General features: G+C 34.4%; 3 protein-coding genes and 2 pseudogenes across 8 annotated transcripts; 4 read left to right on the top strand and 1 right to left on the bottom strand.

Annotated features, from left to right (window-relative positions):
• Nucleotides 1-27,383: 27,383 nt before the first annotated feature.
• Nucleotides 27,384-29,778, bottom strand: LOC120167959 (annotated as a pseudogene).
• Nucleotides 29,779-51,575: 21,797 nt separating this feature from the next.
• Nucleotides 51,576-55,889, top strand: LOC120168082 (annotated as a pseudogene).
• On the top strand, nucleotides 54,594-55,872 carry LOC120168081 (plasma membrane ATPase 4-like). The gene is made up of 5 exons (XM_039176916.1): nucleotides 54,594-54,641; nucleotides 54,715-54,888; nucleotides 55,103-55,159; nucleotides 55,258-55,439; nucleotides 55,824-55,872. Exons 1-5 carry the CDS (start codon nucleotides 54,594-54,596, stop codon nucleotides 55,870-55,872), a joined length of 510 nt encoding a protein of 169 aa, XP_039032847.1.
• A 6,697-nt stretch (nucleotides 55,890-62,586) lies between the features above and the next one.
• Nucleotides 62,587-63,976, top strand: LOC120167928. Of its 3 annotated transcripts, none has more exons than XM_039176819.1 (3): nucleotides 62,587-62,650; nucleotides 63,292-63,384; nucleotides 63,467-63,976. In XM_039176819.1, the coding sequence occupies exons 2-3, from the start codon at nucleotides 63,331-63,333 to the stop codon at nucleotides 63,959-63,961; spliced, it is 549 nt and encodes a 182-aa protein (XP_039032750.1). In that variant the 5' UTR covers nucleotides 62,587-62,650; nucleotides 63,292-63,330; the 3' UTR covers nucleotides 63,962-63,976. The 3 variants fall into 3 exon arrangements, with proteins under 3 accessions (XP_039032750.1, XP_039032751.1, XP_039032749.1); XM_039176820.1 differs by having other exon boundaries at nucleotides 62,595-62,646; nucleotides 63,282-63,384; XM_039176818.1 differs by lacking the exon at nucleotides 62,587-62,650 and having other exon boundaries at nucleotides 63,233-63,384.
• Nucleotides 63,977-64,658: 682 nt separating this feature from the next.
• LOC120167924 lies at nucleotides 64,659-68,530 on the top strand. Of its 4 annotated transcripts, none has more exons than XM_039176815.1 (8): nucleotides 64,659-64,855; nucleotides 65,410-65,537; nucleotides 65,718-65,789; nucleotides 65,879-65,908; nucleotides 66,661-66,714; nucleotides 66,786-66,863; nucleotides 67,000-67,062; nucleotides 68,353-68,530. In XM_039176815.1, exons 1-8 carry the CDS (start codon nucleotides 64,687-64,689, stop codon nucleotides 68,467-68,469), a joined length of 711 nt encoding a protein of 236 aa, XP_039032746.1. In that variant the 5' UTR covers nucleotides 64,659-64,686; the 3' UTR covers nucleotides 68,470-68,530. The 4 variants fall into 4 exon arrangements, with proteins under 4 accessions (XP_039032746.1, XP_039032747.1, XP_039032745.1 ...); XM_039176816.1 differs by having other exon boundaries at nucleotides 66,786-66,846; nucleotides 66,998-67,062; nucleotides 68,353-68,529; XM_039176814.1 differs by lacking the exon at nucleotides 68,353-68,530 and adding an exon at nucleotides 67,824-68,024 and having other exon boundaries at nucleotides 66,786-66,846; nucleotides 66,998-67,062.
• Nucleotides 68,531-72,089: the final 3,559 nt, after the last annotated feature.

Below are 72,089 nucleotides of genomic sequence, written 5' to 3'. Positions count from 1 at the left end.
AAAAAACTTATAACAGCTCTCAAAAACAGAATCTGATACTGGTGCGACGATCAGAAAATACTTAAAGGCCATGTTAAGAAGTTTATGAGGATCTCACTAAAGATCCTTTAGTGAGGATGAATAAACCTTTTGAGAAAATTGAAATTAAAGATTCTCTTTTCAATATGAACCCTCTAAAAGCTCCTGGAGTTGATGGGTTTCATGCAAACTTCTTCCCAAAAAAATTGGGATACAGTTGGAGAAAAGATTTGTTATCTCGTAAAACATTGCCTTAATGGTGGCCAGATGAATAAGCTTAACAGAACGTGTTTGGTTGAATCTCTAAGGTAGATAACCCTGATATAATTACTCATTTATACCTATAAGCCTTTTTAGGTTAACTATAACATTATAACCAAAGTTATCGTTAACCGCTTAAAACCTATTCTTCCTATATAATTTCTAATAGTTAAACAGTTTTATACCAGGCAGGATTATTACTGACAACATAATCCTAGCTCAAGGGATATCACTCTATGAAGAAAAAGAAAGGTAAGAAGGGGTACCTGGCCATCAAGATTGATCTGGAAAAAGCATATGACATATTAGACTGGAACTTTATAGAGATAGTATGAGAAGTTGGGACTGCCTAATAGAATCATAATGGCTATAATGAAGCATTACCTCACGACTATCCAAAATTAACTGGAATGGAGAGCTTACAGAGCCTTTTAAACGGTCAAGGGGAATTAGACTGGGTGATCCCCTTTCGCTTACCTGTTTGTCATCTGCATAGAAAAACTAGCGCAAGAAATTTTATTAGCCGTGGAACAAGGTAAGTGGAAACCAATTAAATATCTAGAAAGAGTCCTAACATCTCTCATGTTTTTTTGCAGAAGACCTTATTCTCTTTGTAGAACAACACACTTCTCAAATTGAGATTATTCAGAACACACTCCAAAATTCTGCATCAGTTCGGGTCAGAAAGTCAATCTGCAGAAATCTAATATATTATTCCAGCATATTAATGTTCAAACCAGAGGCATATACGAATATGATTGGAATCAAAGAGGTCTACAATCTTGGAAATTACTTGGGAGTTCCACTATTACATAACACAATTAATAAAAGAACTTATAACACATCATTCGAGAGTTAAAGACAGACTATCAGGTGGAAGGCTAAGAATTATCTTTGGGGGAAGAATTACCTTGCTAATCAGTTCTCAACTCAATTCCAGCATACACTATACAGTCAGTTATAATTCCTAAAGGAACGTACGATGAACTGGAAAGATTACCATAAACTTATCTGGGGGTATACAAATTAGCAAAAATGAGTTCATCTGGTAAACTGGGATACCCTATGTAAACCAATCAAAGATAAGGAACAAGGCCTAAAGAATTTAAGGAATCAAAACAAGGCTTTCCTTTTTAAACTAGCTTATAAACTTATTAATAGAAATGATATTTTATGGGTGCAAGTGATGAGAAACAAATATAAAGTGGAAGGAATCCTGCCTGATAAGCTAACTAAAAATGGAGGATCAGCTCTTTGGAACCACATTTGCAATCTAGGGACAAAGTTTAAGCAGAATATTTTCTGGAACATTGGAAATGGAAATCAAGTACAATATTGGCATGACATATGGCTAGATAATAATGGCCCTTTATCCAATTTATGCAACCATCCAATCTAAGTGGAGAATGACAGATCCAAAGTAAATGATGATCAACCAGAATGGTACCTGGGATTGGAACAAGCTTAATCGACTACTTCCAGACCAAATCATTAATAAATTGAAAGCTACACTCCCCCAATAGAAGAAAGCATTGTAGACTCCCTAGGTTGGATTCCCTCAGAGAAAAGAGTCTTACAGTCAAATCTGCATATAAAAAGATATCAAATATCAATTCCATAGAGGAGAAGATCTGGTGCACCATTGCAAAGCATAATAATATCCCTAGAATTAAAATTTTTCTTTGGCTTATAGGAAACAACAGATTACTGACCAACTCGGAAAGAGCTTGTAGGCATATGGCAACGGATGAAACATGTCCTATGTGCAATTATGAATTTGAAGATATCAATCACATGCTGAGATTCTGCCAAAAATTCTACTGATATGGACTGAGCTGTTGGGTACCAAGAAAATGGATAGTTTCTGAGCATCAACATAAAGGAGTGGATAATTGAGAATATTGAAACAAGTCAATCCCCTTCACCGAGAATTGAGAACTGGCCTACCTTCTTCAGCTCGGTTATCTGGTACATTTGGAAAAGAAGAAATCAGGTGATTTTCGACCCAGAAATGATTGAAAGGGACTCTATTATTCAACAAACATAAGACTATCCAAAGATATTCAGAATACAGAAAGTATAAGATTGGAAATATCAAAAGCAGAAACGTAACCAATACAAATGGCAAAAAACCAGACAGAGACTACTGCAAGATTAATACTGACGGAACCAAACGACAGAATATGGGAGAAGATTTGTGCGGGGGAATTACAAAAGACCACAACGGAAATTGGATTTGGAAAGAAAATTGGGATTTGTTCCATCTTGGAAGCAGAAATTTGGGGCATTCATGAGGGTTTAAATGTTGCATGGATGAAGGGTGAAAGGAAAGTGATATTGGAATCTGACAACAGAGAAGCCATTAACCTCATCAAGAACAAGTCGGCTGAACATAGAAAGTTTACTATTTTGCAACACATAGAGAATTACTAAAGAGAGAGTGGATAGTCGAATTAAAGAGCATATAGATAGGCCAATCGAGAAGCGGATATCATCACCAAACAGATATGGAGGTACCAGGGAGACACAATATTGCTGCAAACTCTCCCAAGAAAGCTGAGAAGTTTCTAATTTCTGATAGAACGGGCAGCTAAAAGGCCCTTTGTACCTATTTCAACCAAAAAAACAGGGACCAATTTAGCACTAACAAAAACTTGAAAGACTAAACAATAAATACCAATAAACCAGAGCCAATCTCACATAAATTAAAACATACAGGTACTGGAAACTAAAATAACCATAAATAATGTTAAGGATTAAAATGAAAAAATAGAAACACAAAGGTGCTAATAATAATTAACCCTAAAATGTATTATTTAATAGTGACTAAAACAAAGAATCAGAAAACATAGGAACATATTTGAATATTAACAAATATTGCATTATAAATATACTAGTGACTTAAATGTAAATGATGCAAAATATAAGCTTAAAATGAAATAACACAAAAATTCATTAAGAAGTAAAATGAGATATTACAAATGAGAAAGGATTGAAACTGTGATTTACCACCAAACTTTAAAAACACGCGTGTGATGTTACAAAATAACGAGGACTAAACATGTTATTTACCCTTTAAGAAGTGGGGGATATTGATGATATTACGAAACAGGAACTTATACTGATATTAACCCAAAAAAATAAAAGGATGCAGTTGATATTACAAAAGGTAAAGGACCTACACTGCTATTAACCCTAAACATAAAAACACGTGAATCTCTCCCCTTGTTAAACGGCGTCATTTCACGCAATAGATAAATAGCACAAAATGGACCCTAAATCAACTATTTACTCCTGTTTACCCCGTTTTTATTTCAAGGGATAGAGAGAGAGAGAGAGAGAGAGACAAAAGCTCTCAACTCTCTCTTCTATCTCATTGTTTCCCTATTGTGGAGAAGACCCAAATAACACGACCACGTGAATCAACGGCGACAATGGGGTAACCAAATCCCTAAGACCCTTCTCCTCTCCTCTTTGATCTAAACCAAACCTTAAACCTCAACACTCTAAACAAACCCCAAAATGAACAAAGGTATTTTTACCTTCGGTAAGACTCCACCCCGATAAGAATCACGACTCCGATTTGCACATAAAGGTAAGTGTAACACCCCCAACCCGTATCCGACCGGATACGAGTCGAGGTGTCACATGACTTTTCAAACTTGACTCTTGACCAAAATTCAAAGAAATTTAAAACTTTCATTAAATAATAACGGTTTATTGACATAAATTGACCCCAATGACCAAAATCGATCAGAGCATCTTTAACTCAATCAACTAGTACATGCCAAATATTCAAATAACCAAACTCATTTAAATCATCTATTTTCTGATCTGAAACTTTGTAAGGAAAATGTTGACCTGTCTTGCTCTTCTTAGCTTTACTCTTCTCACTTCTGTAACCTACGTGTGAAACAATCACACGCTAAGTCGTTGACTTAGTGAGGCATAAAACATATAATAAAACTCTAACTAATCACACATGCATGAACATACAATTATATACCATATCAAAACGATATAACATATATATATATATAACAATATATCACACATTATTTTAAATCTCTACCCTTTGTTCACTATCAATATTCTTAACAATTATATCTTATAATTATATCCTCTTATATCCATTCTTTACTCAACATCATTCAATTAACCAAGCCATACTGACATCATCATATAAATCATATCAGATTATCTAATAAGCAATACATGCATACATATAAATCATCATTAGTCACTATCATTTAATCACATAACATATATACTTAATCTATACATCCTCATGTCTTGCTATTAAATTTATCATCTCACAACACATATTTTTTATTTCTCTTGATTAGCCCATGTACATACGTGAGAATAATGATAGGTGAGTCTATTGAGGTTGTGCATCACTATGCTATCACCACAGCTCATATAAATGTCCGAAGGACCTATCCAGATGTCACAAAGACCCCGGTAACTATCCAGAGGTCATACAGATCCTCGGTAACTGTCCAGAGGTCATAAAGATCCTCGGTAAACTGTCTATAAGGACCACATATCATTCCTTAAGAATCATATACATATGCCAAAGATCAGTATGTGTCTCCAAAAGACCTCCACATGTTCCAAGAATACATATAGTCCGAAGGACCACATAGACCCTCGACTCTTGGCATGCCAACTATACCTCTAGCTCTCAAGACATAACATGGGCATTAATTTTTAACAATTCAATTACTTATTCATATCCTTTCTCTTATGAACATATATCTTTCTTTTCAGTCACGTACCAAATGTACGTGTAATCATTGATCTTATAATAACATGTTCATTCTCTTCGGTCATACCATATGTATGTGTAAACATATATCTATATTACACGCATCACAAATGCATGTATTCACATAAATCATTTCTTATAGCTTTATTCATATCACATATTCATATAAGATCTATCTTATTTCACATATACTTTCCATATAACTTATATATCTCATAATCACACAAATCATAACATTGATCACCAATCAAATAATATTTTAGGAGTTACTTCTTACCATAGTAACTCCATCACTGGCTCATCGCAAGCCAATGTTTATTCATAATATAAGTACAAATAAAATTGCACTTAACATCTAGACATAGGCATATACTCATGTACACATAAACATCATAACAAATACATACTTCTATGAATCATGTTTTTCATATTGGAAATAGACTTATCACAAGTCTTATTTCCCTTGAACCTCATATACTAGAGAATGTGCACTCACCTTAGCTTTGCTTGATTTGATTATAATCCTTCAATTATCTGGAACGGGATCACGTTCATATCTACATCATACATAGATCTATATTAGTATTATAACTAATATACTCTAATGGTTCACTCTTTAGACTAAGATAAAAGGCAATTTCATCTTTTAATGAAGGTATGCATCGATGCACTACTGATGCATCGGTGCATAAAATGTATTCGATGTTGTATTATTACTGGGATGCATCGATGCATGCCTTATGCATCGATGCACTAATTGCATTCGATGTTTTCCTTATTAATGGGATGCATCGATGCACTACTTATGCATCGATGCACGAATTGCATTCGATGTATTTATTTTAAAAGAGTGCATCGATGCACTACCAATGCATCGATACACCTTCAAACAATTTCTGGGTTTTAACATCGATGCATCGGTGCACAATGAATGTGCATCGATGCACATTGCCCAGAACTGACATTTTAGCACGAAAATCATCAACTCTTCCCTTAATTCTTCTATTTTAAGCCCATATTATGACATTAAACTCAACTACCATTACTTGAACCAACTTATATCCATGTAAATCATCTTTAACCTCAAAATCCTATCTTCCTTATGAGATTCAAGAATCATACCAAATTTTCTATATGTTCTAAATCCAATTCTATCACTCCAAATCTCTTAATTTAACCATTGACAAGTCAAATTTAACTTCCAATTTAAGAAATGACTACGAGTTGCTCCAAATCATACCAAATTTTCTATATGTTCTAAATCCAATTATATCCATGTAAATCATCTTTACCTTTCAAAATATAAATGCTTCGAAAAATGGCTACGAGTTGCTTGTAATTTTTGCTTGGTATTTCGTATATCCTCCTCCGAATGTGTTTCAATAGTAAGTTACAATGACTATTTATAATGCTTGTGGATCATATCTTTAGGAGTTTAAATAATAGTAGAACTCTATCCTATTTTTAGGAGTTTGAATCCTAGCAAAATTCTATCCCTATTTTTAGGAGTTTGAATCCTAGTAGGACGAAAAGTGTGTTGACAACTGCCCCTCTTTGCCCATAGTCGTGTAACGGGGATAGGGAAAAGATTAAAAGACACACTTTTCGTTCAGTGGAGTTGAAAATTAACTCTGATGTTTCAATAACTCCCTGTCGAATTGAGTTACGGATGACTCCTCCATCGTGAAGTCGAGTTCATCTTGAAATGATATGAAATTGAAGCCGTATTTCGGAATTTGAATCAGCACGTGGCTTCCCATTTCCCTTCGGTCTTCTTCTCGGTTTAAAGACCTTGGATCGGAATCGAACTCAAAAATCTTCATTGACAGATAGCTTTTTCTTGACTTAAGCTATGCTGCTTGAAAATGGTTGCTTGTCACTCAGGCACGGTTAACCCAGGTCCTCTTCTCGACTGGAAAACCTCGACTGCAACCGGAAAGTAGTGCGATTGATGTGTCATCGAGCTGAATGGAATCGAACTCGACAATTTTGATGGCAGATAACCCTTCTAGCCTTGAGTTATGCTGTAAATGATGTGCCTTGGAGCTGAGCGTAGTCGAACTCGAAGGTCTTTGTTGACAGATAATCCTTCTTTGAGTTGGATATCCCTCGTCGTGAAGTTGAAATCCAATCTAAAGATGGATGATGCTTGTGTGCACGATTCCCTTCGTCGTGAAGTTGAAACCGCGGATGGCCCCTCGTCGTGTGAATAAAGATGGATGATGCTTGTGTGCACGATTCCCTTCGTCGTGAAGTTGAAACGCGGATGGCCCCTTCGTCGTGAATTGAGCCTGGAATTGGATATCTTGTCGTGAAGTGAAATCCAAGTAAGTAGTTGGGAATTGTTTGTTGACAACCAGTGGTCCCTTCGTCGTGAAGTTGAACTTGCGTTGTCTCGAGTCCAATATCCTTCGCTGTGAAGTGAAATTGGCTCTAAATTGGGAAGTTGTTTGTTGACAACCAGCAGTCCCTTCATCGTGAAGTTGAACTTGCGTTGTCTGAGTCCAATATCCTTCGTTGTGATTGAAATTGGCTCTGAAATTGAGAAGTTGTTTGTTGACAACCAGCGTCCCTTCGTCGTGAAGTTGAACTTGCGTTGTCTGGAGTCCAATATCCTTCGCTGTGAAGTTAAATTGGCTCCGAAATTGGGAAATTGTTTGTTGACAACCAGCGGTCCCTTCTCGTGAAGTTGAACTTGCGTTGTCTGGAGTCCAATAACTTTCGCTGTGGAGTTGAATTGGCTCCGAAATTGGGAAATTGTTTGTTGACAACTAGCGTCCCTTCGTCGTGAAGTTGAACTTGCGTTGTCTCGAGTCCAATATCCTTCGCTGTGAAGTTGAAATTAGCTCTGAAATTGGGAAGTTGTTTGTTGACAACCAGCGGTCCCTTCGTCGTGAAGTTGAACTTGCGTTGTCTGGAGTCCAATATCCTTCGTTGTGAAGTTGAAATTGCTCTGAAATTGAGAAGTGTTTGTTGACAACCAGCGTCCCTTCGTCGTGAAGTTGAACTTGCGTTGTCTGGAGTCCAATATTCTTCACTGTGAAGTTAAAATTGGCTCTGAAATGGGAAGTTGTTTGTTGACAACCAGCAGTCCCTTCATCGTGAAGTTGAACTTGCGTTGTCTGAGTCCAATATCCTTCGCTGTGAAGTTGAAATTGGCTCTGAAATGGAAGTTGTTTGTTGACAACCAGCGTCCCTTCGTCGTGAAGTTGAACATGCGTTGTTGGAGTCCAATATCCTTCGTTGTGAAGTTGAAATTGGCTCTGAAATTGAGAAGTGTTTGTTGACACCAGCATCCCTTCGTCGTGAAGTTGAACTTGCGTTGTCTGGAGTCCAATATCCTTCGCTGTGAAGTTGAAATTGGCTCTGAAATTGGGAAGTTGTTTATTGACAACAGCGGTCCCTTCGTCATGAAGTTGAACTTGCGTTGTCTTGAGTCCAATATCCTTCATTGTGAAGTTAAAATTGGCTCTAAAATTGGGAAATTATTTATTGATAACCAGCGGTCCCTTCGTCGTGAAGTTGAACTTGCGTTTGTTGGAGTCCAATATCCTCGTTGTGAAGTTGAAATTGGCTCTGAAATTGAGAAGTTTGTTGACAACCAGCGGTCCCTTCATTGTGAAGTTGAACTGCCTCTAAAAGCTGCAAAAAAATTTATGTGGAAAATGATAAATATGATGCTATAAAATGTATGCATAAGATGCATGTAACATGAATGGTTATATTTATCTCCTGAAAAAGGTATGATAATTTGATTAGGATGTTGAATCCCCAATAATGTCCCAATATCCAAAAATGCCCCAATATTGATGTTGAATCTTCAAGATTCCCCAAATGTTCCTCATTTCTTGCTTCAGCATGATTCTGAGCATGAATTTTGTCTAAGAGTCACATCATTTACCAAGATCCACTCTAGAGAGTCTTGCTTGAAAAAAAAGTTTTTTCTTTCTTTTTTATTTTCAAAGTTCTGAAAATATCAATAAAGAGTTTCGAAAAATGTTTAATCAAAAGTTTTGAAAATATTGTCTCTTCATGGTTTTACAATTGAGACGAATCATAAAACTAGAGTTCATTGGATATCAAATGTTTAATTACAATGTTAATCCTTCAATAATTATAACTATTTGACACGTGCCAAGATCAAAGCTATCTTTGGGAAATGGTTAAGTAAGGAAAGGATAAAAAGTCTCATGTTATTGTGTTTGGTCAAAGGTTTGGCATTTGATGTCAAAGGTTTGGCATTTGATGCTCAAAGGTTTTGATGGGGTAGCTTGCATGCTCCTCTACTGGAAGTGTTCTCCGACTCTCAAGCTTTCATAGTCACATTTGGATTGTGCGATGCCTTATCAAGGAATTTGTGTGATCGCCTCAGTGTACAATTTTTATATTTGAGCCGCCTTTTAGGTTTTCAACTCGAATCCTCCTTTGGTTTCAAGACATTTCAGATTTACGTCTTGAACCCCTTTGTTATTTTTCTCTACCATGCATTAATTACATTGTTTTTTGCAAACAAAGATTAATCCTGATGGGCGGGATGAAATCTGAAGATATTCTCTTTTGTTTAGAAATCCATGTATGATTAGAAGGGACTTTTAAGGCACGTAATGTAGGCTAGGATCATGGTTGAAAGAAAAGGATAAATAGGCCCAAATAAGGTTTCAGGGTGTTGAACCAAGGATCAATTCATTCTGATGCCTTCAATCTTGCTCAAATATTTCTCTCTCTTGATGCTCTATGATCTTCGAGTGAAGTGATTCAGTGATTCGGGAATGATTGTGCTTGATCAATCTCATAGTTTGAAGCTTGATGTACCATTTGTCTTTAGGGAATCTTTGCATGTGTTTTTTTGTCCCTTTTTCTTTTTGATTTTTGTTCTTTTTTTTTTGTTTTCTTCTTCTTTGCTTCTTTTCTTTTTTATTTTTGCCCTTTTTGTTCTGATTGAATCTTCGCACTTGGCATTTGGTTCACCTTTGGTATCTCATCTGAATCAATGTCTTCACTCATGTGAGCATATGTCTTCCACCTGCCCCCCAGTGGCGGTGATCCTTGGTTAGGGTTGAATCAGAAGAAAAATACTACAGGCTCAAAAGGGGACACAAGGGATATATTTTTTCTCCTGTTATAAAGGGATAAAGAAATAAAGTTGTTCATATTTTTATACATGTAAATCTTCACAGAAGAGGTATCCCAAGGGGGATAGATTTTCAAGATTAATTATATTCACATGAAAACGGTGTAATTAATGTATGATAGAATTATTTCGAATGAATTCTTCTTTTTCCCAGATGTCTCAATGTTCAGGCTCCCCGCGAGATGCCCAAGTTGGTCTTTAGAAGAATGCTCATTAAAATGAACAACTCAATCCTTGGGTTTTAATGGTAAGAAAGGTTATTTTGAGTCTAAAAAAGACAGTGGTGTGATCTTATTGACTCAAAGAAAGGTATGAGTGTATCAAAAAGATAAAGGCAATGTTTAAGAATTTCAAAATGAGGTAATGTCAAATTTCGTCTCTTGGTAATGACCACGAGTGTTTTGGGCAAAGAATCATGTATTTTATTCTGGGGTTTGAGACAGTGTAAGAAAGGTCTAATCTTTCCATATGTCAAAATCTATAATTCTTGAAATTAAAATAATCATTAATTCATTTAATAATCGAAGAACTAAAGATTAAAATTTGTTCAATTGCTCCACCTTAGAAAGCAGCATAAATTCAATCATTTAAAAGATTAAGCAAACATGAAAGATCAAAGACATGTTCAAACAAAAACAATCCTAAGTGCAAATGGTATATGCCATGCCCCCTTCTTCGGCAAGCGCCTTACAGCTGTCAGAGGAATGTTTGGGGCTTCTTATGTGGTAACAGCTAACAGCTTCAACATCGTAGCCCTTAGGATATGGGGATTCTTTTCTTAGATCATCCTGGCAGGCTTTGTCCTACAATCAGCTGATCAGGCTCCCACTGTATTGTTTTCAGTTTTTTCTTTGATGTTACAATCTTGCTTCCATGTGGTGTCATGTGGTTAAAACCACTTCATCGAATCCTCCATGAAGAAATTTCATGTTTATGAAATGCTTAAAATGAAATGTAGATGCACAACGCAAAATGAAAAAAAATGCATGAAATGTTTGAGGCATTGATCCAGAAGTGCCCATTATTATAATAATCCTTACTTCGACAAAAATGTTTTATCTTGTAAGAGACATAAAAATAATCAAAGGTACATTCACTAAATCCTCTAGACCCCGAACAGCTTCAAGCAGGTTGACAAGTCTTCTGTTTTCATCTGTCACTGGTTGTATGCCTTGTTGGACCACTCCAGCTTCCCTTGTCAGGCCGTGTAGAAGGCGAGCTGCCTTCTGTACTTGATCCAGGAAATCTCGAATGACTGCGTCTCTGGCTTTCACCCTTTGTTGAGCTTGCTCCCAACGGAAATGCCATTGTAAACCCCCGTCGAAGGGCACTGTCTGAAGCTCACTCGCTTGCTTTTTGAAGCTATTTTTTACCATCTTTCATGTTGTTTCTCCAGATCAGCCATTTGGATTCTCAGGCGTTGGATTCTCAGGAGTTATCATTGACTTTATCTTGATACCCCTTTCTCAAGTCTTCAAGCTCAAAATAGACTCTTTTCTGCTCCCTTTCCAGTTTGTCTGCTCTATCTTTCTGAGAATCGGCATTTCCATTGATAACGTTCAACTTCAAGTTCCTTAACTCTCGTTTCAGCTCATTATTCACAGCTTCAAACTGCCTTGACTATCTCAAGTTCAGAAGGGATAGGCCTGAGATGTTCCTCCATGGTCCGGGTGTCTTCACAGTCTGGCATCGGGATGCTATCATTATTTCTCAATCTTCGCCACTCTATATAATCCAGAGTAAGAATATCTCTGGCAGCTACGACATTCATCCGGGATACTTTCTTCCATGACTCGGCTGCCTCTTTGATCCTCTTCTTATAACTGTCACCGTGATACACAAACTCTGATGTAGATAATCCGTATGTTGTTGGGATAAACTGACGTGCCCCATACTATCTAAGTGCCAACAACGGAGCATACCCAACTGCACCCCAAAGTCCAAGTAAGATCATAGTGTCAGAATCCCCAAATCAGAAAAGAACGTCACTGAGGAACAACCAGGGGCTCTCCAAGTAATATCCCAGTCCTGAAGATGAGTGAAGACCTTCATCCATTCTTCCTTCGAAGCGCCTTCATGTCATTTCATAGTGATGAACTCTCCCAATGGTGAATAGGTAGTGTTGAATCGGTGGTAGGCAACCCCGTTAGTCTTCCAGAAGTGGCTGTGAATCCATACTTGAAGGAGCTGAACACATCCAATGAACCTTTCTCCACCAGTTCTTCTGCAATGATTAAGAGACCGAAAGGTCTCGGCTAAGATGGTCGGCGCTGGGTTGACTCACCTTGGAAGTTGTTCAAATAGTTCTACTAAGTGCAAAAAGATTTATAGTCTTTCATTCATCAGGGGGTTCTTCATTAGTTGCTTTATGGATCCACTCGATTCCTTCCCCTTACCTTTGTGTCGAAGTCGATCAGTCACCCATTTTTCATCAACCCCTGCAATCTTAGCTAGTCCATTCTTGAAGGCTGACTCTTGATGGGTTTGATATATGCCCTCTCTAGTCTGATGTTTTCGCAGTGCAATAGGGTAGTATACTCTTCATTGTGGGCACCATGTCCTCCCGGTTAAAGGTGAAACAACTATATCTCGGGTTTCAAAATTGAATTAATGCTCAGAGCAGGGGCTCATCAGTCTTGACATGGAGTAAGAGGGCAATATCACCATATCGTTGGTTGAACTTCTGCTTTCTGTCATTCCCCCAACTGTCCCAAATATTTCGCAATTCTTGGACATCATTTTGTTTCAGGCTGACAGATGCGTAACTAACAAGCTTTGACACATAATTTCCCTGAAGACTGTCTCCCTTCTCTTTCTGAGTCTTCTCGAACCATAGTCATGCCTCAGTGTTTTTAATCTCTTGTATTACAACACCTTTGTCCATTAATTCAGATTTATTTTGTGTTTAACAAACGTTTTTAAGGATCAATAACCTTTTGTTATGATGCAAATGCTAGAAAACAAACACAAATGCAAAAGGATTAGTAAAATAAAAATAAAATGACGAAAGAAAAAAAACACAAAAAAGAAAATGGTTAGGGTAAAAATATCTTAGGTTTTGGAATGTGGTTTCGGGGTAGGCTTTAATTCTCCATGGTTTCTCGGTTTAGGTTCTAAAAATGGTACCCGAGTTCTCCTTGCTGGTGCCCCCTTGGGATTGCCAGACCCTTAGTCCTAAACCCATCACAGGCTTGTGTGGACTAAGTTAAACTCGAGATGACACATTCCCTTATGCCCGCACGGTGAATAAATTCACGAAGACATAAGGTATGAATCCCGAAGGTTACTTGCTAGGCCCGCACGATGAAAATTCACACGAAGGCGTCGCTTTCACCCCCACTTAAGACAGGGTTTAGATCTCGGGTATAGAGCCTTAAATGAAAAAGATTTGAAGTCTGAAATCACGAGAAAACGATTAGTACAACTATTTACCCGAAAATATAATCAAAAGTAAATAAAAATGATCGAAATGTTACCTTAAAATTTAAACTTACCCTTTCGTAAAAAGACAACTGAAATTACCTTAGCCTGACTCACTTACCTGTCCCCAGCGGAGTCGCCAAGCTGTCGCAACCGTCTTTTGGTTGGGCCTCAGAGTTGGGCTTCGACTTGAAAATTGTGGATTGGAGTCGCCACCGATCATTTATTTAAAACAAATGGGTTGATTGGATACCCTATTTCTTACCTGATCTGCGTCTTTCCAAAGATGTGTCGGGTTCGGGAGTCGGTTACGGTCAAGGAAGGATTATCACCCTTGAACTGTCCTTTCGGTACTACGTAATTTCCAGTTGTCTTTGATTAAGAAAATTACAAGTTAAATTAAAAGGTAAATTTGATCCGAATTACTTACCCTTAATGAGTTTACGGAAATACCCTTAAAAAATAATTTAAAAAATAATAATAAAAAGTAACAAAACTAAAGAGTAAACCAAGGAAATAATGAAACCAATAATAATAAACATAAATAATTGGATGAAAAAAAATGAAATTGAATAAAATAAAATAAATGAAGATAAAATATATACAAAAGAATAAAAAAGGCAAAGTGTTTTTTTTAAATAATAATAATAAGAGCAAAGAAACTAAAAATAAATGAAAATAAATAAATAGTATAAATAAAATAATAAAAATATATATATAAAATATAAAATGTATGTATAATAAAATAAATACTAAATAGTAATAATAATAATAATAAATAAATGAAAAATAAATATAATATAATATTAACTAAAAAAATAGTAATCATAGAAATATAAAATAAAATAAAGTAAGAATATATATATACGTTAGGAAATATAGTAAAAAACATAGTAAATAAGTAAACATAGATAAAAAAATAATATATATATATATATATATATAAAAATAATATAATATAAAGTAAAGAAAATTAAAAAATGAAAAAAAATTATAATAAATAAATAAATTAAATATAATTAAATATATACATATATACATATAAATAATAAGGGTTAAATTAAAATAAAAAATAAATTTGAGGTCAAAATTAAAAGCCAATCGAAAAAAAAACGACAAAACACGCGGATCCACCCGACCCGTTTATAAAAATCCGAATAGTTTTTCAAAAACACAAGCCTCGATGACTAGATCTACAAAAATAGATCTCAAAAATGCCCCCGTCATCGGCCAAAAACACTTCTCTCAGTTTTCTTTCGAAATCAAAACACAGCAAGGGTAAAGAAAAATAACATGCGAAGGTATAAACTTTACCTTTCAAAATATAAGTGCTTCGAAAAATGGCTCCGAGTTTTGTAATTTTTGCTTGGTATTTCGTATATCCTCCTCCGAATGTGTTACAATAGTGAGTTACAATGACTATTTATAATGCTTGTGGATCCTATCTTTAGGAGTTTAAATAATAGTAGAACTCTATTCTATTTTTAGGAGTTTGAATCCTAGCAAAATTATATCCTATTTTTAAGAGTTTGAATCCTAGTAGGACGAAAAGGTGTGTTGACACCTGCAATAACCTCTGAACACGCGACATTTGACGGCTAATATTGTTTCATACGAGACGATCGAAGGTGAAGCTCATATTTTTAATTGAGGAAATAAAGCCAAAGTTGACTCATCCATGTGTGTTTGAAACATTCCATTCACCTTGTTGTGCACATCTGAATTCGACTATTAAACAAGGTATTGGTTAGTTGCTAAGTGGATAAAGAAGGTCCCATAGCTCTTATTTTAGAGAGAGTGGGACGGGCCTCATTGTTCCATATTGAATGAACAGGCCTCACACAATCAATATTGTTAGCCCAGTATTCATCAAACCTAAAATAATCACGTTTCTTGAACGATGTTGGCGAAGAGGCTGGCAAAGTACCAATAAGAATAAAGCAATGATCGATGTGTTACAAAATTCACTATAAGCCGAAGCTTGTGGGAATAGAGAGTACCATGCTGCGTTACAAACGTATCGGTCAAGCCGCTCGCAAATACGACTCGACTAGGGCCTCCTCTATGCCAAGTAAACCATCCTCTGGCATTATTAAAAAAAAAAACACATACACACATATCCTCTGGCAGGACGAAAATCAACAAGACGATTACGGTTAAGCATTCTTAAAATCAAGCATATCACCCCGATTACGCCTTTTACCACTCACCTTCTCCGCATCATCAAGAATTTCATTAAAATCTCCCCTAGAAGCCAAGGATGACGAGATTGTGGAGCTAAATGATCAAGTAAGGACCACGTTTCATTATGATATCGCCGGTCACTACGCCCATGAATACACGTAAATCTGAAAACTGAATCAGCAAGAAACACTTCAACATCAATATGCATATCCGAGAAAGATAAAAGCTAGTAGATTTCCAAAGCAAAACTAAGCATTTACAAGATGAACTACTAGCAACAAATAAACACCCCATCATCCCCAGTCTCATCTTCAAAGATTCAATATGAAGCCTCTGAAGACGCGATTCACAAAGGAAAATGAGGTCAGGATCTAACCGAGCAACTAATTGCTCCAACGTATGAACTGTACGGGGTTCCCAAGCCCCCGTCAGTTCCAGCAAAAGAGTTTCATAATGACTGGCGGGGTTGCTCAACAGCCTCCACCGAAACAACAGTATCATTTGCAGCTACACCAATCTGCTGCCCAGAATGCATAACTTCTGTCGAGAATAACCAACTGCGCTTTGAATTTTGATTTGAAACTTCAGAATTAATTGGCGGTGCCGACCGTTTATAGGAACACATAACCCTGGACCGGATAGGACTCTCGGGCAATGTAGAGGACGAAGTCCCCTCATGAGATATACCTTACTGAGGAATAGAACCCGGCTCATTTCCTGGTGGGAGAGAGGAGGACCTGACCTGATTAACGAAGAGGATGCTTGCTGATAAAACACAATACAATGTCGAAGAAGAACGGGATGGACAAGATTAACCTGAGGGGTCACCCTAATCTAGTCCCCGAACTGTTGATCCGCTCCCGAGATGTCCGACGATTGTCCGTATCCCGAAATAACGTGTCCAACAACACCGTATTGATAACAGAAAGCTGGTAATCGCTCATATTTAAGCAAGCAGAATCGAGGTCGACCATCATCCCATTGCCCAATATGTAAACAACGACGCAAAGGCCTGGTGATAGCAACAGAAACCCGTAATCGAAGATACGATCCCATACGACCCGCCCCAGGCCTGAGATCAACGACAATGGGATTACCAATCCATCGAGCGAGAGTAAAACCATATTCCTGTGTCATCCTTCCGAGCGACAGATCATATACACGCACCCAAATCTCCATAACATTGAAATTATAATCTGAAATACTGCATCAAGGATCATACTTAACTAAAGCCAAAAGATCTCCATTGAAAGACCATGGAGAGCGTTTAGTGGCGAACTGTAAAGCATCAGCAGAGACAAACTTAAACTGAAAATGTCGTTCCCCCAAGAAAATAATATCCAGCACCCGAGCCACTCCCCAAATAGAACAGAACACCCTTGGAATTGCCTCAGAATCTAGATGCCTGCTGCCAAAACGGTATCCCAGACGTAAAATCATGTAATCGTTCATGTTTAGCTGTCAAGTCAAATACAGGTCGAGTCAGGTCATTTGATGGTTCGACTCGGATCAGGTCAGGTTTGATCAAATCAGTTCGAGTCATTTTCAGATTTTTTTTCATCAGATTCAGTTCAGGTTCGGATCAAGCTAATTTCAGTTCGGATTGATGTCAGTTCAGGTGTGTGGGCATTAAAAGTAACTAGAATGTATATAGGATTAAATTGCATTGAATTGTAAATTAAAGAAGAGATTCATAATTAAATCGTGACTGAAATGAATGAAACCAAAAGTCATATTACAAAATAGTAAAACTCTTATTGTTGAAGGAGCAAAAATATAATTAACCCAAAATATCTTTTATGAAATAAAGTCCACACCATTCCTGCTTCAAAATTCCAAAAAAAAAATTCCCTAAAAAAAAGGAAATGTCGCAGGAAAGGCGGGTTAATATACAGTTAATATACAGTGTTACCGGATACATTAAAATATATTTAATAAATTCGGTTTAGCGCTACCGAAAATGTTGACTAATAATAAAGTAGTAGGTCTAAGTTATGAAGATATTAAAAAATTGTACAACCGGCAAACTTAACTTGTCGGTTCGTCGATCCAATTAAAAATGTATCGATCCACAACGATATACAGGTAAACTATGACAAAATCGGTATTGAATGATAAAATCGATAAAACGGTACCGGATATATTTAAAGTGTCGGTACTTTAATAAAGGATCGACACTTTGTTAATTTAAAAGAGAAGCATTTAGCGCCTATAACGTGTCGATACTTTAAAAAATGTATCGATCCACAACGATAACAGGTGAAAATATGATAAAACCGGTATCAAAATGATGAAACCGATAAAACGCTACCGGATATATTGAAAGTGTCGATACTTTATATAAGGATCGACACTTTGTGAATTTAAAAGAGAATCAGTTTTAGCGCCTATAAAGTGTCGATACTTTAAAAAAATATATGATCTACAACGATATACAGGTAAAAATATGATAAAAAATATGAAAACCAGTATCAAATGATAAAACCGGTAAAACGCTACGGATATATTGAATGTCGATACTTCGTAAGTACGTGTAATAAATTATCGATACTTTCAAAGAAATACGTATTATCCTTTCGAAAGTATCGACACTGACATAAAAGATCGACGCTTTTGTATTTGTATCGATTAAATATAAAAACATATCTGATGAAAATATAAAGGCCATAGCTAAATATCCTCTGAAAATAGATAGAACGGACGAGTTTTGAAATCGAAGCGTATTGTTGCTGCATTTCAGAACGCATTCTAAAGCGAAGTTTGTTTGTTGTGTTGCAGTCGAATCGAAAGTATGTTGTTGAAACCCTAGTTTTTTATTATTACAATTATCGCGAATAGGGTTTTTATGTGTTGTTTGGAGTTTTGGAGTAAAGAAGCATTTGGGATCGATTGCAGGTAGAAAGTGATATTCAGGTAAAATATAAATGTCGATACTTTTTAAATATTATAGGTAAAATGATATTATAGGTTGTATAAATGTGCCGACACATTTTGTAGTGGCCATTCAAATTCTTTTGAAGAAAATTGTTTTACCACAAAAGTAGTTATCTATATTTGTATATTGAATAAAGTGTATGTAACAAAATAATTTTATTTGCGTAAACTGATATATGAAGAAAAAATAGAGTCAATGGTTGAAAAATTGTTAGTGGCGCAGATGACTTTGAATTGAGGCCGAGACCGAAAGCAACCAAAGGGTGGATATATACTTTCTAGTAAGCATAATGTCTTTTTGTTATTATTGTTGAAATGGTAATTGGATTAAAGTATCGATAAACTTTAAATTGATGGAGATGTAAGCAAAGGTTCATTTTGAACATGTTTCAGTCGTGCTGCTTTCAATAGGATGTGGTATTGGTAATGGTAGTTAAAGGGTCGGTATAACATTAAATTAGCAGTACATATTTAGGTATGTACAATAACTACCTAAATATGTGTCAATACATTTTCTACAAGTATCGACCCAAAAAACATCAAAACCAATAATTATAATGTAATAGGGTAAATTAACATATCAGGTAAATTTTACCTTTTTTCATAATGTTACCTATATGTTGAAAGTTGATCCTTTTATAAAAATGATCGATACTTACAATATAATAGGGAAAAATATATATTATTAAATTAAAAACAATAAATATATATATACATATTTATTATTTTGGTTAATATTGTTAAATTTAAATTCTAAATAATATTTATAAAATATCAAAACAATCAAATAATTTTTATGTAAATGAAATTATTAATTAATATTGTAGGTGGAAAACATGAAACACTATTAAAAAAATTGAAACATAAATTACATAACTTTAAAAAAAAGTATGGATCCTTTTTATAAAAAGTATGGACACTTTTAACATATCAGGTAAATTTTACCTTTTTATCATAATGTTATCTGATATGTTGAAAGTATCAATTTTACTTTAAAAAATATATCATAATGTTATCATAATGTAATAGGTAGCGCTTATATTGTAAAGTATCTATCCTTTTTATAAAAGTGTTCATACTTATTTCACTGTAGAAAACATTAATTTAAGGTTATCTATTGAGTGAGTTTTAAGATATCAATTTAGTAATTATACGTATTTAATGATTTATTTTTTATGTTACGGTATATATTATTATTAAATTAAAAACAATAAACATATATATTACATATGTATTATTATCTTTGGTTAATATTGTTAAATTTAAATTCTAAATAATATTTTATAAAATATCAAAACAATCAAATAATTTTTTGTGTAAATGAAATTATTAAATTAATATTGTAGGTGGAAAACATGAAACACTATTAAAAAAAGATTGAAACATAAATTACATAACTTTAAAAAAAGTATCGATCTTTTTTATAAAAAGTATGGACACTTTCAACATATCAGGTAAATGTTACCTTTTTTAAAAGAGAATAAGTTATAGCGTCAATCAAGTGTCGATACTTTATAAAAATGTATCGATCCATAACAATATAACAGGTAAAAATATGACAAAACCGGTCTCAAAATGACAAAACAGGTAAAGCGCTACCGGTTATGTTGAAAGTGTCGATAATTTATTATACGTATCGACACTTTTAGAATTTAAAAGAGAAGAAGTTATAGCGCCAATAAAATGTCGATACTTTATAAAAATGTATCGATCCATAACAATATAACATGTAAAAATATGACAAAATCGGTCTATAAATAACAAAAGGTGAACGCATATAGTGTCGATACATTTATAAAAAGTATCGATCTAAAAAATATCGAAACCGATAATTATAATTTAATAGGTAAATTTACAATATTACCGGTATAAATATATCGGTTTACTTATAAAATATGACAATATAAGTGCTACCTATTACATTATATAAGTTCTACCTAATATGTTATTGTACTTGATAATATTTCCGGTTAAATACTATTTTATTATATAAGTATTTATACATTATATAAGCGTTACCTAATTGTTATTGTACTTAATAATATTTCCGGTTAATAATATAACATAACTGGTCTAAATTTTAACCGGTCACTTGTTTAACCGATCACGCCGTATATTAGCCGTTTTTTAGTCGCATCACAACAGAACTACCCTATAAAAACAACAAATTTTTACCTCAAAAACTAATATTTCTTTTAAAAAATTCTCGCACATGAATATATATATATATATATAAGTTTTATTTTAAATTAATATTTAAATTTTAAAATTTGAAATTTGAAATTTTCTAAAATTTTCTTTTGTATATATTTTAAAATTTTAAGTTAAATTATATTTAAATTAATAATTACTTATTACATAAAAATAAATTAAACTTATAAATATGTAAATTAATTTTATATAATCTAATAAAATCATATTCATTAAATAAATTATTTAATAAAATTAATTTAATGATTATAATTAAGATTTATAATATAAGGATTATAATTAATATAAAAAGTGAAGTTATTAATTTAATTATCATAACTAACAATTTGTTTTAATTTTTAAAAAGTAATCCTATTAATTATCATAGTTTATTATAAATTCAAATCTCACAATTTCATCAAAATCTCATAATTTCATCCATCGTAACTTATAAGTCATGTAAATATCAAGTCAGATAAATATCAGATAAGTTCAATAACAAGTCAGATCATTTATAGGTTGACTCAATTACAGATCAAGTTTGTAATAGGTCAGGTTGATAACAGGTTGGATAATATTATTTATTTATCGGGTTAATCTCAGGTCGAATGCAGGTCAGGTTCGGTTATCACATTATCAGGTTTAATTCGGGTTCAAGTCGTTCTCAGGTCAGGTGCAAGTCGTAAATTTTCAAGTCCAACTCGGGTTCAAGTCACCGCTAGTTCGGACTTAAATCGACTTCGGATCATCACCACCTCAAATCAGAAACAATTTTGAGGTTTCAATCAGATTTGCATGTCGAGTCAGTTTTTTACCTCCCTAACCCTATCAAGCAAAACTCAGACGCGTGGGCCGAAGGATTAGACGATGAGGCGGGGGAACCTCCTCGACCTCTTCCTCTCTGAATCGTAAGGTCTCCAACAAAGTATGAACATCATCAGCCATGAATGAATATTCAACTGCAAAACCAATCAGAAACCAAACAAAAAACAGGAATCCCCGAGAAAACACACCAATGCAAACACGTTTACTGGTAACCACACTGTTAAAACCACTGCTTCCAACAGCCACATAAGTGCAAGATGTGAAAAGCGAAGTTGGAGGGACAAATTGCATAGAACATGCAAAAAGTAACCACCCACGTCGTGACTGAATAACCATCCGCCGAATATCTCCCATAATGACACGGGACTGTAACAGAGAACCATGAAAAGAGAACCAAAACTCAATACCTGCACCAATGGGAATAGACGACCACCGGTAGCCGTGACACCCAACCTGAGACGGTGGGCCGCGAAGAGAATAACCTCTCATGCGAGCGAATTCTTTTTTTAACACTTAAATTAAGCTTAAATGCACTCTAAATTGGTTTGGGTAATCGAGTAAATTGATTCAGATCAAGTTTGACATGTATAGAATAATCTCTTGAATATATTTTGAGATATTTTATTCGTTAAAACTTAAATGGTTATCTCAATTTTAAATGTTACCTCGTTTAAAAATACATGGATAAATTACATATTTAGTCACTCAACTATTCCAGAGATTTTGTTTTAATCATTTAACTATTTCTTTTTTTAATTCATCACTAAATATGTGAGGAAGAAGAGAGCTATATTTGATATGCAAAACTCATTGCACCAGAACTCTTCGACCGAGAGATCGAGTTATAGTCCACGATAATGCACGACGAAGAGTTTCAGGATGTTGATACCGACATACACCTTTTGCCTTCCTTCATCGTCAATATATGTATGCGTTGCAGTCTTTATATAAATAGAGAACCGTAATATAATCTCCTTTAAATTATAATTTAAATCTTTATCATACTATCCATGATTAAGTTTAGCGAGGGACTTAACCCTCTCAGCCTAATTGTTTAATCAAACTCATTGACTTGTTCTCTCTTTTCCTCCCGGGAAATGGAAGGAAGCTTCTAGTTGTCACCTTTTTCTTCTTTTTCATGTATTATTTTTTTTTACTGATATCCGATCTATTGACTAACTAGTCCATATTAGATTTTGCATAGGCCTATTATGGGAGCGATCCTCGTAACCCAGCTTGCTCCATACGCAAATGTCAGGATTCGAACTCCTAAACTTGCTTAAAGAATCTAGTGTTTTATCCCACTAGACCAATTGATTGTTGATCGTATATTATTATTATTAATTTTACTTTTCTTTTCACTCGTGTTTGGGCCAGTTATATGAATCGAAAGGGAAAACCAAAGTAACCTTTGGGCTTAAATGTACTGTTTAAGAGATACTCTGAAGGCCCAATAGTAGGGGACTTTCTGTTAAACTCAACCGGGACATGGGCTGCTCCATCTTCTTTAGTGTGGTAGAATTCTAAGTTCTAACCACCATTATTATTATTATTATTAACCTTTTAAACTCGATCCAAATGTTATGACCATATCTCATTAATCGTATACTTTATCAATTATATAATATAATATTCAAAGTCCACCTAGTAAAATTCATAATATATATATATATATAAAAGCACAGAAAATCATATAAACATCGTGTGCACAAAATATCAGTAATATCATATATGTCTGTAATAATACATAAATACATAATCAGTAGCTAAGTTTTATGTGACCAAAATACACAAGAGACATATAAGGTAAACAAACAAAAAGTTATTGATCATTCAAATGAAAATTTTAAAAGTCTACAGTCCAAGAGCATATGATGTAAAACTAGAGTAAGCTAAAATGCTCGATATACTCTTTAAAGTGAAAAAAAAAGAACATACAAAAATTAAAAAGCATCATAAAAAATATTTGAAATAAATGTTGTAAAAATATGACTATAACCCCATTTAACCATCATAACTCTGTAGGTTTATTATCGGAAATAGAGTTAGGATATCAGCTCAATGAGGCAAAATATAATTAACTATGAAAAACGAGGGGGAAAATATAATTAACCATAGAATTGAAGGGGGAAAATCAAAATAAATTAAACTCGAAAAGTCCAATGTGATATTTACCCATGTATATTTTTAAATTATAAAATAATAGGGGCTGTGGCCCCCCCGGGACAAAGCTTAACTTCATCCTTATTTCTTAAAATCTTACACTCACATGTATGCATGATAAGGAATCATCCTTCATCCTTTTCTTAAAATCTTACACTCATTATGCATGATAAGGAAATCATCTTACGCATATAATAAAAACATGTGATAAGGAATTATCCTCTGCAGAATAAAAGAACATATTACCAATATAATATAGATTTACCTAAAATAACTTTTTTATCATAATAACCACCCTTATAACATTAATAATGAATATACACGTATTTAAGAAAATTAATATTACTTAACTTTTTTTATTTTAGATTAATACTTGAATTAAAAAATGAATCTCGTATTGGTATCCAAATTAATACTTGATATTTATGAAATATTATATCAACAAATTAAATGGTGACATACGATATGTAATAATTCTATTACTTTTTAGGGATTGTGATGGCATTCAGCCGAAACGTGTGGCTTCATTACCAAAGATATATATATATATATATATATATATATATATATATATATATATATATATATATGATTTATCAATTATACTATGTAAAACTCTTAAATCTTTTTAGGATCGTGGGTGAGAAAAAATCAAATGCTAAGATTAACTTATTTTCTTTTTCAGTGAATATTCTTATTTTTACTATTGATCTCAGTTTTTCATTTCTCCTCATCCAACAATCCTAAAAATGTATTTTTTTAATTTTATATAGTATAAACGGATCTTGCCCATATATATATAGATATATATATATGGAGGTTCCTTGAATCACATATTGTTATTCACTTGGCAATGGCAAAATACTAATCTTTTCTTTCGACAACTCAAAGGAAAACAACAGTTTTGTTTGGTAAGAAGCCGGTGGGTCTTCAGTCAAAATCAAAGTGAAGAGCAAAGCCAAGGAATGATTGAGTCTAAACTAATCAGAAAAAAAGGAACCCCTTTTTTCAGGGAATGATCCTTTTTCAGTCTACGTATCTTTGGATAATAGTTTATCGTAACACGAATCATCTTATCTCAGTGATTAAAGGAATTGTTGTTGTTCCTAGTGATCACGATTCGATCACTACGATTATAGCAGGTGATTGAACGTTCATTGTCAAAATGATTGAGAGTATTTAGAACAGATAATATTTTTAATCACCTTAGTTTAATAAAATAATAATGGTTTATCGTATTTCAAAACGTGCCTTTTCTAATGAAATATTTATAATTTAATATTAAAAAAAATACTAATATAGTTTTTTTAAAGGAAATATAGTTGAGTCATAACTGATACAGCACTAGAATCAAGTGAAGCTAATATGCGAAACAGCAATGGTGGTGGTCTAGTATGCGCCGAAAGGTGCACAATGAACAGAACATCCATCATCCAATCCAAAACAACACAATATGATATATAAAACATGTTACACTAACATGTTATACCAAAATATATACATCTCTATCATGCAAACCAAAACCAAAGTCCACATCAATGTTTTTGTATTAGTGAGCCCCAACGCTACGAATTCAAAATAAAACCCTTACAAAATGGGTTTTCTTGTCTTTTTATTTTGTTTTTATTATTGTTATTCCCTTGCTAAAAGTTTGCATCACTTTTGGTCCCTTAACTTTTTGTCATTGCATTAGCTTTTCTTGATCGACTCGTATACCGTGGACTGTTTGTCTCCATGTAAGTTGTGTTTATAAAAGGCTTGACATTGTCTAAATTATACTCAAAATTGATTTTAGGTGTTTAAAATTTTTTCGTTAAAGATATGTATTTAACGTTTTTAACATTATACTTTTAGGTGTTTGTACTATAACGATTATTAAATTCGGCCATTAAGTGACGTGTTACATTTATAACATTTAAAAATTTTATTTAAATCAAAAAATATATATAATTTCAGTTTTCCTTCCTTATAGGCCTTTACCACCGTCAACTGGTCCATCGCCCCGATCAAACCCTCACCGGCCAAAACCCCTTACTTTTCCCCTCAATATTGCTACCAAAATCTCTAAATCTTAATACTCAAAACCCTCAGTTCTTAAATAACAAAAATCAAAATTTGAAATCCCAATCTATTTGACAATTCAATTCGTTGATGTTCATAGATGGGGATTGAGATTCATATGTGATGGTTGGGGTGACCCCAACGTTGCAAACAGGGGGAAGGTAGCTGTGGCTGGGGGATTGGGAAAAGGGAGGCACGAACGGAATGGAGAATTTAGGGCATTTTTTTTATATTTTTTAAATAATGCTTTTATAACAAAAGAATTTTTAAAAAATATATATAAGTGCGACACATGGAAGATAACTATTTTGAATGCCCATTTACAGCCCAGATACATAAAAGTATAATGTCAAAAAAATTAGACATATATTTTTAATGAAAATTTTTTTTATACACCTAAAGTGAATTCTAGGTATAATTTAGACACTTATTTTTATGTTAAACCTTAAAAAGAAAGGATAGACTACACCCAATGTCACTTAATTATGAATTTATTAATAAATAAATCACTTACTTAAAAAATTATTATATATAGATAATTCTATCATCAAATATTTTCCGTTTCTGATTTTTCGAAAGTCAATTTTTTAAAACTTTGACCACATTCATTTTGAACATTTAAAAAAATAAATTTTATAAAATATATATTTTAAAATTACTTGATTGAAGGTTTTTAAAAATATTTTTTTATATTTTTATCAATAATAAAATTTAAATATTTTTTTATATTTTTATTAATAATAAAATTTAAATAATAAAGAGTCAAAGTTTGAAAAAAATGATCAAAAAGTCAATAATAGACATTTTAAGTGGGACGGAGGTAGTACAATCTATCAATATGATCCTAATGTGAAATAATTCAATAAATTTAAACTTTCATATTTAAAATTTTCATTATTTTATTATTTATTCTTCTTCCATACATGTTATATTCTTTTCATGTTTCTTTCTCGGTATAATAACAATTTAACAGTAGTTTATTATTGTTTTATAATAGAATATAATTATCCGAAAAAAAGACGGTATAAAAAATACTAAATTGATAGTAGAATTTTAAATATAAAAATTTAAATTTACTGCAATGTTTCAAATCAGGACAAGAATGATAGAATATACAAACTTTTAGGACTAAAAATATTAGTATTATACAATAACACATTTGATGTCTGTTTCAATTTTGACATGTTTGATGCTCCGTTCGGTGTATTAGTTTGCACCATTACAGATTAAAGCGTCAAGATCTTATAGTGTTTCTGTAATCCATAGTAGTTCTGTTTTTTCTTTGGTGTTCTGAAGTTTTTTTTACAGATTGTCACTCAAAAGCTTCAGGAGCATTGCTTTAATGGTGTATTTCACATTGATTATTTGATACGGAACATATAACAGCTAAAAGGACGCATCGCATATCACTTAACAGTAGAGAAAAAGGCTCTCCTTTTTCTTCTATACCCCTATATATGTATATATATAGAACTCATGTCCGTAAAGCACAAAAATCTAAACGAAGAAGAAAGATATATGAAGGAAACAAGTGCTTCAAACAAAAAGAATCCCCAGTTAGTAGTGCCAGCTCCTGGGAAATACTATGCTTTGTCAGTCTACTTTCACCTATTCAAGTAAAAGAAAATTTAACCCACACAGTAATTCTAGTCCCTGAGCTCATTCCATGCCAAAAATCGGTGTCTGCAATACTGAGAGGCTTGGCTTTGCAGTCTGATAAGAGTGCAATGTTTGTGCAATGTTCCAGCTATGGTGGTAGCCACTTGAGCCCTCGTGGTTGTTCAAGACAATCGGTGTGGCTAATGGAATCGAAGGTGTCGATGTACTAACATTGTAACCATCGGAATTCACACCGAAATCCATGCCGAAGGTGGTCGGAATTTGTAACATGGTAGCTGGTGCAAGCGCAACTCTAGGGTTCTTTGTTGTACCGTTGTTGTATCCGAAGATGTTAGACCAATAATCAGATGGGTCTTGCTTCATGGGAACTGGAAAGATGCTGAGATTGGAGCCTGCAGCAGCAGAAGGCTGAGATGCAAAGGTGACAGAAAATGCTGCTCGGTTGTCGTCCTCGAGAACTGCGGTGCTCTTATAATCGGAAGCTGAATCCGACCAGTGTTTGGATTTGCCGCCGCCATTAAATCCGCCGACGGGAAGATTACTGGTGGCGATGCTTTTCACGTCGTATCGGCTCATGTTGAAGTTTGTCACTGCGTTTGGCCTCTAAATTTGATTGCAGCAATGTCATAGGCCTCAGCTGCTTCTTCTTGAGTGCCTGCAAAACAAAGATCCCTGATGATTAAAAAAAACATAGATTAATTAATAAATGGGAAGAGAAAAATTCACTCACTAAATGTTCCCAGATAGAGATCTTTGTTGCCTGCAACTCTTCCGATTCTTGCCTGCCATCTCCATGTTGATGATGCCTTGTGACCCCTCTGTAGATGGAGGCACCCCTTGAAAATCCACTACTTTTCCTGGGAAAAATTTCAACCAAAATAGAAAGCTAAAGGATCATAGATAATGCAATCATTATTTAAATATATGTATATATAAGTTAACGTTTTACCTTCGTAGCGAGGCTACGAACTCTTGCCGACTCATGTTCTTCATCTCTTCTATTTCCTTCTCGTAGTTGGAAATCTGAAAGAAGAGGACATTTTTTCACAACAAGTTACAGTAAAAGAAGACGAGAAAGTGGAAGGCGGAATCGGAGAAACTGTAGGGTTTACCGGAAAGTTTGTGGTGGTGGTCGGACCCCAGTACTTTAGAGCTGCAAGATCATAAGCTCTTGCTGCTTTATCTTCCTTGTCGTACCCACCTAATTATAAATAGGAACCAAAGTGATGAATATGAGAATCTATGTTACGTGAAAAGAAAAAAAGAAAATGATGATATTTAATTATAGCGTGGTTAATTAGAACTGGAAACTCACCCAAATAAACTAAAATAAAACAATGATGAAACGATTCGAGCATTCATCAATGGCGGCAATCATTCATTAGTCGTCGAGAAAGATGCCACATAAAGAGACAACATATTAGAATCATCGGCCATTCATAATAACATATATAGTACTTGTTATCATTTACCTTGTCTTCCTTTCCTACTTTGGCCTTCTCTTCTGCAACTATTGTCCCACAAGTGAGCTTCATATCTTCCTGTCCATCTGTGCCTAAAAATTCAACCCGAAACAAAAGGAAGATGGAAATTCAATAAATTGAGTAATCAATATCCTACAGTTGAATATCGTATCATTTATATATTTATACCTGGTGACTCCTCGGTAGATAGAGGTACGTTGGCCAAAGCTATCCGCAGCTTTTCTCGGTGCCGGTTCAGCCTTTGGCACCGCCTGCTGTTGTTTGTTAAACCCTCGAAGAAAGCTAGAGGCTATGGTTTTAAGCTCGGAGTCGTATATCTCGTTGTCGGGTACTGTTCCAGTAGAGAGACGATGCTTTTGTTTGGTTGCTGTAGTACCGGCGCCGAGAAAATCCTCGAGTCTGGGGCCTTCATTAAACGCGGCGATAACTGCACCTGCATCAGCACCTTCATCTTCTTCCGCTGTTGCAGCCTGGACGGAGGCGGGGGTAGAAGGGGCGAAAACTTCAAATAAACAAAGATGAGAGGAAGAAGAGGAGTAGGGCAAGTTGGAAAGAGAGAAAGCAAGCAAATTTTGATTGGAAAAAGCATCGGTGCTCTTGTCGTTGTTCCCCATGTTCATATCCATAATAATAATACAAAAAAAAAATTTGGGTTTAGCTTAAGCAGAAGCTGGCTAGTGAAGATAGAACAAATTAACACCAACAGTTGGATTTAGCAAAAGAGAAGCAGTGAAATGATGAGATCAGAAGTGAGAGGAAGACACATATATAGAGGAGCTTGAATGAGTTAAAATTAATTAAAGTTGCCAGAAAAAAAGAGTCGCACGAGCATCGAGGTTGTTTGTTTATGAGGGTGGGAATGGGATAACAAGAATTTAATTTGATAGTTGATGGAAGAAGAAGATCAAGACGAGTGTTTGCACTCGTATAATTATTATGCAAGTGGAACCCTTTTCACACGTTCTTCTCTCTCTCTCTCTCTCTCTCCCTACATCCCTCTACGTATTCTTTTATTGTATGGTTTATTGTATGGTGTATCAGATGTATTTTTAATTAAAATATTAATTTATTTTTCAAAGCATATAATCATTTATATTTGTATTTTGTTCATTTTTAGTTTGATTTTAAAAAACATAAAATATAATCATTTTTATTTAATTGAACTATGATCAATTTCGTTTATATTTAAGGATAAACTATATATATAATCCTCAAGCCTTTAAGATATTTTTATTTTAATTATTTAACTTTTAAAACTTATAATATAATCATTAAATTTTTAATTCGTTTTCATTTAGTTTAAGTTGATTTCTGTTGACGTGACCTTAACTGCCATCAACATTTTGACGCGGCAACAAGTCCTTGTTCTTCCCTCTTCCTTCCATCATTCTTTCCTTCCTTCTTCCTGCGGTATCGATCCAAGCAGTATATCTGCCTATACTTACGAGAAAGTGACCATCAACCATCTCCATAAACTCCAAAAATATATCTGCCCGGTGATGGTGGTTACTTCCACCCACCCACTGCAACAACAACCATACTTATTAATTGTGTATGAAATGAACTTCCCAGAACTTTCTTCACTGGAAAAATAGTATGCTTTCAAGCTAACAAAATAAGGATGCCTTAACCTTCCCAAAACTTCCATTTGTTGCTCAAATTCGATCTGTCCACCCACGTTTGCATCTTTCAATCTCTTCAAGGCCAGCACGTTACAATCTTCGAGCACCGTTCTATACGCCGTATTGAACCCACCTTTCCCCAACATTTTCGTCGAAGCTCTCAACAAATCCTCCAGATCAAACCTCCGGACCCTTTCGAAGAACATCATTCTTCCCCTCTCGAAACCTGGCTGTGCGGGATATGGACTCGAGGAGTAAATAATGGCTATTAAAGCCAGTAGGCTTATTTTGGCTGCATTATGCTGACGTTGAGAGTTTGGAGTTTTGTTGGGGTTTCCAGTCACCGGCAATGAGCTCGGGGATGAAGCTATAATAGTTGGGTTTCGACCTGGCATTACCAGCGACGCTAATGCCCTGTTGGATCCGGGTTTTGTCGGGTTACTCTCAATGCTCTTACATTTCTCCAATGGAGCTCCGCAAAGAGCTGCATTTTGAACCAAAGGCCGTAACTAGGAAACTCGATAGAGACTCGGGTATTTCACCGAAAGCTTGTAACCACGCGAATTCAGCCAAGAGGCCATGGGTTGCGATCACAACCTATCGTTGGAAGACGTAGAAAGCAATGTTTATCCATTGTATGTGCTGCTGCTGAAATAGATGTAGTGAAACAGATCAAAACTTGTGTGTATATGGGTTATGAACGTGTGTTCACTTTACGCATGCTCAAACTAGACTTTTAACGATGTTGGAGTTTGGATTTTCTTACCTGGTTTATTCTTCTTGCAGAATGCAACTCGCAGTGCTTCAGGACAAACTCAAACTGTGACTCGGGAAGCACCAATGATCACCCAAGCTCCCGTTCACTATAATACCAAACACATACACTTTCAATAGTTTGCCAAAAGTCGTTAGATGTTCCTTTGTGATTTTCTAGCGACTTTAGTCCCATCTGAAGTTTGATTGTGGTTAATTAGGAAGGTTACAGTGGGCTAAGTGATATTTTCATGACTACTTGAAAAAAAAAAGAGGAAGGAAGGAGTGAATGAATGAATGAAGGAAGAAGAAGAACCTGCTGCCACGTCAAAATATTAACAGCAGTTAAGTGTTATGGCAATAAAAATTAATGGTAGAAAACGACAGAGAATTTATTGAAAAATAAATTAAAAATTTAATAATTATTACAAATTTCAAAAGTTGAATAATTAAAATACACCTTAAAAGTGTAGGGACTATTTATATAGTTTATCTTTTATTTAATTAAGATGTGGTGGGTTAAACTGATGTTAATTTATGTGATGTAATAGTGGTATAATTACACATTTTGTCCATGATATTTATATATTTTTTTAATTTAATCATACTTTTAAATAAATTTTAACATAAAATATATATTTTTAAATGGAAATAAAAATAAAATATTTTAAAGTTAAATTAACAATAAAATATATTTAATAAGTTAATATAAAATATATTTTTAAGTTAATATATAAAAAATTATGAATTTAAGTATTTATATACTAAGATACAAAATGCATATACCATGTTGTCTACTTTAGATCAAGCAATGGTCTTGACTTAATGATTGGATATATGTTTAGTTTTCAAAGTAACCAAGGTTTGAATTTTTTTGTCCTATTTTGCTTTCCTTTGTTTTCTTTTAACAAGATAGTGACACATATCACTATTGGTAGAAATAAATATAATAAAGTTAGTCTTCCAATTAAATGGTAACATGTGGCATCATTCGATTGGAAGATTTAATTTATTTTAATTTATTAAAAATATGACTAGATTGAGGGAATATGTAAATAAAAGGATCAAATGTGTGATTATATCAAAATATTTAACTGTTGTTAACATCAGTTAACTCGGGGTGACCACATCTTAATAAAATAAAAACGAAAGTGATCACATCTTATGTTTTTTGAAATCAGTAACCAAAAGTGGACAAAACCCAAACATAAATGATTATCCGTATAGTTAACCCTATTTTTAGTTATTAATCATATTGTATTTTATGATTTATTTTGGTTTAACATCATATGTAAATTGATTTTGGTTAATAATTCAATCACGTTTATTAATGATCGATTTTAATTTAAATCTACATAGATGGGTTAGGTCTAAAAGAATTTATTTTCAAGTCTAAATATATTTGAATTATTTACTTAATCATACCTTATACTGTTCGATTATGATATCATTATATTAATGTGTTGATTAGAATATGTAAAAATAGGAACATGAACAAAATATCGGTTAAAAATTTGGGTAATCTTCAGCAAACTGAGGTGACGGATTTCTCATATGTTTGCCTTTTTCTCCATTTCTGTCATCATTACAAATTTATATTTGGTCCCGGCAACTGCCGCGTGTGTGTGTTTTGAATTTTGTGTCGACGGAAAATAAAATTTTGGATAAACTACATCTATAGTATTTTTAGACTATTTTGCTTTTACATTTTCATACACAAACTTTTTAATACATTTTAGATTTTATTTTTGTACTTTGTCATTAAAAATTTAACGATAATTTAATGTGTCATTATAAGATAATATCATCATAATTATTAAAAAGTAAAATTATTTTTCAACAGTAATATAAGCTTAAGCTAAATGTTAAATATAATTAAAAAAAAGTTTTATACCAAAATGAAATAACAAAAATTGTTAGGTACTAAACATGTAATTTACACTAAAACTTTTCTTCTATATTAATGTTTTGCTTTCTTCTTCCTTTTTTGACACTCATTAGTCAAGGAGTGGTGATGGCAGGGTGTTGCCAGTAAGAGACAACTACTGCCTCACTCTCACCTCACTTTTGTCCTTCGTCGTCCATTTATTACTTGCTCTTTGATATTTTTCTTACGGCTAAATGTACGGAGTTAATGCGTTGAAATTATTTATTTAATGAGATAACGTTCTCTTAAGATTAATTGTTGAAGTAGGGCGAATTACACAGTGTTGACCGTAGGTCGCCATGCTTTTCGAGCGACCTACGACGTGGTAGCTTTCGACGAGAAAATGATCGTGTGCATGGGACATGCACAACCCAACCCATAGGTCACCATGAGGTCGCCATGCACTCTAGGCGATCAAGGAGGTCGCCATGCACGCCCGGCGGCCAAACTTTTAACCCTCTGCACGCCTTACATGTCATAGCTGGGAGATTCCTGCCCGACGACCAAGCTTTAACCCTTTGCTCCCTCATGCATGCGTTGCATTCATAGAGTGGGACGTGCAGAATATCCATGGCCATGCAAGGAGACAAGGTCGTCGGGCGTGCATGACGACCTCCTTGGTCGCCCAGAGTGCATGGCGACCTAGGAGGTCGCTGGGAGTGCATGGCGACCTATGGGTTGGGTTGTGCATGGGATGTCTGAAGTTGCCACGTCGTAGGTCGCCCGTAAGGCATGGCGACCTACGGTCAACACTGTGTAATTCGCCCTACTTTAACAATTAATCTTGGGAGAACGTTATCTCGTGAAATAAATAATTCACACACATTATCTCGTAGATTTAGCCTTTTTCTTACTGGGAAATTTTAAAAACAATAAATTTGTTATTAATGTTTTTAATTTATAATAAAATAATAAAAATACATTATATATTTATAATAAAATGATCATTATATTATTATTTATGTTAAACTTATGACACGATACTATTAATAAAAAGATTAATATTTAATTTTATTTCTAAACTATTGTTAAAACTTTAAATAAATCCTTAAACAATGATTTCATATCTAATTTATTCTAAAAACTTTTTAATTTTAAGTTTTTTAAACACCCTACCATCTCAATTATATTTTAACCACTTTTCTTACAAAATAAAAATCACACTTAAACAAACCTTATTGTCTTTAAATAACTCTCGTCTGTCTTTAAATATTCTAACAACTTTTATTACAAAACGAAAACCATCCATAAGTATTATTTTTACATTAAAATTAATTGAATATATGGCTTTAAATACTTATGTATTTTTCTTTAATGGAAAAAAATCCATTTATTATGTAGCGTGATTTTCATTTTGTATGGAAGGTGGTTCAAATATATTTTTTGTTGGTGGGGTGTTTGAAAACACTACAAATTAGAAAGCTTTTGAATATAAAATCATGTTAAGGACTTATTTGATTTTTTAGCAATAGTTTAGGGGTACTAAATATTAATCTTTTTATTAACATTAACACATCATCAATTTAATGGAGATAATAGTGGAGTGACCATTTTATTATAAATCGATAATATTAGTGATCAATTTATTATTTTTAAAACTTCGGTTGGAAAACAAAAACTTACTCAAATATTAGTCACCATTGTGTAATTTACCCTTTTACCATAACTGGGAGAAAATCAAGTTTGTCTTTCGAATTCATACCGAATTTATGTATGATGTAAATAGTATTGACTTAATTAGAAAATAAGTACTTAAGACTATACTCTCTTTTTTCTAAATATGTACTTAAATTTTTTTCGATTCATCTAGGTGTCTGATATTACAAATATTATCATTTTAGGTGTCTCGGTCGTAACGGCTGTTAAATTCTACCATTAAATGATACGTGTCATGTTATGATAATTCTAAAAATTTTAAAATATTATTATATTTCAAAAATCCCAAAATTTTCAAAAATTTTGAAAATCCTTATTTCAACCTTAAACTCATATCAGTCACCGCTCTTTGTCGTTGATGAATCTCTATCCGACCTCACCTCCATCTTACGATCTATAACCCTATGAGAAGTCATTGAGTCAATTGATAGTCAATCAATATGTACCCGACAAACTTTTGAGGCTACAATTTGGGATCTCATGTGATCCCGACAGTCAATTGGCGACAAAGATGACGACGTTTAACTAGGAAGCTGGTAAGGACGATGTTGGCGGCGATGGCCGATAAGGATGACGTTTATGGCAGTGACCGACAATGACGTCAACGATTTAAGATTAGAGATTTGGGGATTTGGGGATTTGGGACCTTTTTATAATTTAAGATAAATTATGACTTTTTAAAAATATAATAATCTTTTTTTTTATTTTTTTTAAAAAAAACTCAAAATTACTGGAATATGACATGTGACACTTAACGGAGTTTTTTAAACATGCGTAATGGTTAAAACACCTAAAGTGATAATATTTATAACATTAGATATCTAAACAAATCGAAAAAAGTTTAAACACCTATTTAAGAAAAAAAAACTATAATTTACACTTATTTTTTCTGCTAATATTATATTGCGTGAGAAAATTTACAGACAAATATTTTCTTTATAAATACAATTTTCATTATTACTACATTGAATGTTTATTAATTACACGCTATATTTATAAAATCAGAGACCAACAATATCTGAAACCTACAAAATATTAATATTTAATCACTACAAAGACTAGAAACAAAAATAATAATAATAAAAAAGCCGAAAGTGGGACATCTGGTTTTTGTTGAACTAATAAAAGAATGGTTTCGATATAGTTGCGAACGTAAAGAAAGAAAGAGATCAAAGTATATTTTTTTTATTTGAGTAAATATAAGGTAATATATGTTTAAAATTAAATTTTTAATTATTTAACAGTAAATATTTAGACTCTTAATATTTTTAATATTCGAATCTAAAACTTAAAAAAAAAATTCCACTCTATTTGTGTAAGAGATGAAAGATTTGGTTACGCTGTTTGGTCCAATACTTAATGTTCGCAGAGAATAAATTCGTTACACAGTTTTTCACACGAGGATTTGGATTAGTTATCGACCAAAATCCGAACCTAACTCCACTTATTCAAGCTACCGCAAAAGGAAAAGGATAGTTTTGCCAACGGCAACACATGCTTGCATGCCATTTACTAGCATGTATTATTTTAAGAGAAAATAATCTCAGTGACCGAAAATATCTTATAATATATGAATTTAACTAATTTTTTTTTGGATTTGCCAAAATGACTAACAAATTTGTAACGCGAACTCCAATTTCGCAATTCAGTTTCCAATTTCGCAACGCGAATTTGTAAATCGCAACACAAAAGTCAAATTCGCAACGCAAAAGTCAAATTCGCAACGCGGAATTTCAAATTCGCAACTGAATTTCAAATTCGCAACTGAATTTCAAATTTGCAACCCAAATGTTTTGGGTATATAACAACGCAACAGCAACGACTCATAACCTAAATCCCTAAATCGTAACTCATTCCATCTCCATCTATCACTCTCTCCGGCGACATCCGTTCCTATATCCAACGGCATCCTTCCTCATCTCTAATTTTTTTTACATAATTTTATTTCTATATAATTTTTCAATGATTCTCTCCCAAATTATCAACTATCAACTTAATAAAGGTATGTTTTTCTCTAAGTTAGTGATGATATCTAGTTTATAGCTCGTTTGTTTTGTAAATTAATTTACAATTTGTAGAATGAAATCATCTAATGTTGATCATATTTGGATAGATTTGTGTTTTGGAGGGTCATGGGAGAATTTTCATGGTGTTTTACAATATGTGCCTTTACCCATGAATCTTCAACTAAAACTGTCATTAAAAAAGTTAACTTATGAAACTCTAATGTTACGTGTTGCAAAGAAATTGAATTTAGAGCCTCTAAGTGTATTTAGGTTATCTTATCAGAGAAAAGGTAAAGTTTATTTGTTAACCGACAATGAAGATGTTGAACGATTCATTGCTTACATTAGTGTTTCGTAAGAAGATGATGTTACATTGTATGTTGTTGAACCTAGAAGTAGTGAAGTTGGGTCACTAGCGGGTAGTAATCAACTAAGTTCTTTAACCCAAAATTTAATGGTTCCACCACAATTTCATCACCAAGCAAATTTTGTTTCACTACATTTCCAATAGCAAACACAATATCAAACACAATCTCAAAACCCACAACCTTTTCCTAATCCAAATCCCAATCAACTTTCAGCACCAAATTTTAGTTTTCGTATTGACCAGTTAGACGATTATGAGCCAACAGAAAAAATTGTGAGTACTAGTCAGTATTCGAAATTTGATCTTGGTCAATACCCGGACTTTGATCTTGGTCAATACTCGGATTTTAATGATGTGATGGAAGAAGAAACAGACCCTGCATGTAATGATTTTGATGGTCAATACCCGAATTTTGATGATGAAACAACCGCTGCCGAGGAAGATATTATTGATGATAATGAGGAGGAAGTTACGACTGTGAATGAACATGTTGAACATCCATTCTGTAATTCATATAACCCTGAAGAAGAAAAAGAAGAAGAAAAAGTCTCCAAAGAAAGGAAAAAGAAGAAAATGCCACGAGAGTATAACTGGAATATGCCAGAATTACTTCAGATACCGGAAGAAGAGTTGGTAAAGATAGCAGTTGATTGTTACACAAAAGTTATTCGTATCAAGAAAGATGATTGTTTTGATACAAAGGAAGACTTGAAGATAGCTTTGTATACGAAATGTGTGGAAGATGGCTATCAACTAAAAGTTATAAATCAAGCAAAGATCGTTTCGAACAAGGTGTATGATTGACAAAACTGTACGTGGCGTATGATTGCAAAGAGGATAAAAGATTGCAAAATGTTTCAAGTTAGGACTTTTATTGATAAACATACATATTCAAGAACCCAAGTTTTTCCTCACCATAGACAGGCAAACAAAAAGGTGTTGGGTGGTTTTCTGGCTGAGTTAATGTTTTTGAATGACAGGGTATATCGGGGACATGAAATTATGACTGACATGAATGCTCGGTTCAAGATTAGTATCTCATATTCTCAAGCTTGGAGAGCCAAATGTTATGCCTTGGAATTGTTGAGGGAGTCGCTAGAAGCATCGTTTGCCCAACTGCCAGCTTATTGTCACAATTTAAAGCTGAAAAATCCTGGGTCGGTAACTCATATCAAAACAGATAGAGATGGACGCTTTGAGTTGCTGTTTATCGCCATTGGTGTTGCGGTTAGTAATCATTATAATTTTGTTGACTCATTTTTGTTAGTTTGCATGCATTTCACATTTAAATGATTATATTTCTTGTGTATATTATTTTGTAGATTCGTTCGTTTATTACTTGCATGCGCCTAGTTATTATAGTTGACGGAGCACATTTGAAAGGTCGATACCTTGGAGTAAACTTATTAGCAGTAGCCATGGATGCTAACAATGGGATACTGCCAATAGCTTACGGGGTTGGAAAATCTGAAACCTCTGATTCATGGACATGGTTTATGGGGCATCTTAGGGATTGCATAGGTCCTATTAGCAATCTGACAATCATATCCGATAGGGCAAACTCAATTGACAACGCTGTTAGAAGGTTTTTCCCAGATGCTTTTCATGGACTTTGTGGTGTTTATTTATACAAAAATCTAAAATCAAGGTCTGTTGGTATAAAAAATCACAAATGGACATACTGGAATGCTGTAAAATCTTATCGGCAAGTGGATTTTAATAAGCATATAAATTGTTTAAGACGTGTTTTGCCTCAATGTGCTCAAACACTAGAAGATGTCGGGTTTGAAAGATGGTCAAGAGTACATCAACTTGGAGCAAGATATGGTTTCATGATGTCTAATAGTGCAGAATCAATCAACGCTCTAAGTCATCATTCCCGAAAATTACCCATTACTATGTTAATGGAGTTTTTTCGAGCCTCTATTCAACAGTGATACTACAAGAAAAGAAACCATGCATGTATTATTTCTTTAAATTCGTAACTTATCATATTTAATATATTTTACGAAGTATTATTTATTTATATTTCAGGAACATTGGAACGTCGTGTTACACCATGGAATGAAAAAAAGATAACGAAACGTGTTGTGAAGTAAACGTCATGGAGAGTTGAACCATGTTCAAACACTTTGTTTGAAGTATTGAATAATAACATAAATGGGCTTATCGATCTAAATGCAAAGACGTGTAGTTGTAAGAAATGACAAACATCTGGTTATCCATGTGGCTATATTATAAAAGTTGCTCTTAATCTAAACCAAGATGATTCAAGCGCATACGCTATGGATTGCTACACTACAGAAGTATATCGACAGACTTATGCCGAGATTGTCTACCCATGTCCACATCCTTCTGAGTGGGATATACCAGATGACTTACAAACAGTTTTGCCACCAGTCATGGACAGCAGGCTACCTGGCCGACCAAAAAATCACGATCGTATACCGTCTAAGGGTGAAGAGAAGAGGATATCGACATATAATCGGTGCAAGGAAAGTGGTCATACAAGGTTGACCTCTGGATCACCAGTGCCATCACAATCATCTTTTCCTCTACCTAAAAATGGATCCTCGTCAAAATCTAAAGCTCATATGGTGCCAAGCAAAAGGAAATCAAAATCGCAATCAAAATCAAAATCCCAATCACAACCGGCTTCACCTTTTGGGACTTGTTAACTTAGGTGTTTTTTAAATGCAAACGTTGTATTATGTGTATTTTATGTGTGAATGCATACATTTTTAGTTAGACATTCATTAGTAACTTTAGTTTGAACATTGCTATGATCTGTTCAGTTTTTATCATGTTGGGATTTTCTCTTGTGTTTGATTGCTTGGATAGTTGTTCCCTTGCTTCTTCAAGTGTCCTTAGCTTGTATTTATAGCTTGGAATGTGTTTGATGTTGTATATAACTTGATATTGTATGTTGCGATCAACGCGAAAGTCAAATTCGCAAACCGAAAATCGCGTTGCGAATTTGACTATCGCAACGCTTATTTCGCGTTGCGAATTTGTACCTTCTACAGATCTTTTTTGCCTTCAAACATAATGCAGATTGAATTTTTTAGAAACAACAAATCAACTTTTACAAATCAATTAAACAAGCAAAAAAATAATTCTTATTTACATATCAAATTAAACAAATCAACTTTTACAAATCAACTTTTACAAATCAATTAATCAAAAAATAAATCTTATTTCCTAATCAATAATCAACTTTCAATGTAAAATTCAATTAAACAAAGCAAAAAAAGTGTACCCCAGACTGTTGTTTATGCATAAATACATCAATTTCACACAGCTCACTTCAGGATTAACCTGCAGAAACCAAACATTTGCTCAAACAACACTTTCTACACATCTAAAACCAACAAACAGCAAATTACCTGAATTCTAGGTACTTAACCAAATATTTTCAAACCAATTAAAGAGTATATATGTTAACAACACTTGCTCAAACTTACCAATTGTTTATGCACACTTTCAGCACGCGGATACAGGTAGGCAGCGTCTCGTATATATCGATCTGACCATATAATGCCGAAACCATAATCCTACTGCACCTCTATCTATATCTGTGGGAGGTAGATACTGTTTACTTCATGTCGTCAAACGTTCCAAGCACAAGCATACGAGAGGACCACAATCCCCTCTGGCTCCCTGTATTTGTTGTGGCATAGTCTCGTCTCTAATCATTGTAATTTTGAACTTCTTTGGCTTATTGTTTCCAGAATTTGTCCAATAATCAATCGTATCCAAGTTTTTAGCCAAATGATCGCTCTATCCCTTTGTAATAATATCTCTCAAATCAGACAATGATATGTAATTCAACATGTTGTCATATACCATTGTCTTCAGGGATGGGAGCTGAAGCTCGACGAGAAGCCAATGACGATGTTCCAAAACAGGGATAAATACCTGCAATCATAAATAATTACGCACATCAAATAAAATTTATGAAAACCTTTAAAATATTCAAAAAATAAATCTAACTTTATCGACCTCCCACCACGCAGGATAAAGTTTAGCTTTTCCATTATCCAACTTATATGAAGCATATCTCTAATCCTTCAAGTGAGCTGCGTGAAAAGACGTCGGTATAATAGTCCATCGAGTACCTCTTTTCTTCAATTTCCTTATTATTAGAAGACGTGAAACCCATGCATCAATATGTTGTTTTATAAAAAAATAAATATATTAGTGAATTTATTAATAATTAAAAAAAATAATCAAAATGCAATATAAGAAGAATATAAGAATTACCACCCCTTCGAGATAGTCATTATCTTCAACCCCTAATAAAACACCCCACCAAGACCGATCAAGAAACAAATGAATAACATCGTCGATTTGGCATAGGTCAGAATAACACCCCTTGCTCCGCTCATGTAGAAAAAAAGCAACTGCGGTCTTAGCCCAAAGGGTATTGTCTGTAATTGTGTCCGATAATGTTTCCCTCTCCTGCTGAGGAATGGTACTGGCCAGTAACACATACGAAAGCCAACTCGCATCCATCATATCGAGCACGGGAGAGGGTTTATCAATATGTCGACATATGACGCCATATGAATCGGGCTCTTGAACGGCGGGCGGGACCTCTTAAACAATGACGGGGGCCTCTTGAACGATGGGAGGGGCTTCTTCGATGATGAGAGGGGCCTCTTGAACGATAGGAGGCGCCTCTTGAATGATGATAGGTGTATCGGGCTTCTTCTTACGGAGTCTTGGCACTAGTGGGGTGAACGAAGACGTAATGGTACGTGCACGACGTCTGATGTAAACCCCGTAGTGCAAGAAAAACTCGACGTAAAACATCTACCTTATCGGGCCGCTGAAAATAAATTAATACATAAATCAGTAAACAAATAATGCCGAAAAAAGGTTACCTCATTGCGTAGAGTATAAACCTCATTCTACAACGATGAAACAATCTCGCGTAGAGCGGCAACCTCATCACGTAAAGTAGATATTCACCACGTAGCGCCCATTGTCATCGCGTAAAAAATCCACCTCACCACGTAAAGATCGAACCTCATCACGCCATGCACCATTATCTTCACGTAAAGTACCAACCTCATGACGCAAAGCACCGACCTCATCACGTAATTCCCCTAACTCATCCCGTGGAGGTGGAGAACAGGGAGATAAATGTCGTGGCCTCTTTGTCGGTCGCCTATCATGAGGTGATAGTGGAGAAGAGGCTCGATCAGGTGATGGCTCGGGTGTCGAGCTGTAAATCGACCGATCAGGTGATGGCTCTCGAAGTGAGGGGTGCTCATCATCCGTCCCATCAAAAAACCGCTTACTAGCTTACCATCAGTGGCAAGCTCAGCATCTGTGGGTGTCAGCCTCTGTAATGGATAGTTGGCCTCCTAACAATATAAAAGCTCAAACAAGTTAAACTTGTACTAGTAATACTTGTTATATATACCATTTATTATTTGTGTGTTAACTTACATCATTCATCGTCGTATATGGGAGTAAATCTTCCCAATCCAACATGCAGATCCTCTTCCATGTAATAGCCTAGGAATATCATTGATCTTTTTATCGCATATGTTCGCATGTTGGGGAAAGCCTCAAATATCCAAATCTACAAAACAATATAATACACAACATTAGTAATTGTTAAAATTAATTATAATTTTGGAAACATTATATAGAAATTCTTACCTTAAAGGCCCAAGTAAAGCCTGTCAAATTGTATTTAGAACCATCGCCCCGTAAACTTTTTCGGTCCTCAAAGGCAGACGACAACTTCTTCCAGGTAGTTTTCCATAGATATGAACCCTACGGAAACAGGTTCCATGCATTTAGGTCCTCTACAATAATATTAGGTCATCGAGATAGGTTGTCTGCCCTCTTTGCCTAAAAAGCCGGCATGCAAAAGTAAATGGCATACTCGGACAACATCAAGGTCATCCATCCGAGTAAAACCATATTTATCAAATATCTATTCAAGTCGTCGACGTGTAAACTCGGCTCGACTTTGCCAGCTCAGGAAAACCGAGATAACCATGATGGGCGGGCGATATGACTAGTGTACCGACCTACATCATCGTGTCCGAAGCGTAGACCAGTGATTAAGCAAACTCCTCCCGCCCAAAACAAGTATGTGCGGAGGAAAATGAAACCATATCTCCTCATCACCACGTTGTATCCCCTCGGTAGATCCTTAGTCATGGTCTGAAGAACAAATGTGTCAATATAGCATCTCCACCCGTTGCACTTTAGCCATGGCCCGAAGCAAGTATCCTCAAACAATTTCTTTGTAGAGGTGTAAGCGTCGACATATTTTAATGGCTAGGCTTAATTTATTCCTAAGGTCAATGCAGCCGAATTTTTTTTTTACAAAAACAATGAACATACAGTTAGATATACCAAAAACTACAAATTACACTATAACAGACATGATATTAAACAATGAAAACAAAGCCAATATGTTTCAAACTAGCACGGTATTCACCCAAGCATTATTCCATCATAGTTTACAAAATACATCAGATAACTTTCAGAAGTAAGCACTTAAATTAGCAACACTGTGAAGTTAGTATTTGTCTTTGTTTTTGGTTGAAGTAATGCAATTCATTCAAGTTTCAATTTGCAAAATAAAAGAAGTTTCTGAAACTTAAATTCGCAACACGAAATGAAAATTGCAACGCGAAAATGAAAATCACAATGTGAAAATGAAAAAGAAACGCGAAACTAAAATCGCGTTGCGATTTTCATTTTCGCGTGCGATTTAGGGTTTCTTCAACAAAAAGACAAAACAAAGACAAATACTAATTTCACAGGGTTAAAGACTAAACAGTTTAGCAGTATTAGCAGCAACCGAATGAATTTACTAAGCAATCTCAGTGAAATGGTTAATCTATATATTGAAATTACCAGTAAATTTATCATTAATATAAGAAAAATCTAATAATAATACAAAAATTTAAAATAAAATAAGAGATTAAAAAAACTAACCTCGGTGGTTGATTTTCCATTTCTGACCGTGAATGATTTTGAGGGTTGTCTGAGAGATGGAGGAGATAGATGGATTTCGACGGAGATGGGACGGATGTCGCCGTATAGAGTGAGAGATGGAGATGAGATGAGTTGTGATTTAGGGTTTTAGGTTAGAGATGATTTGTGATAATACTGTTTACATTTGTGTTGCGAAATTAATATTGTGTTTCGCGTAAAAACATTGACTTTCGCGTTGCGAATTTAACTTTTGTGTTGTGATTTACAAATTCGCGTTGCGATTTACAGATTCGCGTTGTTAAATTGGAAAATCGCAATGCGATTTACATATTCGCGTTGCGAAATTGGAAACTGGGTTGCGAAATTGAAGTTCGCGTTGCGAATTTGTTGGTCATTTTGACAAATCCAAAAAAAGGTTATCTGTACTGGATATCAACAAACTTCAACCTATATGTAGTTTATAATAATGAACTTTTAATTTTCATTTTCAATTCAATTATATTATTGAGTCATTAAATTGTTAATATCTAGATCAAAACGGTATTGTTTTGGTGAGATGTCACGTCAACAGTAATCAACCATATCGATCGCCATTAGTCACGGAATTATGCCATTAACGATTTATTGATATAATTAAAATGAAAATCAAAGTTAAGTGATATAAATGATATAACACTTAAAGTTCGGCGATATCTAATATAGTGTACCCTAAAAATAATATATATTTTTATATTTATTTTATTATTATATTATTTAAAAGTATAAATTAATTTTATTTTTATATTTATCACTTAATGTTTATTGGTGTTTTATAAATAATATATATTTCGCCCATATTATTGAATGGGATATAATAATAGAAAATAAAAAGACAACTATGGAGATCTAGAGCATACCTCTAGGATGAAGATTTTGTCCATGTGACACAGAATCTAATCTGCATTTCTTATAAAATTAAAAATGATTTGCAATGCGGTATGCATTTCTTTAGTTTTGTGTGTGTATACATGTATTAGTAATTTAGAGGATTATAAATAGTAGTATATGTTTTAAAGATTTTCAGTCATTTGATAATAAACGCTCAAATATCCTGTAATCTTAATGCTTGAATATAGGACATTTAAGGATAACAATAATCCCTTTAACAGTTAAGATAGATCGATTCGTGCTTTAATTTATATATCTAAATAAAAATGAGACCATATATTCATATATAATATATATTATGATACACTAGTCAAAGAGTTGTATTGAAATAGTTGTTATTATAACAAATTTTTGCAATATGTAAATTTGAATTTACTAATAAACATTTATATACAATAATTATAAAAGAAATTAAATAATAAACACTTGAATTCACAAATCTATATATTAATCTAGAAAACAAGATGTGCGGAGTCATATCGTGAATCAAATACTCAAATTGTTTTTCTGAAAATATTTTTACATAAATTTTTATATATAAAAAAAATTAATAAGAGAATATTGATATTATTTTAAAATAATTAACAACTTTGAAATAAAATTAACACTAACTGTTTAATTCCATCCACTTATATATATATATATAAATTATGCCAACAAAATTTGAATTTTCTAATTCTATAGCTGATCCAATACAATAGAATCATGCCAAATAGAGGATACTGACTGCAATCCCCACATGCAAAATAAATAATAAAATAATAAATAATATAAAGATTAGGTAAATAATACATGACATTAAACGAATTGTAAAGATGAGAAACGAGTGTGTAAAAGGAGCATTGGGTGAGATTTCGGCTCGAACGTGTTTGCATTATTTGATCAGTGCCTTTTAACTTTGCTGAAGTGGATAGGTTAGGCATAAATTTATCATTTTCTTGCTAAAAAAAGAAAAAACATTGCTTAAGAAAGAAATTATGAAGGCATATGTGTCCCCCATAGACTCCTCCATTATGGTTACAAGTTTTGAAATGCAAGTAAATTTCTAAAGGCCACTATTACTGGTAATATTATTACTATTATGTAATATAAGAAAATATTTTTTTTTCATTTCATTATAAATTTGGTTATAATAATTGTATCTGTATAACAACAAAAAACGAGATGAAGAAATGAGAAAATTTGATTTAACTTTGGAATAAAACAACTAAGCTGACTGACTAAACTTCCTAACATAATGTATCATAATACCCCCTCAAGCTGGGCGTGCATGAATGTTGATGAGGCCCAGCTTGTCAACAAACGAACGATACATAGGAGAACGTAGCGTTTTGTAAAACATCAGCCGGCTGATATGAGGAGCGAACATGAAGAGCTTTAGGAACCCACTTTTGACTTTACCACGCACAAGTATGGTCAACTTCAATGTGCTTGGTACGTTCATAGAAGACTTGATTGGTGGCTAGATGAAGAGCTGCTTCGTTATCACAGTATAGCCTCGTGTGATCAATAGGCATGTTGAAGGATGAAGCAACGAAACCAATTCACAAGTTGCTAGAGCCATGGCCCGATATTCAGCATCACAAGAAGACCTGCTGACCACAGCTTGCTTCTTTGATTTCCAAGAAACGAGGTTGTAACCAAAAAAGTGTAAAATCCCGTCGTGGAATGCCTTGTATCAGGACATGAGCCATAGTCCGATTTAACAAACGTACTCAAACGCACGAGTCAACATGTGCTCGTGGAATACCACATTATGAGACACCATAATCTTCTGAGTTTGCAACACAATACCTTGTAACCCTTCACGCCAAGAGGATAACCCAAAAAGATGACCGCTAAAGCTCAGGCAGTAAACTTGTCTTGTTGTGATCTTAAAGTAGATACAAAGCAAAGGTAGCCAAAAATTCGCAATCAGCAATAATCTAGTAGATGACCACATAATACCTCGTAAGAAGATTTATTCAAAACTGATGAGGGGAGCCTATTGATCATAGTGGCTGTATGTAAACAATCTCCCCAAAACTTGATTGGTGCCTTGGACTGAAATACAAGGCATGAGCAACAGATAACAAGTGTTGATGCTTTCTTTCAACTACCGAGTTCTGCTGAGGTGTTTCTACATATGAAATTGGTGAATAATTCCCAAGCTAGCAAATAAAGCCGAGAATCTGAGCTTAGGACATGTTTGTAAGGACCTCATATGTCACAGTGGACCAACTCAAAAGGTTGTGTTGTTTGAGAACTACATTGAGGTAAAGGCAATCTTTGTTGCTTAGCCAAAGGGCATATTGTACAAGATTTAATATCGCTTACATTTTCACAAGCAAAACATCTTTAGAAGATGAAGAACCCGAGTACTTGCATGTCATAGTTTACTATGCCATGAATCTAAAGCTTTACATGAAACATTATTAAATGAAAAACTAGGTCTGCAAGTTGGTAACTGCAGAAGATAGAGGCCTTGAAGCAGCTCACGCTTCATAATCACTCGATATAGGTCCTGGAGGATACAACCCGATTTACAAAATAGTACACTGATATTAGATTGATCGGTTAAGGCACTGATGGATAAAAGATTAAACCGAAATTTTGGCACAAATAACACACCATGTAGAACAAAATCAGAAAATCTGATTGTCCCAGCCCATTGAACAAAAATGACAGCTTTATGGCAGAATTACCGAGCCATTTGAAACAAGAGTTAAGGACTCGAAGAGGATTTCAAAACACAAACGTTTAGAGACACCCGAGTATAAACCAACAATTTAACTTCTCAAAGGAAGAATTATTAGTACAATACAAGTCTCACCCTGCATGGTAGTGTTGATCGAGGCTGGAGAAATATTAGAAGAAGATGTTGTAACTGAGAAGTAAGCATAACAATCAACTGCTGACACTTCTGATGTGTCAAAGCATCGTTGGATAAAGATGACAAAGAATCCTGCTAAAGAACCTCATTCGAAATGGCCACTGAATAAGTGTGAGCTGACTGACTGTTCTTAGCACATGTAGAGGTAGAAGATCAATTCTTGGAACCATATCCTGGAGGATGGCCATGTAGCTTGTAGTATTTTTCCTTGGTATGGCCAAGAATGTGGCAGTGACTACATTGTGGGCAATTCTTGCGATTACCATAACTAGTCCTGATAGCAAAGGTAGATTCAGAGACTGGATTTACACATTTTACAGATCTTTGGTTCTTCTTGAATAACCAATGAAAAAACCTTGAAAATCGAGGGCAAGACATCCATAAGGAAATATGTCCTCTTATGTGAGCATATGAGTCATTCAGTCCCATAAAAAACTACGTCACTTGTTCCTGATGTTGTTCTTCAAACATACATCTCACACCACCACAATTTTAATTCAAGCAATTGCACAATTGTTTAATTGGGAAGAGTTCATCACAAATGACTTTAATTGAGTGTAGTAAGTACTCACCGTCGTTTGACCTTAAACCAAATTGTTTAATCTTTTCTTTAACTGGAACAGTCTTGAACCATTAGACTGCTGAAAATGTTCAATGAGGTCCTTTCAAATCTCTGCAGTTATGTATGATAAAGTAAGCTCACAACAATGTCCTTGAAAGCTGAATTCAAAATCCAAGAATTCACAAGGTTGTTTGCTCTTGTCCACCCACTAAGTCGTTCTGGAGAAGAAGAGTCTAGAGCTTGGATTGAACCATCAACAAATCTCAATTTGTTTTAGCAGAAAGGGCAACATCATTGACCTCTTCCAGCTATGAAAATTGTCATTGGATAATGACTGTGTAACCAGAATCATACCAGGATTGTCCGACTGGTGCAGATAATATGGATTGTTGACATTGTCAAAGCTATCACTCAGTGAATTAGGTATGATGAAGCGTGAAAGAAGAAAACTTCTGATATCATAACAACATAAAAGATGAAGAAATGGGAAAAACTGATTCACATTACTTTGGAATAATATAAGCTCTGGTATATAAACACTACAACTATGATAACCAACATAACTGACTAAACTGCCTAACTAACAGAATGTATCATAATAATATGTATAGGAAGAAGTCGAATCTTATTGCATGATGAGTTAATAAAAATATTAGATTTGTATGTCAAATAAGTGTTACATGTAATGTTAAGGCATATTGTATATTTTTAGGGAGAGAATCTAACTTTAAACATGAGAGATAATATTATTTTTTAGGATTATTAATAATTTTTTTTGAATAAAATTATTAATAAAGTTAGTTTTATTAAATAGAGAGTAAATACCTCAAATTACATGAAGAACTTACGAAAACAAAAAAAAATACTTTTTTTAAACGAAACAGAATTAGATTTTAATTACATCAAGGCGGACAAAGTCTTTAATACAACCAGGCTTGTCATAATATAATCAAAATGAATTGGTCATCAACAAGTTCCAATGATTAAGTGTATGAGCGACTTTATTAGCCTCCCGATTAAGATAGAAGACTTTAAAATCAAAGTTGTTTGCAAGAGCTTTATAGGCCTCATTGAGAAGCAATCCGATGACAAAAATGTCCTCCGGTCGATTAGCGAGACTGTTCACTATAGAGATTGCGTCGCCTTCAACAATAACCTATTTCCATTCATTTTCAATAGCAAGTAGAAACCCAAAAGTGAATGCCCAAGCTTCGGTTGATTCAACTATTTGGGGTGCTTCGAGCTTGCATGTCATTCCTCCCAAAACCATATTGTGGTTATCCCTGGCTACAATTCCAATGGCTGCCTCTTTCAAATTGGGCAAAAAGGCCCCGTCCATATTAATCTTTATAAACCCCATTTGTGGTCTCGTCCATTTCCTTGCACAGTCACTCCTTGTCATCATCTTCCCAATTACCCTGGTTGAGAAGGCACCACAAAGTTTGATTAGGGTCTCTACCGTATTAACAACCTCTCGCTGAGGTTGGAGTTCCCCATCATGTACCCACTCGTTTCTCTTATTTCAAACATTTTAGAGTAACACTAGAAGTTTAGTGAAACCCTATGATTGAGTGATAACCCTGCCATCTCAAGACATTCTTTGTACAATGAACCTTGCCAGTCCACTATTGAAACCTGCAGTCCTGAAACAGAAGTAAAATGCAGGTTTTTGGGCAATTCTTTATGGCATGTAAAGCAGATTCAATGTTCGAATTACAAAGGGGATATTTCTCATCCCTCAACCTGACACTTCAGAGGTTATCCCCCATCGACAAAATATCATTACATTGCCAGTCAAAAATTTAAATTTTAGGAAGGGTGGCAACTTAGATAAGAACTTCCAGATTTTCGATCTATCCCGAAAGGTGCCATTCTTCATAAGGAGCCAATTGTAGCCTGACTTTGCCGATTAACAACATGTATTGTTGTGTTCCCAAATAAGTTTTTCCTCTGGAGAAAGGGAGATGAGCACAGGCAAGATTTTTACGACTACACTAATAGTTTGGTTCATAGTCACATGGATCGCGGTACGCTAGATACTAGAACGTGGAACGGGATCGTAATTCGTTAGGTCCCCAAAATTCAGTATGAGGGGTAGACTTCTTTCGGATCACTCCGGTACGATATATCATATAAATTAGTACGATGTATCAGTTTCTTAGATAAAGATCAATTATGCATGATTCCTTTAGGAACAAAATAATTCAAAACTCAAAATCTAATATGCATAAATCCGATTTAAGTACTAAAATAAATTGAATAAAAAATGAGCATGGCTCCTTTACAAAATAAACCTACGCGAATAAAAATGGATCACCTTAAACCCCAATTAAACGGCAATGTTTAACCAAACTATCTAAAACCTTTAAAATTTAACCTAAAAATAGATCATAATTATGCTAAACCTAATCCCTTCCCCTGCGCCGTTTTGAACCTCTTCTCTTCTTCATCTTCTACACCTCACACCCGCATGGCCGAAAGTCTTCACAGCCCCAGACCCGAGCAACTTCAAATTCTCTTCTCTTCCATCACCTGAGAAGGAAACCCAAAAGGCTTCGATCATCAGCCTAGAGCTGTTTTGAAACGGTTTCCCCTCTCCCTCTTATTCTCCTCTAATTTTTTCTCTAAAACCCCCAATCCCTTTATTTTTCTGATTACATCTCCTCTTATCTCTGTTGCAAAACTATGATGTACCGAATCACGATTTTGAAACGATCCAAACGCGTTCGTACCGCGTTTTGGATCGCAATGTTCAGTACGTAAATTGTGGCCAAATGAGCGATTTATGTAACTATGGTTTGGTTGAATGATTAAAACAATAAAATTCGGGGAAAATCTCATGAACAAGGTGATTGCAGGAGAAAATCCCTATTGAGAAAGTGTTTGAGCAGCTGAAATGTACCAGAGAAGGATTGAGTTCGGAGGAGGGAGCCAACAGGCTTCAAATTTTTGGACCCAACAAGTTAGAAGAAAAAAAGTTCTGATCTTTTATATAATCAATGGCCATCAATACATATTGACATTAATTTTTTATTGTTCATAATTTGGAATATTATATTTTTGAATGATCAGGAAAGTAAAATTCTCAAGTTTTTGGGGTTCATGTGGAATCCCCTCTCATGGGTGATGGAAGCAGCAGCCATTATGGCCATCGCTTTGGCTAACGGCGACAATAAGACCTCGGACTGGCAAGACTATGTCGGAATCGTTTGTTTGTTGATAATTAACTCTACCATTAGTTCCATTGAAGAAAACAATGCTGCTGCTGCTCTTATGGTTGGTCTTGCTCCAAAGACCAAGGTAAACATGAGACCTGTGATAAACTTATCTAGATGTCTTTGACTTGTTACATATATTTATGCACATGGTGGGTAATCTGATGACCGTTGGTTTTAAATATATCGATATTGATTGCGGATTTGTATGGTGTTAAAATAAAGGTGCTTAGGGATGGCAAGTGGACTGAGGAAGAAGCAATTCTTGTTCCAGGAGACATCATTAGTATTAAATTGGGAGATATTGTCCCTATTGATGCCATCCCTTGAAGATGATCCATTGAAGATCGATCAATCCGCACTGACAGGGGAATCGTTGCCTGTGACCAGGAATCCGGGGAATGAAGTCTTCTCGGGTTTAACCTGCAAGCAGGGTGAAATCGAAACTGTTGTTATTGCTACTGGTGTTCATACCTTCTCGGGAAGGCTGCACATCTTGTGGATAGCACCAACCAAGTAGGACATTTCCAAAAGGTACTCACTGATATTGGAAATTCTGTATTTGTTCCATTGCTGTCGGTATGTTGGTCGAGATCATAGTCATGTACCCGATTTAGCACCGCAAGTACAGGGATGGAATTGACAATCTTTTGGTTCTGTTGATCGGTGGTATTCCTATTACTATGCCTACTGTTTTGTCTGTGACTATGGCCATTGGATCTCACAGGCTGTCTCAGCAGGGTGCCATCACCAAGCGTATGACTGCCATCGAAGAAATGGCCAGCATGGATATCCTCTGTAGTGATAAACTGGAACATTGACACTCAACAAGCTGAGCTCGATAAAAACTTGATTGAGGTGTTTGTAAAGGATAAGGACAAGGAGCACGTTGTCCTGCTTGCCACAAGGGCCTCTAGAACTGAAAATCAGGATGTGATGCGCCATTGTCGGAATGCTTGCTGATCCTAAGAAGGTATATCGATTTCCTCTATCTTATGTTTCCGTTTCTTGATTCTGCTAAAGGCTAAGGGGAAATATGTTCGATATGATATTCTTACAGGCAAGAGCTGGTATCAGAGAGGTCTATTCTTGCCTTTCAATCCCGTGGACAAAAGAATTGCATTGACTTACATCGATTCCAATGGAAACTGTCACCGAGCAAGCAAAGGTGCTACGGAACAGGTACCTTGTTGTCCAGTTTCAGCTGATAATATAGGAAAACTTATGGGGTCTTACGTGATTATTTCGTATCTGTTGGCAGATCTTGGCCCTTTGCAATGCAAGAGAAGATCTTAAGAAAAAGGTTCATTCCATCATAGACAAGTTTGCCGAGCGTGGGCTTCGGTCATTAGCTGTCGCTAGACAGGTTTTATTTTATTTTCATACACTCATTTTGTTCTAATCACTAATCTGTTATCTTAATATCGAAAAGTTCCCTTACCAATGCTCGTTTGCTATACTTCGACAGAAAGTCCCAGAAAAAAAAGTGCTGGCACTCCATGGCAATTTGTATGTTTGTTGCCTCTGTTTGATCCTCCAAGGCATGAAAGTGCTGAAACCATTCACATGGCTCTTAATCTCGGTGTTAATGTCAAGATGATCACCGGTAATTAGTTTATCTATGCACGATTCCGTTAGTAGTACCTCATTTGAGGCAATAGCTCACTTTATGCTTTTGTATTATGTCCAGGTGATCAACTTGCCATTGCTAAGGAAACTGGACGCCGACTTGGAATGGGCACGAACATGTACCCATCTGCTTCTTTGTTGGGTCAAGACAAGGATGCGAACATAGCTGCCTTCTGGTTGAAGAGTTGATCGAGAAGGCGGATGGTTTTGCCAGCGTGTTTCCAGGTAACTGGTTTTTGTATCTTGGCTATCCGCAAGCGAGGAATTCTTCGCCCTCATCTTTGTTTATTTTCTTAACACCTAGCTATGATACTCTTTGCAGAGCACAAATACAAAATTGTGAAGAAGTTGCAAGAGAGGAAACACATTTGTGGAATGACTGGAGATGGTGTTAATGATGCCCCTGCTTTAAAAGGTGGATATAGGCATTGTTGTGGCTGATGCTACAGATGTCGCACGAAGTGCTTCGGACATTGTTCTTATGGAACCTGGATTGAGTGTTATTATCAGTGCAGTGTTAACTAGCAGAGTTATTTTCCAAAGGATGAAGAACTACACTGTAATTTACTCATCTTAAACTTACTTTAAACTTTACATACTACACTTTGCATTGCATGACTTTGCTTTCTTTGTTTTCTCAGATCTATGCTGTCTCCATCACAATCCGTATCATCGTAAGTACATAACAAATGAAACAAATTTTGAAAACTTTAATCTTCATACATGTGAACTTTATTTCTGTTCTTTCTGTAGTTTGGATTTTTGTTCATTGCTCTCATCTGGAAGTTCGACTTTTCTCTGTTCATGGTTTTATCATTGTTATTCTAAACGATGGTAGATTTTATTAACTGTAGATTACATTAACTGGCTTAAAACAAAGTGTTTAACTTCAATCAATTGGATCATTACTCAGGAACTATTATGACAATCTCCAAGGATAGAGTAAAGTCATCTCCCTTACCTGATAGCTGGAAACTGAAGGAAATTTTCGCCACCCGGATCGTGCTCGGAGGCTACTTGGCTTTGATGACTGTCATATTCTTCTGGGCTATGCATGATAACGACTTTTTCTCAGTATGCGCTGCTGAAAGTTCGTAAGCTTTAAAAAGTATTTCAGATTAGTCTCTAACAACTTCTATCACTGCAGGATACATTTAGTGTAAGGTCTCTAAGAGAAGGGGAACATGAAATGATGGTTGCTTTATATTTACAAGTGAGCATTGTGAGCCAGATCCTGGTTTTTGTGACCAGGTCACGTCGCTGGTCCTATGCTGAGTGTCCGGGACTACTTCTGGTCACAGCGTTCATCATTGCACAGTTGGTAAGAATTTGCTTTTCTGTCATCTGATTCAGAGTGCAATGAAAATATGCATCTTACACTAGACCTAATCGATTATGTTGCCTCGAGTAGGTTGCGACTGTGATTGCCGTATATGCAAAAGGGATTCGCGAGGATTAAAAGAGTCGGCTGGGGATGGGCTGGTGTCATATGGCTTTATAGTATTGTTTTCTATATTCCATTGGATCTAATGAAGTTCACCATTCGTTACATCTTAAGTGGAAAAGCTTGGCTCAACTTGCTTGAAAATAAGGTTTATATATATATACACACACACACCCTATATTAGCATCAGACTGAAACCCTATCCAATAAGTTTATGGTTTACTAAACTGGCACTGGTGAACACAGTCTGCATTCACCACCAAGAAAAATTATGGAAAGGAAGAGAGGGAAGCTCAATGGGCTCTTGCTCAAAGGACGTTACACAGACTTCAACCACCCGAAACTACGAACCTCTTCAACGAAAAGAGCAGCTATAGAGAACTGTCTGAGATCGCCGAGCAGGCAAAGAGACGGGCCGAGGTTGCAAGGTACACATTTATTCCTCCTAAAGAGTTCACATAACTACAACATGAAATGTTTCTTTAACTACAAGTAATAGCTGAAATTGCGTCTTTCCCTTGGCCTGCTTTGCTTATTATAGGTTATGAGAGCTTCACACCCTCAAAGGACATGTCGAGTCGGTGGTTAAGCTGAAGGGACTGGACATCGATACAATCCAGCAGCACTATACCGTTTAGAAACCAAACCGGGATGAGGCTTGAATGCTCGAAGGTTTGGTTTCTAAATGGAATGGAGAAATTTAGGCCTTGAGGATGAGAAGTAATTAGTTTAAAGTTTGTTAGATAGGGACAACATTGTATGTTGTGTGGTATAATTCTCCTGGGTTGTTTTACTGTTACTGTGGTATGTAGTTCAAGGCAGGAAGATAGGTTTGTGTTGGGTCATGTCTTGCTCCAATAAGGAGCTACTGTAATAGTTTCTAGCTTTGTTATTGCTTTCTTCCCTCTGACCAAAAATGAAAAAAAATCTACATCTCGCCAGATAATCAAATGCAAATTAAAATTTTATTTAATCAAATTTGATTAAAATGAATCAATAATTTGACATGATGTAAAATCCAAATCCAAAGCCCCGCTTACTACAGTTGTATTGTTGAATGGGTAAATAGTAAGAATAGTCGCTTTTATTTTAGATTTTGTTCACTTTTGATTATCAATTTTGAAAAAAATTATGTTTTAACCACTCACATTATCGATTTATTACATTTTGATTATTGAGTCGTGAACAGTTATTAATTTGATTTTGTGGCATGACTAGCTTAATTTTTAATTGATCTTTAAATTTTAGATAAAATATCAATTTAACTTATAAAATTTAGATAAAATATTAATTTGAAGCATTCACAACTTGAAGAGGATAAATTAAGTTTTTAGTTGCTCAAGTTTTAAATTTACTTTTTTAAATTCTCTTTAATTACTTTTTTTTCCAAATTTTAATGGCAGGGAGGTGGAGAAGGGAAAAAGAATAATATATTATGATTCTACGATGATCAGACAGTGAGGTTTGTAGATTAATCATTTTTATAGTTTTGAATTAAAAATTTCATGAATTTTAACTAGACTTTGAAACAAATATAAATTGATAGGATGATAGTTTAACACCCCGAATCTCGGGCTAGTAGTTCGGGTCAACTCGAGACCCATAATTTGAGCCCAAAGGACCTATTAGAATAGCTTGGATCAAGTTTAATAGCAATTGGGCTTGAGTTGGGCTCAGAGAATTTTTAAATGTTGTTGGGTCTGTTATGAAATGGAAAGTAAAGGGACTAAAGGTGTAATTTTCTCATTATTGGTTTGAAAGCTGAAAACCCCTTTTTTTTATATGTTTTACATGAACTACTCCCCTTATTAACTCACTAAACCTTTTACTTCTTCCTTCCATCTTTTTCTCTTCTTCTTAAGCTATCAAACATTTCAAGTTTGGTGTGGTTAAATCAAGGTGAGAAAAATAATCTCCATCATTCTAGCTTCAATTTAAGCTCCATTCTCAAGTTTTTAGTCATGAAACCAAAATGGATTTTTGGGAGGTTTATGATAATTTATGGATTCTAGCTCATTTTGGGTAGATTTGAGTTATAGAGAGTGAATTTAAATTGTGCACAACACCTAGTTGAGTTAGTATATATTTTTCTACCTTTAGTGAAAGAGGTAGGAGAGAGTTCCAAAGCAAAGGGGAAAGAAAAAGTGACTTCTAATTGATTTGGGAGAGGCTTTAGCAGCTAGGGAAATCATATAACATATTCACAACTCCTTCATACCTTTAGTGAGTCATTAGAAATGCAATATAACACATGAGTTGAGTTTAAAGCTTGATGAGCATTTCCATGGTAGATTTCAAGATTTATGTTTCTAATATGTTTTAAACCCTTATTTATAACCCTTATTGATCACATAAGACACTAATAACAATTGGGAATCTCAAAGTAGTAATGTGGGTGAATTTGAGTGTCCAAATAGGACCATCTCGAGCGAGGGTATCGTATTGAAAGAACAGTACATATATTGTTCTTCAAACCAACTTGAAATTGTTTAAGTTTCAAAAGCAGTATCGACACTCAGGGTCAAATATCGATACTCCAAGAGTAAGTATCGATATTGAAGTATTTTTGAAAACATCAAAGCCAAATTTGGTATCAGTACTCATGAGAGTATCGATACCCAGGGTAAAGGTATCGATACTCCCCATAGGAGTATCAATACTGGAATATTTTCAAAACATTGAACCTAAAAATTGTATCGATACCCAATGGGAGGTATCGATACTAAAGGACATATATCGATATTAAATGACAAGTATCGGTACTAGCATACATTTGTTGGCATTATTTTTCAAGAAATTTTTAGAGGACTATTAGGTTTCCCAGGAACTCTATAATTAGTTTGAAATAAGATTTCAAGTGGAAACATTAATAATGATTAATCACACTTAGAAACGAGATCAATTAGTGTGACATAAAACTAGTTTGATTGATGCTCGGTAAACGACCAGGACACGGTAGTTTCTTTAATAAGATAGCAGTGTCGAAGTATAGAATAAATTTGGATATCCTTAGGTAGTGCGCAATGCACTTTAAACTGACTAACTAGGTCGCAAGGTCCAACACTCGCCAAGGGTGAGTTAGTTGAAGGTGTTGTGTCTGATGTAGAGATTTCGAGCCTTATCCTCGGTAGACTAGAGGGGTGTGTAAGTTTCGAGATGCAGAATCCCTCAGTCGCACCATGATATTTACCATAGAGTAGAGAGTGTGTATACGAGTATACTCACTATTGCAATTTTATTTGTTAGATTGAGCATGAAATGAACACTTTTAGTATGATTTAGTTGTTAGTGTGGCACTAAGCTAGTTAGATATGTGTTTGAAATTTGTTTCCTTACACAGATTCATATATGGAGCTATTGAGGAGCTCTTCTTCAGTCTAGATCTAGACCGAGATTTCAGAGCAGAATACATCTCGAGTTCTTCTTTAGAGGGCATGTATATTCGAGTCGTAACTTATTTTAAATGATGGTCTGTATAAATTGAATTGTTATGTTTTTGAGAGCTCCTAATGTAAATTGTTTTATATAAATGTTGTCATTTTATTTCCTTATGAGTATTTACAAATGTTTGTTATAATTGAGCAAGTAAATAAAATTTTTGGTTAACCACTCCGGTGATTCTGTGTGGGATTCTAAACGGTCGACTGTGTGTCATACTGATTTAGGATGTTACAGATAGGAGATAATAAGATGAAATAGTTAGAGTATAAAGTGATGGAGAAAACTCTAGAGAATGAAGATGGTGTAACATAAAGAAAAAATTAAAATTTCTTTTTGTGAAAGATGATAAAATTAAATTAAAAGATTTTTTTTGTTAAGCAAAGGTAATTAAAAGGTAGTGTATGTTTTAAATACTTTGAATCATTTGACAATGAATGTTCAATCACCTTACTATAGTTGCTGGTGCTCAAACCCATAATCTCTAAGAACAATAATTCTTTAACCCACTGAGGTAGGTTGATTCGTGCAAGAAATTTAAATAAACAACATGTAACTTTTACGTCAACGGAAAACCGTTAATGCTGGTAAAAAAAATTCATGTCACCCTATCATTTTTGACTTAATAGTTCGAGTCATTAAAAAATCAATTTTATAAAATTAAAATTTAAAGTTAAATAATTAAGCATAAACGAGTAAATTTTAAAGACTAAAAACAGTTTAGTGAAAGAAATTTCTTTAACGCTTAGTCCAGCATAAAATTAGTATATAAAGTGAATATTTAATTCGTCTAACAAACAAATAAAGAGTGAAAAGGTTTAGAAAAAGTAAAAGAGAAAGAAAAGAGGGTTTTGAAATGGGATAAGAATAGAGCGTATGAGATTATTTGTGTTTGTGATGGAGATCGATGACAAAGGTAGTATGGAAGGGATGGGCACCGGAAGGTGCGGATCACTTTTTCCTTTCTTTTATCTCAACTCGAAAATATTAGAGGTCAACAATCAATCGAGTTGAGTAAGTCGAATCTAAAATTTTTGAGTTATTTTAATTGACGAGTCATATATTGCGAAGTTGATTAGAAATTTTTTTAGTCAAGTTTATAAAATTCGAGTTAAGTCGAATTTTTGAATTTTTGTTTAAATTTAATTATAAATATTTATAGTATTATGATATTATTTTATCTAATTTAAATGGGTTTTTTATAACCATATACAATACTTGTGTATTTTTTTTATATTTTTTTTTCATATGTGATATATATTCATGATACAGAGTCGAGGGACTCTACTCAAACTTAAAAATCAATATTCTAATTATTAAAAATTTTGCGTTATTCGAGTTTTATTTTTTACAACTTGGTTTGAATTTGAAAATATATATCTTATATCGAACCTCGTTCCGCCTCGATGAATTTTAGGATTTTTCTTGCTCTGAAATTGCCTCGATTTTTAGATTAAAACTCCAATTCGACCCAATCCGAATATATTAATATTTAAATATATATATATATATATATATATATATTATAATAATATATTTATAATTAATTATTATATTTTGAATTGTTAAAATAATATAATTTAAAATATTTTTGTTATATGTTTTAATAATTAAATAATATATTTAAATAATATAAAAAAATCATAAAACATTAAATATAATATATATAAGTATAAATTAATAGGGCTTGGTCGATGGTTTCTCACCTTAAACTCGGTCTTGTCCCTCTCCGAAATTATATACTATATAACCCGTCCCGCCCCGAGCCCCAAAAATTCAAAAAGAAAACTTATCCTTATAGGGTCGGGACTTATTGAGTTCGAGTATTTTAATCATCCCTATAGTTTGGATGTGGAGAAAGAGCAAATGATCAATCCGATCGAGTAGGGATATTCAAACATTAAATCGGTCATTGACCAAACTGAATTAACTATTAATCGAATATTTAAAAAACTATTAACTGATTAAACTAAATCGAAATTTAATTGAATTAGTTCGACAGATTAATTCGGATCGGGTGTGAAGGAAACGGGATCCTACAATCTTGCGGGCTGTGCCTCCCGAACCCAACAACGCGTGCGCATCTCTCCAATCACCCACCATCTATCGCATGCTCACCTCTTTTGTCCCCTCTTTCACACTTTATTATCCCTTTTGCTTCTTCCTCATTGGACTGCCTAAGACTAGAATCTAAGTGTGTTTGGGTCAGACCTAGGTTTGATTTCCATGCTATCATGATGGACACGTCATTTTATACTATAAGGTAAATTTATAAAATCATATTATCAATAAAAAATATATAAAAAAAACTCTCAAATAAAGATAATTTAAAATTTTGAGGGAACAAATCCATCTCTAGATGCTATATTTTATCTCAGTTCAATCCTTAAATAATCTCTTATTAGTGATACGTCAAATGGTTGGGTTTGTGGGACCCCTTTTACCAGAGAAATGCCTGCTTGAAATTGGCATTAAGTTGGGCAAGTGGGAAAGCATCACGTTTAAAATCGGTTAAAAGTTATCGTAAACATTATTATTTTTATTAGTTTTTTTATTATAATTAGATGTTTTACCGATTTTGTTAATATATTTGGTAAAGTGTTACTTAAAATATTGTTTTATCTATTGATTTTATTATTATTAAGAACTTTACCGGAAATGTTAAAAACATTAATGTTTTAGGTAGAAATAATAATGTTTTAGATAATTTTTACCGATTTTATTAAAAAAGTAATAACAAAACCGGTAACGTCTTCTCTTAATCATATATTAAGGTTATCGTACAGTAGAACTTTCCGGGCAAGTGGTGTCCCATTGAAACACAAAAGCATTTGTCCATTCATTTCCTTTTTAGACCTATTATGAATCAATCTGTAATATTATACATGTTAACATGAGTTTTACATGTAGTCTCTTATCCTTAAATATGTGTTTTATTTGTTTTTCCTTGTTACAAAAAATTTAGGTAAGAGTTATGGCATACCTAAGATCTAATTAGGATTTACAATTCCTATGTAAATCCTAATTAGGTCTTAGAACATGTGATAATCATTGAATAATGCAAGTTCTATTATAATTTTTTATATTTGATTTATTAACCGATTAATACAAATTGAATATTAAAGAAATAAAATAATAACATTATTAATAGATAAAATAAATGAAATTTGTATGTATAACGATACATATGTGGATGGAATTATAAAATAAGTTTTGATTAATTGCCTCAAAATAGATAAAGCTGGCATGTCTAATAATAGAAAGAAATGGATGCAGTGGTCTGGCAAGGAAGGACATGTAGAATAGCAATCGTAAGCCTTTTTGACCATCTTCACTGCTGCATGCCTAAATAATTATGATGCTGCTAATAGACAATAAAGCTTTCAATATCAAAAGGAATCTCAATAATGTACATATATCTGAGTTTGTACTTGGATAAAATCTCAATCTCAATCACACAGGAGAAGACTAGATATTATTCTGCACATACATTACCATATTAATGACAGAATAGTAGAAAATATTGGTGCAACATCATTATCAGTTATCTCAATCACACCAGAAAGACCAAATATAACATTGGTGCATTTATCTTGATTTTTCCTACAAAAAGAATTTGGAATATCATGCTGAGGGGCATACAAAAATGTCGTTACCCATCATCGTTTGATCGAACTCGGATCATATTACACAAAAATTATGTATAATTTAGTATTATTTTCTTTAAATGAATCTGTCCGGACTCAAACTCTGAACTTTTCGTGTAAATATAAACATATTTTCATAACATTCATGCATCTGTCTTGATTTTCCTTCTTTTGGAATATCATGTTGACAGGCATACACAAGAACACACAATTGATTAACTTATAAAAAAACATAGCAGCCCTATTTCTTTGATCTTCCTTCAAGATAAAGTTTGAAACTCAGATACATACGAATACAATAAAATATACAATGATCTTCAATATAAATATTCTATCAGATCAGCTTTCTCTCTGTCTATGAAAATAAACAATACAATTCTCACATACACATGGCTAGTACATTTCACAGCCTGTCAAGCTTGAATTATTAGCAGCATGATTATTTTTTTCCATAGTTAAAGTTCTCCTTGTAATTGTTCCTCTAAGAGATGCTTGCAGATTGAGGAATATTTTAAAAAAGAACTAAAATCTGGGAACTTTCTTCTTGCAGGTATTATTACTTTCATGGAGGATTCTTTGGTCTTTGCTGGTGATTTATTTTGAAAGTTACATCTTTTTAGTTTAATCATAATTTGCAGTACGAATACTGTATCAGATCTTTTTGCTTTGTTTCATATCATACTGACGTCAGTTCTAGTGTTCCATTATTGGTCGGTTTATAGCCCACATCCCATTTCCTTTTTCGTAAGCACTTTCTCTGAACAATTTTTTCATGGTACCCCCCACTCTTGTATCATAGCTGCAACTTTTTTTCATGTGAGGAGCCTAAGCTTCCTAAATATGGCCTGCATTTTGGTACCCCAAAAAGGGAACCGATTAAAAGTTTGGGTCCATCATATATACTTTTAGGGTTATGTATACAAGGCCAGTCCCACTCCCTTTGTAGATTCAAAGGATTTCTTGTTTGTTCCAATTGGCAAAGGTTGAAGATGACTCATATGCTTTAAATCAGATCTGTTGCATTAGTCTTTGGTGACTTTGGGGTCAACTAGTGTCCGTCTCCACCTAGTGGGGAGCTTCATAACTCACACACCCACCCCATTTAGCAAAAGTTGATGTGAGCAAAGGAAAATTGAACTTTTTTTCCTTGGAAAGTTGTTTTCTTGTGATGAGTTCGATGGTTGGATCATTTCGGGCATGTACGGGAACCGGACTCGACAAGTTCAGACACAACATGGAATCGATTCGAAACACAATGCTGATGCATGAAGATGTGTTCAAACACCAGGTATGATGAAATGAAAAACGTTTTAGCCTTTTGTTTTCTCCATTTTCTTCCATGAATCTCCAATAATGGGATCAAACTGCAGGTACGAGAACTTCACCGGCTGTATAGTGTTCAAAAGGTACTAATGGATGAGTTGAAGAAGGATATCAAGAACAACAGGTTTTGGACCACCACTGGCGAATCGAATTTACATGTTCAAGGTGATACAAGAGCAAGGGGATTTGATCTAGAGAGGCCATCTGGGGAAGAAGCAGCAACTGTTGTTGCAGAAGACCACCAAGCAGGGCCTAGCTCCAGAACTAACCAGGTGATGAGCATTGAGGACTCTGATGAAGACAGTGAAGTTGAATTGACACTAGGTATTGGAATTGGAGGCAGAGGTTCAAGCAAGAAGAAGCTAAAGAACTCCAGTACTAGTTCTCAGTCGATTCATAATAAGGAGATCAAGAGGGAGTTCGATTCATCGGCTTCGTGCAGCGGCCCCGGCACTCCGGTGAGCAGTTCTAGTGCAACATTTGATCAGGAAAAGAAGCTGCCACATTGGCTTTTCCAAGGTTTTAGCATAAACAGGACTTGAAACCACTGAACTATATATATATATATATATATATATATATATATATATAAACTTACCATAGTTTGGATCTGTGTATCCGTTCTGCTCCTTTTGGACATTTGATCAAGTTTCACTTCAGATTGCTAATTGTTTTAGCTTTTCTTAACCTAATAAAAGATATTTGGGTGTACAATACATTGTTGTATATAGGTCAGTGGCCAATAGGACTTAATAGAATTTGTCATTAGTTGGTTTAGTGTTAGTGAATTCTTTAAGACCCAATCATGTACCAATCTTAATCTAAATAGATTCGAATACTATATTTCAATGATTAGTTCGATTGTGTATTGTAGTAATTTAGTGCACTTATAGTTATTCAGATGTATTGATTATTATTCTTCTCGTATGGTTATATATTTCAATCACTTGTCCACTCTAAATATAATATGGATCCACCATTGTACATACATACATATTACAAATACTAAAACTATACTATCCATATAAAATTTGATCTATGTAATATAAGTATGATCAAGCATATGGCTAGAAAAATGGAAGGACCATTGAAACAGTATTGATAGTTTAAAGATTAAATCAGAATGTTTTGAAATTAAAGGATAATTTTCTAAATATGGGCATAGATTGGGACGTGTGGTGCAATTAGGTCAAAGGGATAAGGGTCTGGTTTACGAAGGCCAGGGGAAAACTGTCACGTTCTCCGTTGGAGTGTTAGTTCTCCTCTAATGGCGGCCTTGAGAAAGCCATTGCTCTTCTTACTACTTTTACCCCTAATTTTCTCCCAAATTACATCTCAACCATCGCCGGGAACTGTCGAAGTTGACTCATCGGATTTCGGTGATGCTGCTCTCAAGCATAAACTTGACCTCCTCAAGTCCAAGAGTTTGGCTTTAGGTATATCTACATATTCTACACACACACAAACACCCAACAATAATCAATGTGTTCTGTTTTTTAACACTGTGAAGTCTGATTATTGCTTGATTTGGTTTGTTCCGATTAATGCTTTCTTACGCACAGAGCCATTTTTTTCAGTTTTGTTTTTTTCAATATTTTCTTTGTTTCGTTTGTGTGCGATTATGGAAAACGAGAATGCTGTTAAGTGTTAAGAATTAGTTTGCTTTCATACAAACTTATCAGAATTCTCTATATCCAGTGATTTTTGAATTGGTACACATGTTCCGATCCGGGAACATTAGAATTATATGTTTATAGGAAAAAAAAGTTATATATATATAAGTTCTAAAAAGTAGTTTAAGTTCCAATAAATTGTATTTCATTCATACTAAATGAACTTGAGAAGACTACCCTATCGAATTACATTTTATAGAAGTAGTAGATTGATTCTAACGTGTCAGATAAGAAGATTATCGATATACGTCAATAACGTAGTTCAAACTTATATATACATATGAATAACTTGCATCCATTTTTAATGGTTTTCCTAGAATCGACTATTGCTGAAAGAATGCATGAACCGAGAAACAATGATGAGAGTATTAGGGAAATGGAAACGACAATTCAAGATAAATCAGACAGCATGCAATCTTCAGAGAATGAGATAGAATATTTACAGGTAAATCCACCCCCCCCGTTTGTTTCTTGGTTCTGAGAAATGTTATTAGTCATTTCTTTTTCTAGGTTGGTTTTTGACTGATTTATACTGAGGTTCTCTTCTGATATATTTTCAATTTGAAGATAAAACCATGTGTAATTCCTTGACAGAGAGCCTTTTCTATTATTATTTTTTTATTAGCGAAAAACATCACCAGATTCTATGAAGCAGATGAGTAACTTACATGCAAGAGCTATTGAACTTGAAAAGCAGGTTAGTTCGTTGGTCTTGGATTAACTTTTGTAGTTAGACTTTGGAGCTGCTGACCTGCTGTATTCATTAAGAGAGCGCTTTTTTAACAGGTTGACAACCTTAAACAGAAATTAGAAGATGTGAGTAATGCATTTTTATAATTACCTTCAGGTTCCTTACCTTTTCTGCTATTTCATTATTGCACATAATTTGTTACTTAGGACCTAGATGTGTTGTTAGAGATGTCATTAATCTCCATCTATGAACTTTTTCCTACCTGACTCTTAACCTTCATAGGAATGCTTAGTATCTTGCCCACCCTACATCCTAATCTTTTTAGCAAAAGAAAATATTGACATCTATCCTGAACGGCTGAACCAAAAGTGCTAGATTTAAGAAAAGAAATTTAGAAAATAAAAATTTCTGAAATTTCAGCATCTTGTTGCTATAACATGATCACTCCATCTACGATCAACTTTTTGGGCACTTATGCTCTATTATTTAAAAAATACTCAATAGGCATTAAGCATACGATATTATCATAATCCCGGTTCAACATGATTGCAAATGGTAATAAGAATGGTTTAATCTTGGGTTTTCAAATTGCTGGAGAAGGAAATTTTGGCAAAAATGTTGGTGTGAAAAGTCAGGAAGTGAAATTGAAACAGAAGAGAAAAGGGTTGTTACAATAAGGAAAAAATTAGGAGCAACTATACGTGCCTTCTGAAGTCGTAACTTGTAGTGACCCAAAACTAGTTTAGAGTCTATCTTGATTGAGTTAAGTTGACTTTTTTTCTCAATCATTAAGATCCCATTTTGGTGGTTTTTGTTCTTTCCTTGTGTTCATCTGCTCTGAAGAAACTTTGACTTATTGATTGTAACCTGCAATCAGGTCCATGGGGAGTGGCTTCCACATTGGTTAGCTGTTCTCATGTATAAATTTCAGGTATATTGTTTTCGTTAGTGGCAATATTTGTAGCAAACATATTTTTATGATAGGTTGTTTACTGTATGCAGTCCTGCCTGGCATCGCATTGGAATGAACATGGGAGACCTGCTTTAGACATCACAATCATAAAATCATTAAGCAGTAGTGTATGCTACAAGCTAATTTCTATGATTAAATATGCCTTTTGCAAGATATATTTTTATATATCTGATGACCATTATATTGCTGCAATCAACCAATTTGGAATGTCATTTTCTTTGTTTCCCTAAAATTATGATTCAGGCCTTGGAAAAGAAAGATCAACTTAAAAGTTGGACAGAGCCACAAAGTAGAACTGGTAATTTGGTAAGTGTAAAATGTATAATAAGTGTAGTTTTTCATATTTCGCAAAGATATGTTTGTACCAGAATTTTAAAATGCTGTTTTACATTTTCAAGTGCCTTTGAAGTAGGAGTAGTGAGATTATTATTGGCTGCTGAATTTAGTCTGCTATCTTAAATGAGTCAATTAATTTACACTGTAAATTAACTTGGTTTGAGATTGGAACTTCTACAATCACTTCCTTTCATTATGCCATGTTGGATGAAATTTTGCAATCAGGTTATGCTCTTCTTTCTATTGCCTTGTAGTTTAAATTTATACCGACACTGGTGTCAAATGTCACTGCTTTTTCTATTTTGCCTAACAGGGTTATGTGCAAAAATAGAATTTGTATAACAATGCTTCCTGCTTGAATTATTGTTTCATTTTGTAGTTATTATGTATTAAGGCCACTAAAAGTAAAAGGAAAGAAATTCCTAATTCGTTTTATTTATTTATTAACTATTTTTTTATAGGATTTATTTATTAACTATAAATATTGCATTTCCTTGTGTCTTCAGCTTTTATCAGATGAGGAATACCTTCTCTATGTTTAGGTGCACCTTTAGTAAGCCATACGGTAGACATCTCAGACTTGATCAATATGTAGGATCTCATCAAGTCAAATGCTTAAAAATGATTGTAAAGATTTCCTTGGCATGTGTGACGATGTTTGAAGCATCATTCTATTTGCTGTGGATTGGTATGTTCAATGATTAACTGATCACAAGTTTGATCATGTGAAGCATTTGATCCCAATGATGAAAGATGGGTTGCCAAAAGTTCTAAACATTTTTCGGTGGCTGCTTTCTAAAACAATTGATGTCTATGGTGCATCCAAGACCTTTTTGACACCACATTTGGTCAAAGCATGCACAGTAACATATCATTACATTCAAGTAAATCAGCATCAAGGTCATACTTATTTTGCAAATTTCTAACTCCATGGCGACAAAACCTCATTATCAAACAACGCAAGTTGCTTTGATAGTATAACCATGCTTCATTGCTTCATTGTGAAGTGATTATGGATTAAGGTCACTAAAAGTAAAAGGAAAGAAATTCCCAAATCGTGTTATTTATTTATTAACTATATATATTGCATTTCCTTGTGTATTTAGCTTTTATCAGATGAGGGATACCTTCTCTAAGATTAGCTGCACCTTTAAAGTATGACATACAGTAGAATCTCATACTTGATCAATATGTAGGATTTCATTTGCTAAGGAATGGTATGTTCGATGATTAACTGATCACAAGTTTTATCATGTGAAGCATTGGATCCCAATGATGAAAGAAGAGTGGTCAAAATTTATAAACAATCTCGAACCTATCTTCAGTTACTGCTTTCTAAAACAATCGATGTCTATGATGCATCCAAGACCTTTTTGATGCTACATTTGGTCAAAGCTTGCGCATTAACAGATCATTACATTCAGGTAAATCAGCATCAAGGTCATACTTATTTTGCAAATTTCCAAAGCCATGGCCATAAATGGCAATTACAATGTTTTGATAGGTGGTGAAGTTCTCTGAGCCATACGTCAATCATGTTGTGATGGTGACAAAACCTTATTACGAAACAATGCAAGTTGCTTTGAAGCCCTACATTAAAAATAGATTTTGTATAACAATGCTTCCTGCTTGAATAATTGCTTCATTGTGTTGTTATTATGGATTAAGGCCACTAAAAGTAAAAGGAAAGAAATTCCTAATTTGTTTTATTATTTATTTATTAACTATAAATATTGCATTTCCTTGTGTCTTCAGCTTTTATAAGATGAGGAATAGCTTCTTCTCTATCTTTGCTGCACCTTTAAAGTGCATGTCATATCTTAGACGTCTCAGACTTGATCAATCTGTAGGATCTCATTTAGTCACATGTTTAAAAATGATTGTTAAGATATCCTTGGCATGTGCTGTGGATTGGTATGTTCAATGATTAACTGATGACAAGTTTTATAATGTGAAACACTGCATCCCAATGCTCAAAGACGAGTGGTCAAAATTTATAAACAATCTTTTTTTATAAGAAAATAGGCCTCATTAAAAACCTCCTTCATAATCGTCACTGTACATATGTACCTCGACGGACATCGGAAGGAGGAAAAGAGTGCCTAATAAATTTTATTCCATAAAGAGATTACACCTACTACAACACAGATTATTACAACAACTCCACCCACCAACTAACTCGCAACCCCCCAAACAATTACCCAAACAAAAGAAAACCACAACAATTACCCTATACCTGACTTAGCCAAAGCGTCAGCCTCCCAATTTACAACCTTTTTAACTGATCTTACAGCAACCCAATATTCCATTACAACACTGATAATTTCCTTAACTAGCTGAGAGAACACATTAGGACAAGCTTCAGGAGACTTAATCCATTTGACTACAACTTCTGAAACCGTCTCTATAATAAGCCCAGTTTGAATGACCCTCAATTCTGCAAGAATAGGTGGACTAGAAACCAAAGAACTCGAAAAAGAACCCATGATTTTGCTCTCATCATTTTTCAAAATACCACCAATACCATTTCTACTCCAATCCCCTGTCACAGACCCATCCACATTCAGTTTGAAAAAACCCAGGGGAGGGGGAATCCACGAGACCTTTGGCAGAAAATTCTTCAAGGAAAACTTGCTTTCATCAGCCAAGCTCGAATCACCAACAAGGCATTCCAAGAAAACTGGAAAATTAGGAAATTTCGCTAAAAACCACACAACCACACTATACCTCGACATAAAAAAAATGATTCTGATCAATACCTCCGTTTTCGAAAGAAACCTGGTTTCGACATTTCCAAATAGACCACAATACGGCTCCCGAAATAAAGTTCCAAATAGAAGACTTTGGAACTAAACTACCCCAAAATTATAAAAAAACATTAGGTAACATAGGAAGGGCAGTAGAAAGGTTCCATAACTTTAAAAACTTCATCCACCACGCAACCGAACACAAAAAAACAATTGAGGAATGGTCTCCCGATGCAAACCACAGAGAGGGCATAACAAGTTCTCTTCGTCTTCAGTTACTGCTTTCTAAAACAATTGATGTCTATGATGCATCCAAGACCTTTTTGATGCCATATGTCAATCATGTTGTGATGGTGAGAAAAGCTTATTATGAAACAATGCAAGTTGATTTGAAGCCCAGCACTAAAAAGACCATATGCCCCTACAGGAAACTGATCAATTCTGCTAGAATATACCATCATCAGGTAACATGTCTCATAATGTTTTCTTTGTTGGCATGTACAATTTTTACCCCCGGCGATCACCAGTCTTCAGATTTTATTTCTGCAACATTGTTGGTAATGATGTTGTACCACAGCCTGTTCAATAGTTTGATGGGTGTTTTCCTGTATCAAATCTATATGGCTGCATTAAAAAATAACGTGCATTTTGTTTAATAAACCTAGAATATATAGTTTCGTTAATTAACATTAATGAGTTGCTCTATTGCTTTGCCTTATGTGTTGTAACAGTTGAGCATTATAATATCAACCATAAGTCTGTTGGTTTTTTGGCAAAATCCCACATTGGTTGTGTATAAAGAGGGGAAATTCTTTTGTTATAAATAGAGCTCTCCTCCACTTTAGTTTAACATCCCACAAATATAAGTCTTCTTCACTATTAAAGGCTATTTGTACTCTCTCTCTTTGTAATATTTCTTCTATTAGTGAAATATTATTTTAGTAGTGTTCGAGGAGATAGGCATAATTTTAGCCTAACCTCGTTAAATTTTGGTGTTCTCTTTATGTCTATTTAATAGCTATTGTCGGGTATAGTTGTTAATTATTGTCCTATTAAAATTACTTGTCTGGGTAGTTCTGTCTAAGGAAAGTGGATTTTAAGAGGGACCATTGTGACCCCTCTTCTTTTATGGGAATCTACCTTGGGGTGATTTTTAGTACAATCGTCTTCACACTAGTCTCCTAGATAATAGTTTTCAAGGTGAATTTGTTATTATTGGTGGAAATTAATCCGAATTCCACAACAATTAGTATTAGAGCTCTTGGTTTATTTTAGTATGCTCTGTGGTTGCGGCTTAGGCTGATCTTTCACATTAGAAAAAATTTCCTTGAGTTAATTGACATTCCGCATTGACAGCTATTAAATAGAATTTGTAGCAGAAATGGCAGACGACACAAAAACATCCGCAAGAAATGCTGTGACAAATGTTAGATTTGCAGTGGAGATTTTTTATGGCACCGGTCATTTCGGCATGTGGCAAAGTGAGGTTCTAGATGTCCTATTTCAGCAGGGTCTAGACATTGTTATTGAATGAGAGAAACCAGATGATGTTGAGGAGAAAAAATGGATGATGATTAATAGATTGGCATTTGGTATTATTCGATCGTGTCTTTTTAGAGAGCAGAAGTATGCATTTTCTAAGGAAACTTCTGCAAGTAAATTGTGGAAGGCACTGAAGGAATTTTTTTTGAAGAAAAGCGGTCAGAACAAGCTCTACATGAAAAAGAGATTGTTCCGCTTCAACTATGTACCAGGTACCACTATGAATGATCACATTACTAGCTTTAATCAGCTGGTGATTGATCTGATGAATATGGACGTGACTTTTGAAGACAAAGATCTGGCTCTGATGTTGATGGGATCACTTCTTGATGAGTTTGAGTATCTTGAAACTACTCTACTTCATGGCAAGGTTGATGTGTCTCTCAGTGAAGTAACTGCTGCCTTGTATAGTTATGAATTGAGAAAGAAAGACAAACAAGAAAATACAAGTGTCGAAGCAGAATTTCTTGTTGTTAGAGGCCGTTCGAAGAGTCAGAATAAAGGAAGGAGAGGGAGATTGAAGTCAAAGTCCAGATTCAGCAAATATGAATGTGCCTTTTGTCGAGAAAAAATGCACTGGAAGAAAGAATGTCCCAGGCTAAAGAATAAAGGCAAACCTGAAAGAGAAAAGGCTGTCTCAGAATCAAATGTGGTCGAGTATGATGATACAGATTCAGATTTCGCATTCGCTGCTACGCCATCAACCAG

This window comes from Hibiscus syriacus, unplaced genomic scaffold (assembly GCF_006381635.1).
Source record: "Hibiscus syriacus cultivar Baekdansim isolate YM2019G1 unplaced genomic scaffold, ASM638163v2 tig00111708_pilon, whole genome shotgun sequence".
Taxonomy (NCBI): domain Eukaryota; kingdom Viridiplantae; phylum Streptophyta; class Magnoliopsida; order Malvales; family Malvaceae; genus Hibiscus; species Hibiscus syriacus.
This window is presented reverse-complemented; position numbering and strand designations above follow the sequence as displayed.

Coding starts and splice junctions, on each gene's coding strand:
- LOC120167924 (XM_039176813.1), top strand. CDS start 64,687: ATGGCGGCCTTGAGAAAGCCATTGCTCTTCTTACTACTTTTACCCCTA. Junction 65,790..65,878: donor CTATTGAACTTGAAAAGCAG/GTTAGTTCGTTG, acceptor CTTTTTTAACAG/GTTGACAACCTTAAACAGAA. Junction 67,063..67,823: donor AAAGTAGAACTGGTAATTTG/GTAAGTGTAAAA, acceptor GATCATGTGAAG/CATTTGATCCCAATGATGAA.
- LOC120167928 (XM_039176818.1), top strand. CDS start 63,265: ATGAGTTCGATGGTTGGATCATTTCGGGCATGTACGGGAACCGGACTC. Junction 63,385..63,466: donor AAGATGTGTTCAAACACCAG/GTATGATGAAAT, acceptor ATCAAACTGCAG/GTACGAGAACTTCACCGGCT.
- LOC120168081 (XM_039176916.1), top strand. CDS start 54,594: ATGACTGTCATATTCTTCTGGGCTATGCATGATAACGACTTTTTCTCA. Junction 54,889..55,102: donor CGTTCATCATTGCACAGTTG/GTAAGAATTTGC, acceptor GATCTAATGAAG/TTCACCATTCGTTACATCTT. Junction 55,440..55,823: donor AGACGGGCCGAGGTTGCAAG/GTACACATTTAT, acceptor TGTGGTATGTAG/TTCAAGGCAGGAAGATAGGT.